The sequence below is a fragment of the Acomys russatus genome, chromosome 1 (assembly GCF_903995435.1).
Source record: "Acomys russatus chromosome 1, mAcoRus1.1, whole genome shotgun sequence".
NCBI lineage: Eukaryota > Metazoa > Chordata > Mammalia > Rodentia > Muridae > Acomys > Acomys russatus.
The window spans coordinates 65,616,999-65,689,087 of record NC_067137.1 but is presented as its reverse complement, the minus strand read 5'-3'; the positions used below and the strand labels follow the sequence as shown (position 1 = coordinate 65,689,087).

The following is a 72,089-nucleotide window of genomic DNA, read 5'->3' as shown; positions in this document are numbered from 1 at the left end:
TTTATTTACTGTTTTTAGGGAGGCTACCTTTTAAAAAATTGTGTGCACAAACATACTAACTTTACAATTTCCCCATTTGAGCTTAAGATCTTCCTTCAAATAGACCCCATTCTGGAGACTGGTAAGTGCCTTGCATAAACCTAGCACTTTGTTTGTTTGTTTGTTTATAGGAAGCTGGCTCTTAAAAGAAAACTCGGATTTGATCAACAACTTCCCATAACTCAGTATTTTGGCATGTGAGTAAGCATGGGCTGAGAGTCAGACCACATAAGCTTGCTACTTTTACTCCTCAAACTTGCTTTCGCTTGTGTTTGCTCTTTTACTTATCTCACAAACCCAATTACAGAGATGGGGTGACTGGGGTTCTAAGTGACCATCCTTTATGAGTATCTATCAGATGAACCAAAACCTCCCCCAAAATGTTGCATCCTCTGGGTCCAGAAAGAGCAGTATTCTTTTATTTTTTTTTTCCTTCAGAGTAAGATGTGTTCTCATTTGTTTTTGTTGGAGTGAGAGCATCAGCCACAGCCAACATAGTCAATGGTAGGCCCAAACCATTAGGCAAAGAAGTGAGTTCATCCACACATGCTTATATAACACTGGTTAAGCCAAAACCCATGGGACCTTACCAGAAAGCATCCCTGTCCTCATACGGCATCTAAACTTCCTGCAAAAGAAGACAGACTGCAATGGCCATTGCTATAGAGGTAGAATTCTGCTATCTTGTCTTACGGAGAAGACGGAAGACGGCTCAGATAAATCTCAGTTCAACTGAAGATCTAAAGAGTTGGAAGAGCTGGTGCTGGGTAGCTTTTTGTCAACTTGATGTAAGCCAAGGTCACCTGGGAAAAGGATATTGTTTCAGTGGGGGCGGGGAGCCTCCATCAGATTGCTTGTAGGCAAAACTGTGGGGCCATTTTCTTGATTAATGATTGAGTAATGGCACAGATCACCTGGGCAGGCGGTCCAGGGTTAAATAAGAAAGAGGGTTGAGGAAGCCATGGGGAGACAGCCAGTAAGCAGTATTCCTCCACAGCATCTTCTTTGGTTTCTGACTCGAGTTCCTTCCTGCCCTGACTTCACACAGTGATAGAATTTAAATCTTAAGGGTTGTTTTGTTTTGTTTTGTTTTGTTTTAAGTGTTCATTGGAAGTGTAAAATGAGCTAAACCCCTTCTTCTCCAAGTTGCTTTTTGTAATGATGTTTGTCACAGCATCAGAGAGCAACTTCAACGCTTGGCATCCAGGGAGCATTCAGAGCTGGTGTGTGACTGAGTCTTGCACCACCCCCAGTAGTGATGGCCCAGGGTCTTGCACATGCTAAGTAACGCCCTATGCTTGAAGTATAGCCTCAGTCCTTTGGCTGAGTTTTTTAGAGTCAGACAATGCAATGGGGTCAATTTCTGATGACATAAAAGAGCTGCCTATTGATCCTTTAGGTGGGACTCTGCTGATAAAGGTTGTCAGTGGGAGTGGGCTTTGAGGATTAAAGCCGGTTCTTGCTTCCTGCCATAGTCTTTGCTTTCTAGTCCAGCTGCCATGTGAAGAGTTCTGGCACATGGTCCTCCGTGTCTTCCCTCCCCGATGGCCTCACATACCCCTAAAAACATGGGCCAAAACAAACCCTTTATTCTTTTGTTTTTGTCAAGGATTTGGTCAGCATGACACAAAACACTAACACTCAGGAGAACACAAATTCACAAGTGCTCCTGACCCGATCTCCAGGGGACTGGGTTCTTATAAATTAAAACAAAATAAAGCAAAATTAGTTTATGGCACACCACTTGCCATGTTGGTGTGGTCAACACAAACAGCACAGGATGCTGACTGGTTATCGGTCACTTGCACTATATATGTCCCAGGTAGGAACTGGAGAAGCTAGAAAAGGCTTTAATGTTTATCTTTATAGTTCTATGGAGTCTGCAGAATATTGCTGCCCTACATTACAGACACCCAGATGCCTGAGGTCTCAGCCTTCAAGTTTCCCTTGGGCTGAAGAATTTTGTCACCTTATTCTTGTGACATTTTAAATCCTTTCCCAGTTTACTTGGGCGAGGACATGGCTCCTTGGACTTAAGTGAATTTCCTTCTGGTATCTTTGCTTTCCACAAACTTTCTCCCTTGCCCTGCTCCCTAATTCAGCCCCCCTCCCGACCATGCCCCTTACTGTCTCTAGCACCTCTGGGATGCCCAGCCATCGCTGCAGGCCCCACTCTGAAATCTCCTTCCCATCCAAATTTAGTCCTTAGTGTTGTACTTGCGGTTAACTGGCATTTTTCCCTTGGTGCTATAGAGGAAAGCACTTTACCAACTCCAACTGTAATCTGATAAACATCTTTGGAAAAACAAACAAACAATATAATTGCTGTGATATCTCTCAGTTCTCTTTCAAATACAGATATTGACTAGAGGGATTTCAAGCTTGGAAGGGAGACATCTTAGCCCAAAGATAACTTGTTTTCTCAAATAAAATTCCGAGAGGCCCCACTTCCTAGCTAACCAAGCAGCAAAGGAGCAGTCAGGTCTTAGGGATGAAAATAAATGTTCCACTTGATGGCCATGCCTTTAATCCCAGCACTGTGACACGAAGTGGCTCTTTTGAATTCTAGGCTTGTCTGGTCTCCATAGGGAGGTCTGGGCCAGGTGAGGGCCTGGCTGCCTCAAACAGCAAGTGAGGTGAAGATGGAGGAGAGGTAAAGGAGAAAGAGATGGGGAAGAGAGGGGGTGGGGTAGGAAAGAGCTTTTAACAGAGGTTTGGGTGTGGGGTGAAACAAGCTAACCAACAAAAAAATGATGCTCTCCAGTGATGACGAGATGGAGACAGAGTTTAGACAGCAGAAATGGAGAGCAATGGGAGTAGGTGTCATGCTGGGTCATCAGGGTCTCCCCTGACATGTGCCCAGAGCAGCATGGGTGCCACTGGCAGGGGTCTCACAGCAGCTAGTTTTACTGGAGAACATCTCCCTGTGGGCACAGTGAGAGGGACTGAGAGGGACATTGTAGGGGAATGTTCCAGGTTGGGAGTGTGAACCAAAGAAAGGGAGAAAATGAGGTTTTCCTGAGGGGTGCATTCCATCCCACTGCAAAGGCAAATAAGGGCCTCCCAGAGTCCGCAGGAGGTGGTAGGAAAGGACCTGGGTGTGACTGGGAATCCCAAAGCCAGGACTTGTCTTAAACTGAGTGGGTGTGGATTCCTGGGAAGACTCTCATCATTACAAACTATGAGCTTTTAAACTATTTTAAAAAGCAAACAAAACAAAAAAAAAGTATTTCTGGGAAACCCTTTTTGTTTTTGTACATGACAAAAAGCAGGCATCCTGGCCTAGCTACAATCTGTGTTGATCAAGTGTCGTCTTGTGCTCGGGGAGGCACAGTTCTTTTGAACAGTGTCATAGCACAACATTACCTGTCCGCCATGTTTCTTTCTCAAGACCTGTTTCTTTGAATCGTCTTACTTAATTTGTTTATTGTCTTGATTCTGAAACTTGAACAGAAACTCCAGGAAGATGTGGAGTTTGGCTTGCTTGCTGCTGTTCTCTCACTTCGCAGAACTAAGCTTGGCACCCTGAAGGTGCTATTGCAAGTTAATTGAATGAGTGAGTGATGTAAGCCTCTCCAGGCAGTTGAATGGCCAAACTCTGCTCCTGAGCATCTCTAACTACCAGGCTCTGCCCAAAGAACACTGTAATGGTGAGACCATAATGGCAGGACCAGCTCCTCCAGAGGCAGGCAACCAAACTCTGCCCTACAGAAGAAATCCTGTATAAAGCCTAACTCCTGCTCAGTTTTGTTTGTTTTGTTCTTTCTTTCTTTCTTTCTTTCTTTTTTCCTGCTTCTCCCCCAAGCAGAGGCAGCCACCCACCTGTGTTCCTCCCAATAACTCTCTTGTATGAGGTTTGTTGTGTGGTGTGACTTTGTGGTATTCTTTGGCTCCCCACTACCAGGATACTTTTCCCCTCAGAGCAGCAACACACACCCACACTTAAGTTCTAAGCACTGTGCTCAGCTCGGGGTATATAACAATGAGAAAAATTCAGAAGTGCCCCCCACATTCATGGAGACTGGAGTTCTGAGACATGCAGTGATGATGCCCTATTTGCACAAGTAAAGCTGCTACTGGGATGGACAGAGGCCAGGGGGAGGTGCTACTGGGATGGACAGAGGCCAGGGGGAGGTGCTACTGGGATGGACAGAGGCCAGGGGGAGGTGCTACTGGGATGGACAGAGGCCAGGGGGAGGTGCTACTGGGATGGACAGAGGCCAGGGGGAGGTGCTACTGGGATGGACAGAGGCCAGGGGGAGGTGCTACTGGGATGGACAGAGGCCAGAGGGGAGGTGCTAACGCCATGAAAACGTGCAGTGCTGGGTGGAATGTGAGACCCAGAGCTAGAGAGCCGATTATGTTGGTGGAAGATGGAAGGAAATTCTTCTCAGAAGACAGAACCACACGAACCGAAGCCTGTGGCAGAAGGGGGCAGCCTTACTTGGAAAATACAAACAGGCCACAGAGTGCAGAAAGCAAGATGGCCCTTGGGATACCTTGAGACCAGGGTGGAGAGGCAGACACAGCCAGGACACTTGTGACATTGAACATTGGAGATTTGGTAGAGAATTTGACTACTTTTCTTAATAATGATGAGAATTCACAGAAAGGCTTAAAGTGTGTGTGTGTGTGTGTGTGTGTGTGTGTGTGTGTCTTGTGACTTTGAAAGAGAAGGTTACTAGGAATTGAACCCAGGGCCTTTGCATGCAACGTTTTCTACTGCTGAGCTACGTTTCACCCTTCATTTGTGTTTCAAAGTGAACATTATCAGGGTTCCTCCATCCTAGTGCCTAAATGGTTAAAATTAATAGGGAAAGGACAATTGGAATATGAAGAATTATAAAAGGTAGTTTCATAGCTTTAGTCTTCTCTCTACTGATGGATTAACCATGACATTAAAGACAGAAGAGTAGAGAGTGAAATTTACGGCCAAATGGTTTCTGAGGAACCTTTCTAGATATGGCCAGCAACAAGGGATAGGAACTATGAAACCACTGTATCCAAAGCACTCTTGCAGGATTTGTGGGGAGATACCAAGGCAACCACTTGAATGTTCTTCCCCTTCAAATAACTTTGATATTTAATGAGAGGATATGCAAATGAAAAGGACACAGGGCAAACCCTCGACATTTCTGACAAGTGTTACTGCCTACCCGTCCTAATGACAAGTTAGTATCCAACCTCCCCGGAACAAGGCACATGTCTACATCACTTAGTTCCTTCCATGGAAGTTAGCCAAGATGTGCCAGTGAGTTGATGAATGAGGCTGAGCCTGATGGCTGTGGGAGATAAAAAGGAAGGAAGCCAGGCCTTCATCATAAAAGCTACTTATAAAAGGGTGTGAAGTTCATGGCTACAGAGCTTAATCCATTTATTTTATTTTATAATTTTATTTTGGTTGCTCACAGCTACATCTTGAAAGCCTACTTCATTGTTGTTCAAGAATATCTATAGAAGCTGGGCGGTGGTGGCGCACGCCTTTAATCCCAGCACTCAGGAAGCAGAGGCAGGTGAATCGCTATGAGTTCGAGGCCAGCTTGGTCTACAAAGCGAGTCCAGGACAGCCAAGGCTATACAGAGAAACCTTGCCTCAACCACCCCCCCCAAAGAATATCTATAGAATAAATGAGTTCATTAACTCAGTTAACCTCTGGAATGATCAAGGGACTTAGAAAAGGAGTTGAGTAAGTAAATGAATGGTGCCTCCAGATGATGGGGGTTCCAGCTCGCACACAGAACACATAGAGCGAGACTTTCTGCTGAGACAGTTTGGTGGCAGCACTGGCTTTGCAGGCCGAGTGAGTGCCTGTGGTAGAACCCAGCTCTGCCATGCATTGGCTGTGTGACTTTGGGGAAGTTACATTCTCTGCAATGCAGTTTCTATAAAATGAATATAATATTAACATATACTCCAAAGTTATAAGAATTAGTGTGCTAATACATAACAAGATAATAAATATGTGTGAGCCAGTGCTTGATAAAGAATCTACCCATCCGTGAGTATTTATGCTGAGTGCTTTACACATAGTGACCCTCATATTCCTCACAACACTCTTATGAAGCAGATATTCTAATGATCCCCATTTATAGTAACTGATAATGAATAGCATTTCCTCATATTGGGATGGATAGAGACGGGAGGGTTTTGAGAAAAGAAATAACATGTACTAACTCATATTTTGACAAGGTCACTACCTCTGCTGTGTTGAAATCAAACTGAGGGCAGCTGGAGGCATACCACTTAGGAAACATAGCAGGAAACCAGTTGAGGTTGATTGGTTGATTGCTACCCACCCCAGCCTTGTTTGGTGGATGGTGTTGCAAAGCAGTGGGACTCAGGATGTCTTTGGAAGACAGAACTTGAAGTATTGAAGAGTGGCTAGACAGGAGGTGTGAAAGAGATGACCATGAATGACCCAGTCTTTGGATCCAGACCACTGGGGAAATGGAGTGGCCATTAGCTAAATGACACAGCAAAACTTGTTTTGAGTATACAGATTAAGGGAACTATCTGTCCCCAAACTGAGATAATGTGTAGGCAGGTGAAAGTTCAGAGTTCAGAGAGGACTTCTGAGCTGGGCATATGAATGTGAGAATCATTGAGGTGCACAAATGGCATTAATGTTTTGATAAATAGAGACAGAGCAGACGTCTACACTTGAGTGCATTGTTCAGAGAGTGTGGAGCAAAGAAGCTGAAGAGCCTAGAACGGACCAGACAGCTAAGCAGGAGAAAAATGAGTTATGTATCTGATACCCAGGGGCCTCTGAAGACAAGACTTTGTTTCACGTGTCTTTAAACTTAACCCATAGACACGGCCTCGCCATTTGTTCCTATGCCATGTCATTGGTGTCACAGATGAAAGAACTGATGTTTAGTTTGTAGCAGAAATCTGAGCAGGCATCCCTGCCAGCTCACCGACATTTCCTTGCATGACAACTGCTTCTGGGTGGAGCACAGACATTAGTTCTGTTTTGTTAAATTATGTGCCTCACTCCCCAAGTTATATATATATATATATATATATATATATATATATATATATATATATATATATATATATATATATATATACCTGTGAGATAGAAAGAGCAAAGCCATACTTGGTATAGTGGCGTGTCCCCTTGGAAGCCTGGACCCTGGTGTGCCCTTTAGAACTTAGGATCCTGAGAGGAGAGGAGGATGACCACCCCACGGTGGAGAAAGAGTAGACAGTAACAGTACAATCTCTGCTTGGTCTCTTGACACCCTGGCCCGGCACCCCTAAAGGAGAGCTGCTCTAAGGAAGGCTTTTTCCGCTACTCTTACTTCTCCTCTTTTGTTTTGTTGTTGTTTGTTTGTTTTAAGTCCATCAAGTGATGAGCATGAACCTGGAAATGTGCAAACAAAAACAGGTTAGACGCAGCAGGGAAGAATTCCGGGGCAGCAGCTAAAGCAGCATCAGAGAGAACTGCCATGCTAATTAGATGAATGGAAAAAAAAAAAACCAAACCGAGAACCACCCCCCCCACAACCCCCCCCCCCCCCCCCCCCCCCCCCCCGCTTCAGAGCGGCAGTAACAATTCGTCTATGAGAACTGACCAAGTGGTAAAGTGTGGGGGAGGGGCGGGGGGTAATAAATAAATTAGGCAAGGAGTTTGATGAAGCTATGGAAGGTGACTGTCACCAGTCACCTCAGAAACATGCCTCAGTGTGGCCGAGGGAGGGGGAAAGCTAATAGGTAAGTGGGGATGCTCAGACAGCGGACAGAGGTAAGCGCCACTATTAGGAGAGACCCTCTAATTGAGCTCACAATCTCCAAGGAAGGTAACGACTATTCCCTCAGAGGAATGCAGCTTATCACCAGGGAAGATTTCAAAATAAACATAGAAATATTTGACACAGCCAAACCCATATTTTTGTTAATTTGTATACATTTAGTATTTCAAGTATTTGTAATATTTAAGGAAAATTGGCCCATTAGAGTATGTGATCATCCTTTTGACACCGATTTCAAATATGTAATTAAGACATTGATTTAGTTTTCTAATTTTAAATTAAAAGACATTCTAAAATTATAATCAGTACTGGAACACTTGAGAGAATTTAAAATTTCCATATTTTAAAGTTTAATTTGCTGGAGCCTTAAGAAGGTTTTAGACAATTGACATAAGAGAAATAAAATGTGTTAAATATGTAAACATGATTTAATAAGGTACCTGAATGAGTTTTATAAAGTCATTTGTAAATGACATAATACATTAATTTAATTTGTAATGTAAAGTTTTTTTAATTCAAAGTAGGTCTGAATAGTTATCTGTTCCAAAAGCAATCTTTGAGACCACCACCACCATCACCACCACCATCACCACCACCTCCACCACCACCACCACCACCATCATCACCACCACCACCTCCACCACCACCATCATCACCACCACCACCAACAACAACAACAATGAAGACTATTCTTTTGACAAGAACTTGATGACATCTTGGTGCAATGCCCTGCGCCCCTGCATGTTGGACAGATAAGGTAAGCACCCCTGTGGGAAGAGGTGCAGCGAAACTCAATTCCCTGCCTCAAGGATGAGCTTATACTGCGCCCTAGAAATTGAGCAAAAGGCTCCCAAGTACTGGAAACAAAAAGCAAGAAAAGATAACAAGAGTCGGGGGAAACCCTAGGAACCATCAGAAGAGCAAATGCATGAGCTGGGCGGTGCTTAGGAGAGAGCTCTTACTTAGGCTGAAACCTGTGCTAAGGAAACTGTGACGCAAGGCACATTGCCAGCCAGGCACTGGGGCCTCCAGCGACTTCAGGGGTCAGGAACTTCTTTTCAGTGCATGATGTTTCAAATGGGGGGGGGGGCAATGGGTTTGAGCCTGAGGATGGAGTTCCAGTTGGTTATGATTTGGATTGAAGGGTACTGTCTGCTGTCCAGAATTCAGTAAGTTTTAAACACTTAACTTGCCCTTTCTTCCTTGCAGTTTAATGTCTCTCCTGTATTCCAGGACCTTCCAAAGCAACCTAGCTGTAAGGGTTACCCTCAGGCATGGGGTCTCTTAACCTTGTGACTAAGGAGGTCCACTCTCCCCGGAAGCCTTTATGAGGTTCCAATGTGGCAGCATGCCTCTGAGAAGGCAAGAAAAAGATCCATGGAGTTCAAAGACTCTATCCTTTTGCATGCTTCTTCATGACATAACACTTCTAAAGTATTGAAGAGCCATGTTTTAAACATGGCATTTACACATTAGTGCTATAATCTCTCAAACAAGAGAGAAGAGAGGCTGGAGAGTTGGCTTGGCTGTTAAGGGCACTCGTTTCTTCTGTAGAGGACCCAGGTTTGGTTCCCAGTGTCACCTGGTGTTTTAGAACCATCTGTAAAACTGGTTCCAGGACACCCAATGCCCTCTTTTCACTTCCATGGCATCAGGTAGGCTTGAGGGAGACGAGAGAAAGAGCAGAAGGCTGTGGCCCAATTCTAGACTCAAGTCTTCTGTTGATTATCTTCTTCATTTTTATCATTTCTCTTACTTTTTCTTTTTATTGAAAATATTTAAGTTGCTGGGCATGGTGGTGCACATCTTTAATCCTAGCCCTCTGCAGGCAGAGGCAGGTGGATCTCCGAAATTGAGACCTGCCTGATCTACAGCGTGAGTTCCAAGATAGCCAGGACCAGAGACCTTGTTTTGAAAAACCAACACAGAACAAAGGTTTCTGTTAACTTTACTTTTGTTTTTCATAGGCATATATATTATACTCTTGTTAAACATTTGCTAAAAATAAAATAAACTGTATTAGTTCATTTTTAGTTATTGTGGTTAAATTTCCAGGGTGGGCGGGTTAGGCTTAGTAAGGCAAGAGGCTGCCAGTTTGGAAGAGCCGGGATCTCTTTGTGCTTAGCTCTGCTGAGGACCTCACCCTGGGTGGTATTGCAACGATGCGAATGTGTGAGGGAGTAAAAGAACACATCTCCATACAGGAAGCCCGGGAGTGAGACAGGAGTCCTGCTTGCACTTATAGCAACTTGCTTCCTAAAGTACTTCCTCCTAAGGACAGGGTCTCCATTAGCCCGAGGACTTCCACTAGTTTCAGCCTCAAGAGCATGAGGACTCTGGGCGCACACCGCTGTGGAGACTCACCTCCCACCCCCACCCCCACCCCTGATTCCATAGCTTTTTATCAATAAACTGTAATTTGAAAATCCAAGGTGTGGCTGTCAAGAGCAACTATGGCATGAAATTCATTCCCCTGAAAGAAAAGGAGAATTTAAAGTGAGAGTCTTCAGCCTCCCCAAGCGGGAGGCCTGAGGATTCTGCAGTTGCGTAGTGAACTGTGGTGTCTCTTTGCTTCCTCTGGCTCTTTGCTCAGGCCTCTGTCTGACACATGGCGGCAGGTTGTCAGCCGTGACTTCAACCTCCCTTGCTAGGTTTCTTTCAGGACAGAGACTGAGCCCATGACAGGTGCTGGGACTTTGTGGTGGCTTTTGAAATGGTTACAGTGACTCATTTCAGGACTTGCTTTGCTGCCTTTCTGTTCTTCCCCCAGCTTTCTGCCCACCCATATGTGTGAGAGCTTTCTCATTTCCTAGCAAGATGTTGACATCTATCTAGCTTTATGAACAAACAGTGGTACCCGGGATGGCGTGGGGTAAGAATGGGAACTCCCCTCTCAACAGTGAGCCCATGTGCATCCCTCCTTTCTCAACACCAAGACAGCTCCTCTCTGAGGTGCGGGCCCATTTCCTTTCCATTGCACCCCTGCAGAAACCCTTTCTCGACATTGTTAGCTAGCTTGGTGCATTGTGGGAGGCAAGCTGGCTGCCTTGGGTCTCGCTCGTATGCTGGGACCACTTCTGCACACTTCCTTTCTGGAAAGCATAAATCACTCCACGTTTAGTAACAGCTATTCAATTGTTTTGATTGATGGGAGCTACAGCGGAGAGGATGCTTAGAACTGCTGACCCACAGTGCTTCAGACACAGCCAAGGTCCTCCAAGGATGCATGTTGAAATGAATTATACATTCAGATCCACCAGGGCTCAAGTGAAAAGGCACCTTAGAGATCGCCTCCTGTGGGCCCTCCTTTTGACAGACAAGGATCCCAAGGCCCAAACAAACTGCTTTCTCATGGCTGTCCAAGCAGGTCAGGCTTGCCTAAGCACTCCTCATACCTGCCTTTGGTGGTGGCCTGCTGGACCCTGGTCCCTTGTTTCATCTTCACCTGATCTTCATTCTCTTTCTGTATCTCACAGGGTAGCTCTCAGGTTGGCAAAAATTCTTTTGAAAGGATTCAGCCTCCCATCACTTCTAGTTCTGTCTGTGGCAGTGTGACTCTCGGCCTGTGGGTGTCATTCCCTTGGGGGGGGGTCACATATCATATATCCTGCGTATCTGACACTTACATTACAATTTATAAGCTGGGCAGTGGTGGCACACACCTTTAATCCCAGCACTTGGGAGACAAAGGCAGGCTGATCTCTGTGAGTTCGAGGCTAGCCTGGTCTACAAAGTGAGTCCAGGACAACCAAAGCTACACAGAGATCCCACCCTGTCTCAAAAAAAACAAAAACAAAAACAAAAACAAAAAACCCACAAACAAACAAAAACAAAACATAACAGCAGCAAAATTACAGGTATGAAGTACAAGGGAATAACTTTATGGTTGGCGTCATCACAACATGAGGGACCGCATTAAAGGGCCACAGCATTAGGAAGACTGTGAACCACTATTGTGCGGTTCCAGCTCCCTTCCATACTGCAGGCGGGCTCCAGCTGCTACCTTCTGCTGAGAGTCCGTGACCTCCCAGAAAGGCCACATTTGAAGTCATTCTTCACAGTAAAACACACACTCATGGAAACCTGAGGATGATGTAACATTGGTTTGAGCTCTCCAATCATGTTTTCTTTGGAAATTGACCCACCAGATCCCTTTCTTTCTAAGGAAGTGTTTTGTTTTTTAATCATAATGCGTATCTTAGTCATTCCGTTTTGTAACCTACAATTTTCTACTTGTGCCCTGTTCTGACAGACAAACTGGTTTGCCTTTTTAACGTCTTTTGCCGGACCACTCTCATCTATATAGACTAATCCTTTTGGGACTTAGCCAACCACAGTGTGAACATCCAGGGTACTTGATGTTAGTTTACAGGCCGATCCACAAGCCTGCCTCTAGGTTGCTTAGCAGCCTCTGACATCATCACCTGCTGCCAGAGTATGTCAGGTGCTCTTCAGCTGTGTACCAGATATAAAAGGACAAACCTGCCATCTTGACACTTTCTTTTGTGCCCTCTCTCTCTCTCCCTCCCTCTCTCCTCCCTCCCTTCCTCCCTCCCTCTCTCTCTCTCTCTCTCTCTCTCTCTCTCTGCCTGTCCCTCTGATTCTCTGACTGCCTCCCTCCACTTTGTACGCGTGTCTATCCCATGGCTCACTCAGACTATATTTCTTCTCCCTCTCTCCCTTGTCCTTCTCACAATAACAAGCTTCCTCGAACTACACCTGTTGTGTGGCATGTAATTTATATATGATAACACATGGTCCATATGCCCTTTACATCTTTCATTCTTCCTCACTGCTCCATGCAGGGTCGCTGAAATTTTATCCTGTTGCTGCCGACGAGGCATTGTGCTTTGCAATGGTCTGTGTGACAGAACCCTTCCTCTGGCACCGGGACGAATCATCTCTTTTTCCTGGATTCCACCACAGTAACAGCCCAGCCCAGCTCACCATCTTGATCTGTTTGCTGTCTCTTTGATGTCTCATTTATTCTGAAGAAATCTGCCACGAAACTACCCAGGCACTTGTCCATCCCATAGGACTTGAAGGTGAAATAGGCGCTCCTGTACTCTCAGGTCAGCTTTGCACACCCAGTGTGCTGCCTGGTGCAAGCACGGTAAGGGAGTGCACAATGGCTGTGTGAATGGCTAACTGTAACTGTACTTGCAGGAAACATTTCTTTTTTCATGATTTCCAAAAGCCAAAATAAAAAACAACAATGGAGGCTGGAACCTTTAGTGCATTTTGCATCACAAGAAAAGAAACGAAGTCCAGATGGTTTGAAAAGTGTCTTGGTGGGACAATGGTCTCTGTCCCCTTGTTCCTCATAGTCCTAAGTCACTGGATATTCCAAAATCCATGTTAGCATTACAGAATCTTGAATGACTGTTCTTCTTTTGTCACTATATTAGTCTTAATTTTTAGACAAAATTTATTTCTTAGCATAGGAACAGCAAGTGTGGCTCTAAGGGAGAGCCCAAACCTTCAAACATCCCTTAACTCCTTAGATCTTAGAGCTGTGGTGCCCCTGTTTAATACACAAAGTTGTTTCAAAGCAGAAGACCACTTAGGAGTAAGTGAGGATGGAAGATGAAGTCATATGCTCTTACAGCATCGGTGAATCTCAGTAACTATGCTGAGTTAAAGATGTCAGCATGACCTAGTATCTGCATATAACCCGTGGTACCCAAGTGTGCTCCAGGATACTTTAAACGACCTTTAGATGCTTACAACACCTCAGACACTGTGGGTGGGGAAATAGTTGATATGCCACTTGTTAGGGAATGATGACAAGACAAAGTCTGAACATGTTTAATACAGATGCTGTTGTTTCCAAATCTTTTCAACCTGTGATTGCATGAACCCTTGGACACAAAGGGCTGACACTACACTGTAAATGTGCAGCTTGATGTGCCCTAGATACAAAGCCACCTCCAAAGACCTCTTCCAATAAACGGAGTTCGCCTGAGTCAGCTTAGACTTCTATAGCAAGCTACTGGGGACTGAGTGACTTAAACAGCAGACTCTAGAAATTCCTGACAAGGTGCCAGCAGACACACTGGCTACGGAGGATGCTGTCGCTGGTGAAGAAACAACCCTTTCTGGCTGCATCCTCACGTAGCAGGAAGGACAGAGATCATTCCTCTTCTTGCTTTGACACGTTGTAGCATTGTAGCCCAGTCAATCTTGGAGCTCACTTATGTACCCTAGACTTGCCTTAAATTTATGACAAGCTTGCTACTTCAACCTTCCCAGTGTTGGAATTCGATGGTGATAATCACTTCTCCTCCTCTTCTTCCTTCTCTTCCTTACCATATCCCTACACAGGCAGGGGCCGTAGCTGCTGCTGGTTTAAGAAGCACAGAGGAAGGACGTACTGGATAAATGAATGCTAACTACATGGGGTCAGGAAGGAGCTGAACATAGCATGGCAAGATGGTCTTGGTCTCTAGCTTAGAAAAAAAAAAAAAAAAAAAAAAAAAAGAGATCCAAGCAACAGAAAGCTTTCGCCACCTATCTCCAACTGGGAGTAAATCATGGGTTGAAGTGATGTGTGGACTCCAAGGGGACAACGAAGAGCATATTGCTCCATTTGCCTTTGGAGTAGCCAGCTGACAAGCCCTGACTGTCTAGCAAGCATTCTGGAGAGGTAGCACAAGAGATGCTATTTTCCCTTGTTGACTTTCACACATGACTCATCTTGCACAGATGCTCATGTTGGTGTCCGTGTGCTGGGTACACTTGGCAATAGAGAGGAGAGAAGCAGGTTGGGTGGCTTCAGACTCTCATGCCAACAACCTTTGTGTCCTTGCTTTGGGGATAACAGGGAACACCCTGCTTCTTGCTTTCTGGTCAAATGAGAAGGTGCTTTCCTCACTACAAACTCAACTGAAATAGATCTTGACTTTGACTTGGGTGGGGAATATTGTGGTGGATGGCACAGCGTGTGTGGCCTTTTTTCTACTCTGAGGAATTTAGGTTTCAGTTGGGGTTGAGATTAGATCTCTGGCCCCACATTGGTGGTTGGCACATTACAGGAGGAAAGTCCTGTGGGTGCTGAACTGACAGAAATGGAAGCAGACTGTTGTATTGTGTTCATCCTGAGGCAGTGACAGTGTAGTCAGAATGCCTTGCTTTGGGACCAGTGAGATGACTTAGGGGTGAAGGTGCTTGCTGTCAAGCTATGAGTTTAAGTTCAATGCCTGGGTTTCACACAGTGCAGGGAGAGAGGTAGTTCCTGCAGGTCATCCTCTCCATCCTCTCACTTCCACTCAAATGCTTTAACACACACACACACAAACACACACACACACACACACACACACACACACACACACACACACTACAGATGTTTTAAAAAATTAGCCTTAGTTTGGGGGCACCCAATTGCAAGCAATTATAAGAGACTGACAACAGAGGATAAGAGTCACACAAGAATCATTCCCAGAACGATGCTGGCACTTTCTAGACATGAAGTAGCTGACACATTCTGACTAGGGAGTTCAGGCAGTTGCTAAGGATCCTTAAGTCTCTCAGTTTACCTGACCACACAAACACAGAAAATAAAATTCAACTCATTGTAACTGCTCTCCCAAATTAATAACCGGATAAGTGAACAAGTGTGTTTCTGTGAAACAACAGCCATCGCTGTCATCACCTACAAGACGAGAGGAACAACTATGTGCCGGGCTTTTGTGAGCATTGGATGCTAAAATGCCCAGCTGGAACAAGCAGTCAGTAATGTTGGGTCCCTTCACGGCCTGTTTCCATGGCTGCAAGGAATTGCCCCCTTCTGAGAATGGCTTTCCAAAGTGGACACAGCTCTTAGACGGGCAAGTCTGCTATTCTCCCTGCAGCAAGGCACGCTGTGAATAAAGAACAAATCAGTAACCGCCTTTCCTGTCAGGAACCCTGAACCCATCAACTAGGAGCTTCTCCACCTTCCCCCAAGGGTGGCCTTGAACTTATGGTCCTCTTGACCTCCAGTGCTGGGATCACAGGCCTATGCAAGGATACTGGTCTCTGTTCAACCAGAAACCTCATTGTGCCAGTAACTTGGTGCACAGCTTAGATAACTTTCACCAGGTAGGGACTTTCGCCCAAGTACTGCTAAAAAGACCAGCTCCTCATTTGTAAGCAAGGACATTTTTTTTTTTTTTTTTTTGAATCAGTTCCACCTCCCTTGATACCATCTCCTGATTTAAAAACATTTCTCACTTTGACTACATACAAAACAGAAAGCTATAAAATCCTCCTGCTGCCTTTGGGTGCTGGTCGGTCTACGGAAGCAGGCCTGGGAAGCCAAGGGTTTTTCAAATGGTGATTCATAGGGACGTGGTCATGAGTGGGAAGAAGTGGGAGTATGGATCGTGGAGGTAGGCAGCCTGGACTTGCTTCCTTGCGCCACCACTTTGCTGTCTACGTGACTTCGACAGGATGATTTATTCTTGCCATGCCTTGTCTTACTCATGTACTAAACAGGAAGATAATTGTATACATCCTATAGGATTTCTGTGATTGGTAAAGCAGGTTGGAGCTGTAAGTGGCCTAGTATGCATAGCAAATACCAAGCCAGTCATAATTATTATCAGCGTGTCCTAGGGAAACTGGGGGAGGGGAGGTTTGGGCCCTAGGGAAGCTGTGACCCAAAGGAAGAGGGCACAGCTAGCAACAGCCAGGCCTGTGACAGTGGGAGGCAAAGGAAAGAGCGCTTGAAGGGAGGTATACGACCAGCTGCCAACCCCTAATGGGACAGGAGAGGTTGGCTCATTGACAGGAATCTGCCACCCCAAAGCCCCTTTAGAATTTGACAGCCTTCATGATACTATGTGGAATTCCTAGATGCAGTGTCCCTGCCAGCTGGCCCAAGATTTGTTCCAATGGGGATGGCACGCTAGTACAGGGCTGAATCAGTGACAGACCCTTTGTTCTGTCTCCCGGACTCCTGGGTGCCAGTGTACAGACATGTCCAGCTTGATAGGCCGCTGACATCTGAAGGACTCAGGTTGTTATCAGATGGACACTGGCTAAACAGTGTCCCTCCCGGTCTCTGCGGTGCATGCAGCTGTGCACGTAGGCCTGCATACCTCCTATCTCTGCCCAGGCAATTACATGGCAGCCGCCCTGCCCCATTCCGAGGCAGCTGGAGCCAGCTGGGGCATAGTGCTTGGGGCAGAAGCCAAGCAGTTTTTCTCTCTCCATCCCTTTCTGATTCCACAATCCTTTACTTCTAAGCAGAGGCCGGAACAGCAGTGATCAACTCGGGGGGGGGGGGGGGGGACACACAAACTTGCAAGAACTTCTCTCGAAGGAAGCCGAAGGGCACGCCTTTGCCCTTCAGGGTAGAAGAGCGGAAGGCAGCTCGATTCCTCTCTGGGCCACAGACTGCCCTGAGAGCCGTGATCAGACCTGGATTTAAACACCACTTCTGGGACTCAGAGTCTGAATGGTAAAGGTGTGTGTATTGGCATGGGTCCGTGGCCAGGATCTAGGTTTGCAGCACACCTATATTGCATAGTTTTATGTCAACTTGACACAAACTGAAGTCATCTGAGAGAGCCTCAATTAAGAGAGTGTCTCCATAAGATCAGGCTGTACACAAGCCTGTAGGCCATTTTCTTAATTATCGATTGATAGGGAAGGACCCAGCCCTTTGTAGGTGGTGCCATCCCTGGGCTGGTGGTCCTGGGTTCTATAAGACAGCAGTCCTAGCAAGCCATGGAGAGCAAGCCAGTATAGCACCCTTACCCCCACCCTCCCACCCCAAGACCCATAAGCAGCTGCCTCCAGATTCCTGGCCTGACTTGAGTTCCTGATCTGACTTCCTTTGATGATGAACTGTGACGTAGAAGGGTAAGCTGAACAAACCCTTTCCTTCTGAAGTCACTTTGGTGGTGGTGTTTCCTCAAAGAAAAAGCAAGCCTACCTAGGATACCACCCACCTGGTCCTCAAAGCTGGTCTTTAGCATCAGAAACAATACTAGGCCATTCTGACAGCATGTGACAACTCTCCATAGTTTGTGGGAGCTCCTTGTGTGTGTTTGCTTAACATACCATGGCGAGACGCTAATGCCGAGACCGCTTACTGACGGCTTGCTTGGCACCAGCCAGTGGCAAGGGTTCTTGGAGTAGTCATTTCTTGCAGCCTCTCCACCTGCGCTCAATGACCCTATTGCTGTGTTGCTGGACAGGTGAGGACCCTGAGTACTGTAATGTGATATGAGGGAACTTGATCAAGCCCCTCCCCTCCCCCTTCCCCAGGCAGAAATGTGTAAGGCTAGGGCCCGAATGAGGTGGTGTGACTCAGAGCAGGCTCCAAACCACTCAGGCACCCACTTCTCTGTCATCTCTGTTGACATCTTGCCAAGGATCAGAAACAACACCTGAGACTGTTATTCCCAGGCTCTCTCTTCATCCAGCAGTGGCTGGATTGGCACTTGGGGCTACTTTGTTACATCCTTGATGTTAGTAAAAAATTTACAGAATGGCCTCATTTCTGCATCGCTTTCTAGCTTATTGGTTTTGTGAGGTGCTGAGGAGAAAGGGCTTCACTAAGCAAGTGCTATGTGTTATCCCAGAGCTAGCACTGGAAGCCACAGCAACATGAAATGGCTCCAGCAAGCCTGCACTCAAAAGAGCCGTGTGTTTTGTTTGTTTGATTTTTAAGTACAGGGTCTCACCATGTGGCTTGGTGGGCCTAGAGCTCCTTAGATAGACCAGGCTAGACTGGAACTCACAGATCCACCAGCCTCTGTCTCTTGAATGTTGGTGCTAAAGGCATGTACTACCCTGCTCCCAGATTCCACCAGCTCCCTGAGGGCAGCAGCAGAGATTTCATTACTCTCCACTCTAGTCCTGGCACATAAAGAGGTGTTCACTGTATGGAGTTGTGCAAAGAGAGTTATACATTATATATGAAACAAAACACCAGAGGTGCGTTGATCCTGCTGAGAAGCAGAGGCAAGGCCAGAACGGTACAAGCCAGGGTTTTGTTACAGAGATTGAATAACAAAGAACGGAAAGGGGTCTAGGGGAGGCGTGAGATTCCTGCAGAGCAAGCTGAGCCTTGTGTGAGGAAGGGAAGAAAAGAAGGTTGTGTGGAGAGTTCAAAGGCAAGTTAAGAAAGACAGCAAGCAAGCTTCCAGTGCCAGTCATTGGCTGGGAGCAGCCCCCAGGGGGCTGTGGCTTGGTTCTGAGCTGCTGTGGAGATCCCTCGGTGCTCCTTGGCTCCTGGTGGTTGGTAGTCTGTTCTGCTTGTGTGTGTGTGTGTGTTCTGAAGTGGTGACTTCTGGGCTTTCCCAAGGAGAAAAGTTACCAAAGCTCTGTCTTGCATAAAAGGGCAGCAACCGGTCAGTTGGGTGGCACCCAGGGGTTTGTTGAGCAGCAAACAAAATTGAGTTTTAAAAAGTGATCTAAGGACCCTGCAACTTTCCTCCCTTTTCAGCTTTTGCTGTCTCTTCAGCAGGGTGGATTGCATCGCTAAGTATTCAAAGAAGAAACTTTTGGCTTTGGAAGCACTAGCCTTGTAATTATGCTCATCAACAGTCCCCAGGGGCTTTTTCATTAGGTTTATTTCAAGTGAAAAGAGCCACACTTTCAAAGTGTGGTTAGCACCCAGAGAAGATTTAGGATCCAGTTACCTCACTTCTGAGTTACAGGGACTTTTGGCGTGTGAGCTCCAGGAGCCCTGAAGACTGGTGCTTCAGGGGTCACCCCAGGCACTGTTCAGTCACTTAATGTGCTTACTCATGTTGGATGCCAGCGGGAGCTAGAGGTGTGGTGTGTGATAGACCTTTTCTTTTCTTTCTTTCTTTCTTTCTTTCTTTCTTTCTTTCTTTCTTTCTTTCTTTCTTTCTTTGTTTTTGTTTCTTTTTCAAGACAGAGTTTCTCTGTGTAGCCTTGGCTGTCCTGTACTTGTTGTAGACCAGGCTGGCCTCGAACTCACAGAGATCCACCTGCCCTGGCTTCCCGAATGCTGGGATTACAGGGGTGTGCCACCACACCAGTCATGGTGGACCTTTTCTTTTCCTGAAGGTCAGCAGCTGGTGAATCTCTTCCCTCCCCTTCCCACCTCCCCACTTTGCCCTGTTGTGTACTATGGCTTGCTTCCCACCTGCTTATTCACTTGAGTGCTGATGTTGAACTTAACCTCTTAGTGGCACCTATTTACTTGGACTTGTGTTTCACTCAGCTGTTTTCTGAGCAACCCAGTAGAGGTAGATCCTGGGCCTGAGTTTTCAGTTTTCAGTACACAGAATGAAGGGTGGGACTGATTAAGACGTCAAACGTATGCACGAAATGCACACTGCTCTAAAGAATGAAGTCTGTTGAAAGGCATGGATGGCTTGAGACTGGAGTGATGTCTAGATAGGTGAGATTGCTTGCTCTGCAAGCATGAGGATCTGAGTTCAAATCCCGTAGCACCCATATTAAAGGGTGGGAGTGGCTGGGCATGGCTACATATGTCTATAAACCCAGCATTGGAGTGGAGATGAAACAGTGAGCTTGTGGTTGGTCCAGTAGAGACCCTGTCTCAAGACAGCAAGGCAGAGAGTAATAGAGAAAGGCGAAAGGCACTCAACCTCCTGTTCTGATCTTGGCCTTATGTGTATGGAAAACACACACACACACACACACACACACACACACACACACACACACACACACGTATAGCGGGGGAAGACGCGGCTTCTCTAGGGTGAAGAGGCAGCCTTTGACACAAGGCTTCTGTGAGGAAGGTCTATGAATGGCCTGGGTGAGACGTTTCCACCTTCACTCCTTACACTAATAATCTGTGAAAGCTGGAAGACAAACTCAAGGACAAACTAGAATATAAAATGAAATTCTGCTGGTGTGGTCTAATGCCAGCACTCGGGAGCCAGAGGCAGGTGGATCTCTGTGAGTTTGAAACCAGCCTGGTCTACAAAGTGAGTCCAGGACAGCCAAGGCTACACAGAAAAAACTTGTGTCAACAAAACAAAACAAAACAACAGCAACAACAAAGGACAGCAGCAAAAGGCTCTGGGGTGTGACTCGCGTTACCGTCTCGCCAGCAAGAACGACGCTGCACACACAGGATCCTTCTGCAGTAAAGCTTTAATGCGTCTTAAGAGGGAGAGCATAAGCTTACGACAAGTAAAATGGAGACCCCAAACAGCAGAAACCCATCCCTTATATAGGAAACTGTTCTCCGCTTAGGATGTGTCAGTCCCTGATTGGCTGTACTCATCAGGCGATATGACGCCACGGGAGAGGCAGAGCACAAGTGGAAAGTTCCTTCGCACATGCGCAGATTACTTGTTTACCAGTTTGGGACACAGGATGTCAGCGCCATCTTGTAATGGTGAATGTGAGTGCGGCCTCTCACACTGGGGGAAGGTGGCCCGAGGTTTCAAGCTTCCTTGGGAGAGGATACCACTGACAGGGGAAGTTCAAGAGACAGGTTGCTGGGCTATCAAAGGTTCTTCGGGCAGGTGACTTTGCATGGGGGCTGACAGGATGTGCTTCTTCACATGGCCAACAGGCACCAGGGGTTTAAGAATTTGGTTAGGGCAGGACTGAGAAGATGGCTCATTTGGTCAAGTGCTTACTGTGCAAGCCTGAGTTCAGATCCCAGTACCTACAGCTGTGCTGGCACATGTCAATACACCCAGTATTGATTTCTTCCTTCCACACAGGTGTGCGCATATGTGCACATGCACACAGACACACACACACAGACATACACACACACACACACCATGTACAAGAATATGGTGAGGGCTAAAGATGAAGATTTAGGGTGGCCAGCATATGGGTACGAGCCGAATGGAAGGTTATACAGCTTCCTTGGTCATCTGAAGCTAGGCTTTTCTGGCTGTGCGGGTGTTTTCTGGTGTCTGGGTGGACCTGATTCCCCCAGTACAATTAGTTCTTGGATCCTTAAGATTCCAAGACAGAGATGATTCTCTCTGTCCTCCTCCTCAGTTGTCCAACTTCTAAATCTGCAAACCACAGCTGCAGAGATTCAGTGAGGGTTAACTCGGCAACCATGAGGTGGGAATGAGGAAGGCCGAGGGCAGGCGGGGTGTCACAAGCTCACGGAATAGGTAAAACCTGCGTGCCAGCTTTGTAAAAGTGCGGCAAATTTAAATATTCTTTCACAATGATTTGAATTGTACTCCAAAGATGATTTCATTTTACAGTTCGTCCCCAAGCCTGGTGATTTGAAAATCAGAGCTCCACATTGCAAGGGTCTGACTGCTGGGATCACATGAACACCAGGCCTGGGCCACACTCACAGTGGAGTGTACACAAAGTGAAAAGATGAAAAGTGAAGAAGAGGCTGCTGTCCACAGTCCCCACTGAGGACTGGCCTCTCCCTAGAAAGTGACATGTGTGTGGTGTGTGTGGTTTTATTCCCGGGCAAGCAAAAGTCTCAAGCCAGGCTGTCTGTTTCTAAGCATAAGTTGCATCCTTCTCTCATTAAACAAATGTTTGTCTGTGGGGGCCACTGCCTAGGTCTGAGAGAGTCAGGAAAACATCCCAGAAAGAGCTGAGAAACCCCTGAAGGCTATGGCTGCTGGCTCCTTGGGCTGGGAACTGGCAAGACCCAACTCTTCTGCACAAAATCCATTTTCTTCTGTTGGAGGCTATTGCTCCAGGGTTCTGGCCTTCTGTCCCTGTTGGTCTTTAAATAAGTGACTCGCCATCATTGCTGCTGAGCTCTGGGCATCTGGCCATGTCTGGAGACTTGGTTGCTACCATTGGGTGGAGGGAGAGTGCAAACTACATGAAGCAGATAGAAGTCAGGGATGCCAATCATCCTTCGGTGCATGTAACAGCCAGCTTTAAACCTGAACCCTCACCAATGTCTGTTCCAAAGTGAAAGAAACAAACGTTCCAGTAGGTAGATGCTGACCCAGCAGCTGTGTGTGTGTGAGTGTATAACTGAGTGAATAAGTGACTGTAACTGTGTGTGTGAGTGAAGAAGTGTATATATGAGTGTGTATGAATATGAACATATAAGTGAGTGAATAAATGTATGTGTGAGTGTATATGAGTGTGTGTGAGTGTGTGTGAGTGCAAATGTATCAATGAGTAAGTCAGTGTGAGTGTGATTGTAGTCTTTACCAGTTCTGCTGATACACTTGCCATACTTGCTATCAAGCTCCCGAGGTGATGTCATTAACATGCAGGGGACTTGCTCTAGACATAAACCAGGACCTGTGTTCACATGGGCACATCAACTTTCCAGTCTTAGGAAAAAGCAAAGCCAGAACATGTGTCTCTCAGTGTTATGTGAGCCCCATTTGAACCCAAGACGCAAGGAAGAGTTGGTAATAAGGGTCCTGTCTTCACTTGCACTTTTCTTTAAAACATTATTTTTAATCCTTTGGGAGTTTCATACAACATTACACTTACAATGTTCAGAATTTGTTCATTATGGACAGTTTGCTTCAATTTAAAATTTTAAGAATTGTTTCTTTTATTATTTTGCCCTCTGCCCTTTCTTCCTTGTTTTCTTTTCCTTTCCCTCTCCTTCCCTTGCCCTCCCATCCATCCTTCCTTCTTCCTTCCTTCCTTCCTTCCTTCCTTCCTTCCTTCCTTCCTTCCTTCCTTCCTTGTTATCCCTAGTGCAAGGATTAGGTTAGCACACCTAAGGCTTTCTTTCAGCTGATGTTTCCCTTCACAGGAAGGCAAGAGCACATGAAATGCAGTGTGTGCGGGTCAGAGAGATGGCTAAGCTGTTTAGAGTGCTCGCTGCTCCATTGTGAGGATCAGGGTTCAGTTCCTGGACCCTGTCAGAACACTTAAGCACCCCTGTACAGCTCTAAGGAGTCTCATGTGCCTTCTGGCCTTTGTGAGTGCATATGCATGTGTGTACGCAGGCACCAATAAAACATCAACATTAAAAATTCCACTGGGGTCATTTTAATGCTTTCTGAGGACAGTTATTATCTCTTTAAAAAAAATTAAGACTTGTTATTAACTAGCTGTGTGTTCAATCTGGAAGCCCTTACCATGAAGGATCCCGAAGCTGTCTGACAGGTGACCCCACCTCTTGAAATCTCTTCAGACTTTTTTCCAGCTCAAACGGAAGTGCCCATCTAAATTTTTCTCTCTGTAGCAAAGACCAGATGACAGCTGCGTCTCTTCTCAGGACTCCTTGAGGCCTGGAAGGCACTTCTGAGATGCACGGTTGGCTCTGGCCCATGCCCATGGGGCCTCCGGCTCAGGACAGATGGTGTGACAAATGTTCTTGCACAAGTGTCCTCCATTAGATCTGCCTGCTTTCCTGCCCTGGTGTGTTACCTGATTGTTCATTACCATGTCTCCAACACAAGGGCTGGCATGTATCCGATACTCAATAGTTGTTGATAAATATAAACAAGACAGTGCCACAGAGTGTGTGGAGTCCAAAGACAAGGCCGAGTGAAGTCTCAAATTCCCGGGCCCCTTTCCTGGAAGAGTTGACAGCAGGCATTCTAGTACTGTGCCTGAGGCTGAGTGGGAGAGACATTAAATTATACCTTTCCTGGAAAGACAACCGACACACAAGAGATGGAATCTTGTATTCCACAGCTGATGGAGTCAGCTTCTGCTTTCCAGAATGTTCTGTTCGCTTTGCAGATCAACAAGCTAGATGTAATGGCTTCTTGGGATGCCAAGCTGCTAGATGCAGAGTGAGATGCAGTCCTGGACTTCAAGGGGCTCGGGGATTCTCGCAATCTTCCTTGACATGAAAGCCAGTTTCTTCCCTCAGGGAATGCCTTAAAAGTCTCAGGGAGGCCCCTGTGGCCAGGAGTAGCCTCCGGAGCTGATTATCTCCGTGGGCTCTGAAGAGGCCATTGCAGCATCATTGAGGATACAGTGGCTCCCGGGCTCCTATGTCTTTGTTTGTTTGTTTGTTTGTTTGTTTGTTTGTTTGAGACATGGTTTCTCTGTGTAGCCTTGGCTGTCCTAGACTCACTTTGTAGACCAGGCTGGTCTCGAACTCACAGATCTCCACCTGCCTCTGCCTCCCGACTGCTTGGATTAAAGGCAGACACCACCATGCCTGGCTCCTGGGCTTGTCTTAACTCAATATTCCAAGTGGGAGAGAAAGGGAATAGAGGCAGTACAAACTGAGCCAAAGAGTTTTGTTTATTTTGAAAATCAACTTTTAAGAACCAGTTTTTCCAATTCTGAAATGCACAGTTCTTATAGGGGAAATGTGACATTTGAAAGCTCTATAATGAACTAGGACATAAAGAAAGGGTGGCTTGGTTGAAAGGCCATAACAGTCAGGGTGTTGGCTTAAGCAAGAGACACAAAGAGTTGGTCATCTACCTCCAGGGAAGTGTATGATGAAGTGGTCACAGCCCTACTTTCCAGCTGTGAATACAGGGAAGAACAGGAAGACATCCTCTGCTTGACACGTATGGCAATTTAAATAGGGATTCCCCCCACTCCACCCATAGGCTCATATATTTGAATTCTTGGTCATTACTGAGTGGCACTACTTGAGAGGGATCAGGAGGTGTGGCCTTGTTGGAGGAAGTGTGTTACTGGGGGTGGGCTTAGAGGTTTCAAGGGCCCAAACCAGGTCCAGTAGCTCTCTCTCTCTCTTCCTGCTGCCTGTTTACCTGGATATAGAACTCTTAGCTACCATGTCTGCCTATATGCATGCAGCCATGTTTCCCGCCATGAAGCATGTAAGCCATTGAAACCATAAGCAAGTCCCGATTAAATGTTTTCCTTTATCAGAGTTGTCATGGTCATGGTCATGGGCTCTCTTCACAGCAATAGAATACTGACTAAGATACCACTATGTGGGACTCTATAGGATAAGGTTGAAGTCTGACTTCTCCGGATAGCCATTTTGCACTCAATCTATGAAGGTGGGCACCCCTTTGTCCTACTCCACCTGATCTGGTAACCCCAGATCCTGTAAGGAGCATCACATAGCCCTCAAGGAAAATTATAAGCTCTGCCCTTTTCTGATAAGGAACTTGTTCAACAAGCACAGGGAATTCCTGGAAGTACCATGCCCTATGCTGAGGAGATCCTAGCCTCTAACAAATGACCTCTAATAATATCTAGAAGGTATCCTCTCATCCATAGGATAATTAAGTACTGTTTTCTCCTTCTTGTGATAGGGCTCCATGTTACTGACTATAAATGAGGCATTTTACCAGTATATGTAGATTAACTATCCTGGCATCCTTAGCCCTAGTGAATCAGACACATTTAACCTCCAAACCCCTCCCCACTGCCCAGGTTTATAAATAAAGGCTGTCTGGCAATGCTCTCTGGTTTGCCATTCCTCCGCCATGACCATCTGAGGTAGCGGGGAGAGGGGCGCTGCTGGATGCCCAGTGGTCAGGAAGCAATGTCAGAACTGCCTTTGCAGCCTCTGGTGCCTGCTCCATCACTGCGCTGGCTCAACGCTGACCTTTGGTGAAGCACTGTAAGGCATGTGTCTCACTGGGTCGGCCTGCCAGTGGGTTTTAAACATCCACCTGCTTCCTCTGCTATGCTTAGCACCACACATCAAAGAAGGAGCTGTGATGCTTTGGGTATCAGTATGGGCTTGTGGCGCTCCCGAGTCTCCACTGCCTTCTGATACCAGCACTCTCACTGTGAAAGAGCCAAACAGCAACACTTTGTGGAAAACTCATTTTCACCTCCCCCGAGAGAGATCAGGAACCTGGCCTGGTGCCCAGCCTTGGACTTCACCCTCAGTGCTCTATGCTTCCCCTGAGCAAGAAAGAGACCTTGGGACATTTGACCTCTAGGTCTATCAGCTCTCGTCTGGAGGCAAGCAGCTCCTGGACCAACCCGTAGGACATCTGGAATCTGGACCAATCAGCAGGCAGTGGGACCCAGGCTGCCCCACTGGACACTGAGTGACACTACCACTTATCTATAAGTTTACACACATGTGTTGAAAGGAGGATTTAGCTTGGACGTTTAGTGGAAATGTCGATTTTCCTTTAGGGGAAGTAAAACCCCCTATTATATGATCATTGTGTTTTTATTTCCTATTCTTAGGAGAATTTTTCCTAAGAAGATTTAACTAGTTAAGAAGTAATCTAATTGAGATTTTTGGACAAAATTCCTGGCTGTGATTACAGTGTGGCCCTAGACTCTTTACATATACCCATCTCTAATATCTCAAGCAAGAAGTGTGTGCTTGGCAGAGAAAGGAGGGAGAAGGAATGGAAAGCAAGAAATGTGGGAGAAATGAGTACAGTACAGTTGGCCCTCCATAGCCTTGCTTGGGGCTCAACCAGCTACTAATCAAAAATTAAATCTAAAAATTTCATCTTGGGGCTGGATAAATGACTCACCAGGTAAGAGAACCAAATGCTTTTCTAGAGGAACCAGGTCTGATTCCCAGTATCCACATGGTACCTAAAAACTGGATGTAATTCCAATTTCAGGCAATCTGACACCTTCTTCTGGCCTCTGCTGGCAAGGCATGCCTCTGGTACACATACATACATGTAGACAAAACACCCATACACATAAAGAATAAGACTAAAAAAAAAAAAAATACCTCTCTACTGACCATGTATAGACATTTTTCTTGTCACTATTTCTTAGTGTATAGTTTTTATACCTCTCAGGTCTTATAAGAAAGCTAGAGATGACTGAAAGAGTATGGGAGGATTATGTAAGCTAGATAAAGGCTTTTGTTGTTTTGAGACAGGGTGTCCCTATATTGTCAAGGCTTGCTTGGAACTGGAATTCTCCTGTCTCAGCTTCTTGAGTGATCTGGATCATTGTGTCCACCACCCTAAAGTTTAACGTAAGGGAGCTGATTACCCATAGGTTTTAAATTTCTTGGGTGCTCCAAAATGAAATCCCTTATTGATACTGAAGGGTCGACTGTATTTTATATTAACCTAGAGGAAAAACAGCACTAAGATCCGAGAGATTGCACAGGTTGACAGTAGAGCAAAACCTTCCTCTGTTGCTGTATGTGCTTTGCTCCACTGTGATAATTGCCCACTTCTGTCAATTTGGGGATGTTCTGTTTGTTTACGCTTTGACAAGGTTGTCATCGTACTGTGTGACTTACTTTTCTATTGCTGTGATCCGACACCGTGGCTAAGACAACTTACAGAAGAAAGAGTTTGTTTGAGCTTATGATTCCAGAAGGCTAGGACCTATGATGGTGGAGTGAAGGTATGGTGGCCGGAACACCAAGCCGAAGGCTCACACCCTGGACTACAAACAGGAGGCAGAGAACAAACTGGGCCTGGCACCTAACTTTAAAGCCTCAAAGTGACATATGCTCTAAACCTCCTAAACCTCCCCAAAAGAGCACCACCAGCTGAGAACCAACCATTCATGCATCTGAGCCCCCACATGTATTTATTATTCTCTGTGTTTATGTGGCAGCTCTTCTGAGAAAGGCCCGCATCTCTCTTTCAACAGAGTCCTATCTTAGGAGGTGCTCAGTCTCATATCTGCAGGAAGTCGCCTTGTGTCTCCTGTCCCAGATGCTGACGCAGCGGAGCTTGCTGTGAACCCAACTCCACCTCAGGTGGAGTTCTGGATCTGCTCCTCAGTCACAAGGTGCAGGGTGAGTTATTCATATTGCTCAGACTCAGAACTTCCTCATCTCTGAAACAGGATAGGCCTAGCACCTGATGGCCTGGGTGACGGGGAAGATTAAAGGGCTGATTGTATGTAACATTGGTACAGGCTGTGGAATGTGGGAAGCAGCAGGTAAGTGCTCCCTGCTGTGCTTGGTGGTTTTGTTGACACCTCCCAAAAATCTACAGGCTGACTTAAGGTAAATAGCTACGATTATCATCTCCACATTTTTCATCAAGTTGAAAAAAAAAAAAAAAGGCATCAATTTAAAACAAAATGTTCAGGTAAAGAAAATGATGTTCTCTACTTCTGTTTTCAGTTTTTCTCCATTATTTAGACTTTCCAAAATTCTGATGTTTTTACCAGGACCAAGGGCTTTAGGGGATACTGAACATCACCCTTATGGATGTGAGCTAAGGCCCAGATGCCTGCAGGGCTCCATTCACACTTCTCAAGGGGACCAGAAGCCTCACACTTCCCTAGAAACAAAGGCATCGTCTGTGTTTGTTTGTTTCTTTGTCATCTTGACACAAGAACTCTAGCAAGAGTATGCCTCCATCAAGTTGGCCTGTAGCCGAGACTATGGGAACATTTCCTTGATTAATGATAGATATAGGAAGACCCAGGCCACTGTGAGTGGAGCCCCTCCTGAGCAGGTGGCCCTTGATTGTATAGGAAAGCCATCTGAGAAAGCTAGGATGAGCAATCCGGTGAGCAATGTTCCTCTGTGGCCTCTACTTCAGTTCCTGCCTCCAGGTTCCTGCTTTGAATTCCTATCTTGGCTTCCCTCAATGGACCATGATTCAGGATATGTGAGCTAAATAAATCCTTTCTTGATTTTGGTCATGGTTTTATCATAGCAAAGGAAACCCTAAGACAGCATTCCATACAGCTGTAGAGCTTTTAGGCTACACTTTAGGGGTCACTCAGTTCAACTTCAGAAAGGATTTATCCTCCGAGGCAGACAGAGCTGGTAGAGGGCATGAGAATTTTGGGTTAAGTTAGAGAATTAAGAGCTAAGACCATCAGTTCTACATGCTGGAAATAATAGTTACTTCCAGAACGATTGGTTTGTCTGCTTTTAAATTTTATTTATATATTTCAAAATTATTGACATTATTATATATATATATATATATATAATTTGTTCTCATTGTAGAAACATCATAAACTTTTTAATCAAAATATTTATTTTCTTTACATTGACTATGAGAAAACACAAGGACAAATTTACATTTTTATGTCTCTGTCTAAAAGCCAATAGCTACCATAAGTTGCAAATTCAAATTAGAGTTGAAATTATAGCCAGTTTGTCTAAACTTTCTTCTAGTAGAAAAAAAAATAGAAGGGGATCTTTTTCAGACCACCCTTTACCTCTCTCTTGGATAGTCACAATGTGCGTGTTAACATCTCGAAGTTTCTGAAAGGTTGATAGATTAAAGTCAAATCAACAACCACAAACCTCTTAAAATTGTTTTTAACTATATTTAGTGTGTGTGTGTGTGTGTGTGTGTGTGTGTGTGTGTGTGTGTGTGTGTGTGTTTAGGGAGAAGTGCATGCACACCCAGGTGTGCACTAGAGAGGTCCAAAGATAACTTCCTGGAGTCAGCTCTCCCTAACTCTGTTTATATAGATCTCGGCACAAACTCAGGTTTGAAGGCAAGTGCCTTTACCACACCAAGAAATCTTTTGAACTTTATTTCTGTGCATGACACGATTACAGGGCCTTTAAAATTATTTTAAGTTACATTTTAGTTACTTATGTGGAGAGGCACAAGTGTCACTGAGTACAGTGGATGGAGGTAAGAGGACGACCTGTGAGAATTGATTCTTTCCTGCTCTCACGTGAGCAGAGATCAAATTCAGGTCATCAGACTTGGTAGCAGCTGCTTGTATCTGCCACCATCTTGCTTGCACCAAGAATTTTGAAAATGATACTAAAAAACTCAGGGGCACAAGAGAGAGAAATGGGAGGGAATATGAATATAAGCAAATATATATGCATGTATGAAAATACCATAGTAGAATCCATTATTTTGTACAATTGATATATACTGATAAAGTATTTGAAAGCAAAACAAAAATATCTTACAGAAATACTTCCTTCAATAATTCATTATTTGTTTTAAAAATGATGTTTACAGCTGGGCCTGGTAGTGCACATCTATAATCCTAGCACTCTGGGAAGCAGAGGCAAGAGGATCTCTGTGATTTCTAGGCCAGTTTGGTCTACATAGTAAGTTCCAGGACAGCAACACACACACACACACACACACACACTCACACACACACACACTCACACAGAGAGAGAGACAGAGAGACAGAGAGAGAGAGAGAGAGACAGAGACAGAGAGAGAGAGAGAGAGAGAGAGAGAGAGAGAGAGAGAGAGAGAGAGAGAGAGAGAGAGAGAGAGAGAGAGAGCATGTCTCAAAACCAACCAACCAAACAAACAAATAGCCAGGCAGTGGTGGCCCACGCCTTTAATCCCAATGCTCAGGAGGCAGAGGCAGGCAGATTGCTGTGAGTTTGAGGCCAGCCTGGTCTACAAAGTGAGTCCAGGATAGTCAAAGCTACACAGAGAAACCCTGTCTCGAAAAACCAAAATAAATAAGTAAATAAACAAAAAACCAAAACAAACAAAAAACCCAAAACAAAACAAACATATGTCCAGAAGTAGCCCCCAGGAGAATTCACAGATTTCTTTTGAAAAGTATCAAAGTAAAAAAGATGGAAGACTTTCTTGAAATTCCAGACTCTTCAGCCTTTCTTCTTCCCTCAATAAAGGCTTGTATAAAAAAGTTGATGCAACTTCATGTTGCCTTGTCAAGGATGCACAGCCACTAGACTTGTTGGGGAGATGACCTATTATGAGCATACATTGTTCATTTGAGGCATCTCAGTGTATATGACCCATTCTCTTTCTTTCTCCATTAAAACTAAACAAAACAGAGAGCTCAGCATGTTGTCTGCTGTGCATGGGATAATCCATACCCGGGGGGGGGGGGGCATGGATGTGTTGCCTGTGTTGATGTGTTGACCTGAGACTGTTACAGACTGGACAACACACTTAGCCTCTGGAATTGTTGGTCTGCTTGACTAAGGAGCCAGACCCCAGAGGAAGTAGCAAGACAAGCTCATCTTCAAGGAAAAGTGACACAGGCTTGGGGGAAAGTACTGGCTGTGTGCCAGGTCCTGGGGTGGTACCCAGTTTCTCCATCACCTTCTTGGATGTTGCTACAACTGGTGATTTTTATTGCCTTTCTCTGTGTACACCCATGTGAGGGATGGAATCAGTTGTTTCTGTGTGTCACCACCTGTGTGTTTCGGACTATATCTCTGAGTCTTCTCTCTCTCCTCTCCTCTCCTCTCCTCTCCTCTCCTCTCCTCTCCTTTCCCTTCCTCTCCTCTCCAGTTTAGAATTGCACCACTTAACCTTGGATAGCCTTGAACTCAGAGTCCTTTTACCCTAGTGCTAGGATCATAGGCATGTACCAACACAGCTCACACTTCTGAATTATCATCATTATCATTATTATTGCTTTGAGACAGGGTCTCATTTGTGTCTTTGGGTGGCCTAGAATTCTCTATGTAAACCAGGCTAGCCTCTGACTCTGTCTCCTGAATGCTGGGATTAAACGTACCCACCACCACACATGGGTTGTTGTTGTCATCATTGTTGTTGTCTTGTTCATCATCATCATCGATTATTATTTAATTAGTTAAGTTGGGGGAAAGACTGGATGTCTACCACATGTCGGGCATTCCAGGCATGTGCCCCATCCTTGCCCTTATTTCGTTCATGAGATACAAGAACATATGAGAGCTGAGAATGACCCAATCCCTGTGAAAAGGACTCCAAGGTACCATGTGTGAAATGCAGGCAGTCAGTAATGGAGGCGACTGGGAATATATTTGACACTTGTTTTTCCAATAAGAGAATTACCTTTCAGCCTCATAGCAGGGAAAGAACCAGCCAGTAACTCACTTGGGATTAACCCAGGAGACAACTGACAGGTGCTCTCAGGTCAAGGCTGGACCCCTTCAAGCACTTGAGTAGACTCCAGGCCTGAATCATTTCCAGCACAGAAGCATCCAGCCATCTGGAAGCTGGACCCCTGAAGCACCCTCAAGGATCCCTGAAAGTAAATGTTCTTGGGATGGCCTTCAGCTTTGGAAACTTCTAGAATCAGCTTTGGCTTTACATCCAATACAGCCAGTTTAGCAAACTCACAACAACCACTTAGAAAATAAGAACACATATAAATAGCTGTAAAGAACAAAACATGAGCCAGGCACGGTGGCGCACATCTTTAATCCCAGCACTTGGGAGGCAGCGGTAGGCAGATTGCTGTGAGTTCGAGACCAGCCTGGTCTACAAAGTGAGTCCAGGACAGCCAAGGCTACACAGAGAAACCCTGTCTCGAAAAACCAAAACAAACTAACAAACAAACAAAAGGCAGAATAAAACACGATCATTCCTGAAAACTGCTTTTCATTTCAGTTTCAGAGGAAATTTTGTAAAGAGTAGGCAGGACAAGCTGGCTTGCTGAGCATGCGATTTCCCAGAGAGCTGGCTCTGAAGCTGTCTTGCAGTCCTTGAGCCAGGCAGAAACTTGTAGGTTGTAAAAATTGCTTTGATGAGAAGGAACTATGGAATGTCAACCATGTGACACAATCTCTCTCTCTCTCCTGGGTAAACAAATAGTTCTCTAATTTGGGGTTAACAACAGCACGTCTTTCTCATCAGCAAATGCTTTTCTACCTTAGATTTCTCTCCCTCCCTGAGTCCTAAACTGAACTTGTTTTACTCATGAGCTATGGCAGGATTTATTTATGTTTAGACCTTGGTGGTGCCTTTGTCTTCAGTGGGCCTGAGACCATATCCATGCAGATGGCTTTCCAGCTCCTCTACTGCTGACACAGGACCCTTCCCCACCAAAGGGTGATGCTGACCTGGTGTGCTGGCACACACCTGCAATCCCAGAATTTCAGAAGACTGAGGAAGGAGGACCAGGAGTCAGAAGCTAGCCTGTGCTACATAGCGAAGAAAATGAGGAAACAAAGACTGTACAGCTCCATAGACCTGGTATCAAAGTACTGAGCACAGCGACTAATGTATCCATCTTCAATATAGAGCTTAAAAACCATCAGCTCAAATTTCCATCAAACTTGAGTCTTCCTACCTGGCATCCACTTGCCAATGATATTTTTTTATGGGTGTGTGTATGTTTGTGTGTGGGAAAGTGGAACAGTGCATATGTGGGTACACATGCATATGTGCATACATATATGTAGAGGCCAGAGGCCAATCTCAGGTGTCATTTCTCAGGCACAGACTACTATGGTATTTGGCACAGATCTTAAGTGCTGGTTGCTAACTAGGGCCCTAGGCTTGCTGAGTAGGCTTAGCTGGCTGGCTAACAAACCTCAGGGTCTTCCTGTCTCTGTATTCCCAGTTCTACAATTACAGACACACATTAACGAGCCTGGCTTTTTCTATGAGTGCTGGGACTTGAATTCAGGTCCTCAAACTTGCATGGCAATCAGCTTACCAACTGGGCTATCTCTCTAGCCCTCCCCCTTCACAGTATTTTAACACTTGCCTGGCAGCTGAATATGGCAGCTTCCATCTGTAATTCCAGCACACAGGAGACTGAGATAGGAAGACCACTGTGAATTCAAGGCCAACCTGGGATAAATAGTGAGTGAGTTCTACACCTCACCTCTCTGGAGTACAAAGTGATATCCTATCTTAAAAATCAATCAATCAATTAAAAAAAAGCATATGTGTCTGTCACTCCTATTAGACATTAAATTCCTTATGAATAAGGAATGTATCTCACTTATCTTTATAGCCCATAGCTACCATAAAGGAAGTGCTTAAGAAACGTCTTTTATTGATTCTGAAAGTACATTTGGTAGGCCATCGATTCCTGTCTTCTATGTCAAGAAGTGAAGAGCAGCAAGTACCATACATACAACTCTTGGATGTATAGATTTCCATCACCAAGAGTGGCAGCACCAAGCTCCTCTTCATGGGACAGTGTGGCCCATCTGTGTGGTCAGAGGATCCTAATCCACTCTGTGCTCACATGGGCACTCTAGTTTAGGACTATGTGTTTGTGACCTGATGCTGTAGGTGACATGTGAGAGCATGACCCCAGTATAATGGAGGACCATAGGGACACCTGCAACCCTTGTGAAGACTCACAGGGTGTCATAAAAGGGACATGGCATATACCTGAGATTATAGAGTAGGGTCCTTTCCATTGCCTTAGTCATGGTGTAATTCCCAATACTAGGGAGCCAAGATCCCAGCAAGGTTTAATTACGAGTGCTGTGCTTCAAGTTATAGGTCATTAGTTGTTCGTCTGGAATGAGGTGCACTTGGTTTGAAGCACCTTGTATAAAGTAAACATGCACTGGGAAATGCAAAGAGCTTCAGGAAGGCTGAGTGTGAACACAATGTTAAACCTATTGAGACAGAATACTGTTTGTTCAAGAGAGGCTGGCTCCCGTTAGAAAGAACCATGCTATTGCTTTTTTCTCAATTATGAAAGTAATAACATAACTGTAAAAAAAAAAAAAAAACCTGTTTGTGTCTTTAAAAGTGACTACATGAACACTGTAGGAAAGAAGCAAATAGAATAAAACAGAGACTCCCCGATAGTCCCATTTCTAGGTTAACTGCTGGCAGCATGGTTTGATTTCTTTTTTGATATGTGAATATTAAACTGAAAGAATTCAATAAGTGACAGCAGAACTTGCCCTCTGCCTGGTGTGTTGTGGGTGTTGTAAGTTCTGCTTCTGCACAGTGCGCTGTATGGATGTCTTCTGAAGTAGTCAAATGGCCCTCTGTGGCTGGAGGGTCAGAATCATTCCAAGTTTCTGATAATACAGTGGGTTCTCTAATGAATAGCTCTGATTACAGACTCTGAGTCTGTTTATAATGATCTCCCAGGGACATTCCGGGACATATAGTTAAGTAAGCGCATGGGTGTGTCCACATGTAGGTTCATGCATTTGGAGGTCAGAAGTCAACCTCAGATTTCATTCCTCAGGCAATGACCATCTTGTTTTTGAGACAGGGTCTTTCACTGGCTGGGAACTTTCCAAGGAGGCTGGTAAGCCAGCTGGTTAGCGACTGCTCCAGGGAGCCATTACTCTGCCTCTCCAACAATGGGAATACAAGAGTATGCTACCACACAAGTCTTCATGTTTGTATGGCAAGCCCTTTATTGACAGAATTAATGTCCCCAGCCTGAATATCTATTACTGAAGGCTTGAAACACATAGATGTATGCATTCTGTTCCCTATGACAATCTATATATATGTACCTTTTAAAACGTGTGTGTGTGTGTGTGTGTGTGTGTGTGTGTGTGTGTGTGTGTCAGTCCAGGTGCCCTCCGAGGCCAGAAGAGGGCATCAGATCCTTCGAAGCTGGAGTTCTAGACAGTTATGAGCTGCCCAATGTTGGTGCTGAAAACTGCACTCTAGTCCTCTGAAAGGACACGGGGCACACTTTACTGCTGAGCCATCTCCTTTGCTCCTCAATACTTCTCTGTATTCATAGTCTTATCTACTTACCTGAATTTTTATTAGTGTGGTGTGCCACCAAACTTTATATGCCAATACTAGTTGTTATCACTTAGTTTTTCTTCTAATTTGGAAGGTTAAAATACCATCCCATGGGGAAAAAAAAATACCATCCCACGTTCATAATTGGTACACTTTCAGTTCTTAATTAAAAGAAAACCTTGTTCCAAGTGATTATTGGCCATTCACCAATGACCTTATCCTTTGACCACTTTTCTTATGAGTAGTCTATCTTTCTATTAATTTGTAAGCTGTCTTTGATCTAACTATTGATTCTTTTGCTATTACTTTTGAGTTTAAAAACTACTAAAATGATAGCTGTGCAGAACACTTTGTAAAAAGAAGAGCAGTTCACAACCAGGCATGGTGGCGCACACCTAGGATCCCAGGGCTTGGGGCAGAGAGTTGGAGGCTAGTTTAAGTAACATCTAGATTTCAAAGCCAACCTGGACTACTTGAGATCTTGCCTCAAAAAACAAAACAAAACAACAACAACAAAGCAGAGGATGAGAATGGGAGAGGAAGAGGAAGAGAAGGAAGAGGGGAACAGTTTTCTGAAGTCACTTATAGACATGAAGGCTGCTGAGCACACAAACCCAGTGTCCCTTTGAATGCCACTGGCTAGGCTGTGTTATTTTTACTTCTTTTGTTTCCTGGCAAGTGCTTCCAAACAAAAGCAAGCTAACACTATCTTGGCAGCTTCATCTTGAGATAAGCCAATTGTCATTTTAAATTTTTAAAAAATTACGGGTTTTGAGTACTGGCCAACCTTATATTTATAGTCTTCGTTTCCAAGGAATTCACAATATTTCTGAAGGTCTGTTTGTGCTTTCTTCTAGTGTAACTGCTTTCACAGGGGTCATTCCTTCTCCCCTTCCAGCCCCCAGCAATGATTAAAAAAAAAAAAAACAAAACTGGGACAAATATAGATCAAAATTACAAACTCAGCCAGCCTCCATGGCGCATGTCTATAATCCCAGCACTTGGAGGAGGCAGACACAGAAGAATCTCTGTGAATTCGAGGACAGCCAGTGCTACACAGAGAAACCCTGTCTCAAAAAAACCCAAACCCCAAACAAACCAAAACCAAAAGTCCAAAATCAAACAAACCAAACCAAACAAAATAATAATAATAATAATAATAATAATAATAATAATAATAATAAAATTACGAACAGTATTAGTGAAAAGTAACTCTGAAGATGGGATGGTACTCAGGGTTGGGGAATCTGATAGGATTTGTCACTTGGAAATGGAATAACCCCCCACCCCAGCCTATTCATAGAGACTGGTGACCTGGTTGTAAATATGGCTTTGCTTCCATTGGAAGGAGTAGTCATAGAGACTGTAGCTGCCTGAAACAGGGGTGGGAACATTCTTGGACCTCCATTGAGACTTCATAAGAAGTGAAGTTGTCCAAACAAGGATGATTAACAATTCAAAGCTTATCTCCCCTCCTTAAAAATAGAACTGTGTGTGTGTGTTCATTTGCACACACATTTTTGTTATTTTTAAATCACTCAAGTATGTTTTTCAATTTGCCTTTTAGAACGGCAAAATGATGTTTAAAAACCCCAGGAAGACCTCTATTTTGCATAGTCTGGCAGGCCCTCTAATCAACAAATGCGGATGGTGACGGCTGCATCTGAACTTGGAGAGTAGCAGTGAGCTGTCAGTGTTGTCTCCTCTAGAGAAGGCTGTGAGCCCTAAGTGGTGGCACGCGGGCTGCGGGCTACTTGTTCCCAGATCATCGTAGGGTGGGAGTGAATCTAAGGCTTTAAGGGATGGAGTTGGCATGTCCCATCTGCTGGAGCTTAGACAAAGCCTCCCTGCTCTCTACCAATCACGAGGATAAAGTCTCTGCTGCTAGCGCGACCATCTGGATCTCCCATCGTCTCCTGTGTTCACACCTGGAGAGTCAGAGCAAGTCCGTGATGGATGCCTCTCAAGATTGCCTCATAAAATCAAAGGGCAGATGAACAATATTTTTCGAAGACTGTAAATGATGGAGCGGCATTCATAGCTTTCATTACTGCTTTGAGAATAATAATCCTAGCCTCTGGGGTTTGGTATGAGTGCTTTTGTTTTCTTACATGCGACACTATTGGAGCTAAGATTAAAGAGCTGGTGAGAAAAGTCCCCAGAATCTCAAGAGAAAGCAGGCTAGTCTTTGTATTCAGTCACTTACCTTTCAGAGAACCAATGGTACCTGCGTTTTAAGGCTGGCAAGCCCTTCTGTTTTGAATAGCCATGAAAAACAACGCGTTTGAATGGTCCCACTGTGCTCTGAGTGGCTAGCCAGGACCTCTTCCCTCAAGTCTCCCTAAGCAGCAGTCTGCCTGCTTCTGCTGTGTTTAAGAGGAAGGACAGCGCCTCAAGCTTGCGTTGCTTCCTCGGTCCTAACTCTAAAACACAGTAATCTCTGTTTGCCCCTGGTGTGCTGCTGGGGACTACAGGGTGGGGGTGGGGTGGGGTGGGGGTGGGGTGGGGGTGGGGGGCACTGCCCAGCTGTTGCCTCTCCACTTGGAGCTATTTGCTTTTTAGGGAACAGGGAGCTAATTTCTCCAAGTGCCACACACTTAGAGACCCTTCAAGAGGAACAATAACAGAGCAGAAACGGGAGCGCTTGCTACTTTCCTGGCATCAGACAAAAGGCTGGCCACTTAATATCATGTTTTCCTTCCTTTTTAGCTCAGATGAGGGAACAGGTGCAATTTCAGAGAGGAATGAGGCCGGTCCTCACTAGGACTGCATTGTCGGCTAGCTCTATCCCAGCGAGGTTAGGCCCCTTAGATTATAATGCCTTTGAAAGGTCCTGGGCCACCCGGGAAACAATGGACCACGAGATTTCGACGGTCCGCCCTGAGTCATGTAGCTTGCTGTCCTTGTGAGGAAGGACACTTTCATCTGGTTAGGAATGTGGTACTGGAACCAGGCTGCCACCTCGCCTGGTACGTGGCTGCTTCCTCCTCTCTTTGTTAAGGCAGCACAGCGAGTAGCCCCGTGTGAAACTGGAACTCGGTGTGGGCAAAGAGGCTGGGCGGAGGGACCGTCATGATACTGAGTTATTGCGAATCATCGGACTGGTAAATTCACACGTACGCATTCCACGTTACAGGAAGCCCGCACGTCTCAGCAGCGTGGGCCTCTCACCATTAAATTTTCCATTGCTTACTTCTGAAATCACAGCCACAGCGTCCAGGAGGCTGGCTCACTCTACCATGCCAGTTATTTTTCCACAGCAAAGCAGAAATATGGCCAGTTGAACTTCAAAAAGAATAATCTATAGAAATCAAGCAAATCTAAAGGACAAAAGACCCTAGTCACTTTCAGATGACTGTGTTTGTTCCTCCTTTGCCCTACAATGCTTCCTTTGAGCTGGTTTTGGAGTGTGTGTGTGTGTGTGTGTGTGTGTGTGTGTGTGTGTGTGTGTGAAAACCTAAATAGTCTTAACCAGTTAGGTCATGGAAATTATTACCGGCTCCATTTGGTTACAGTTTACCAGTTCTTTTCCTACTTAGCCTTCTATTACAAAAAGTTACCTATAAATAAAAGCTTATGAAATTTCAAACTGATTATGCCTTGCCGGCCATTTCCTTCCTCCTTCCCACTCCCAGACCCTCCGCCTTCTAACCTCTACCAACCTCTCAGCCACATTCACGTTCCACATGTTGGTATCACCAGAGCTGGTGAGAACTTCTATGAATCCTTGCTGACACAGAAAAGAAACACAGACAAACAGTGTGTTTCCCTCCAAAGTGGATGAAGGGGAGGAGGGGGAAAGCCAGACTAGTCCAGGGGAGGAGAAGACCCTGTCCTGGCTCCTCTCTTGGGAATCAGCTCCGTGAGAGGAGGGTTTCTGTCTAGGCCATCTTTGTAAACTTATCAAACCAGAAAGATACTCAGGTAACAAGAATAAATTAATAAAAAGAAAAAAATCAAAAGAAAGAAAGAAAGAAAGATACTCAGTAAGTCAGTGGTATGGATGAACGATGGATAAAGAGCATGAACTAGCTGGCTGGGGTTAAACAGCATTCAGAGAAACAATTTCCAGAATTTTCCATTAATGAATGCCTTTGCATGCCTGCATATTCTGTTTAACTTGGGTTTTTAATCCTCTGCAGACAGCAAGTACTACTGTGAGGTGTGATTGCTGCTAAATTAAACTAATATGAAAATGAAAAACCCTTCTGAAAGGATCCATACATAGAAGAGGTCTCTGAACCATTTCTCCCAGTAGCTCCCTGGGGGTTGGGGGTGGGGGGTGATACTAGAAAAGTCACTAAAACTCAAAGTAGTTTCTAGGCATGCCTGCTCCCTTTGGGCAAATGGCGCCACAGGGAATTCTCTTGGCTTAGTTGCTCAGTCTCTGAGTGCACACACAACACGTTCCCCTTAGTCACATCTGGCTAGACTAAGAATCAACAGCTGGCCAAAAGGCAGGCTTCTCTCACGCACATCATCTCCTACAGGTAGCCTGGAGTGGCATTGGAAAGTGACAGGACCAATCACAGCCTTCTCCTTGAGGAACTTGGACTTGAGGTAGAGATAGATAGAGACCCAGAAATAGAGAAAGGCAAACTGATATGACATCATACAGAAGCTAAGAGCCATGGACAGAGACAGCACAGAAACTACAGGGCAGGTGGTGACTTCTGTAAATTAGAGGCTGGAAAGGGAGGTACAATGCCATCTGCTAACAAGAGATGAACATGAAGCGAGAAAGGAAAAGGGTACCAGAGAAACTTCTGGAATGGGAAGCTTCTGGAGATATTACTGTTGCGTTCTCAACGAGGTTCTTGAGGAGGCCTGGTATGTAGCCCTGGAAAAGGTCTGCTTCGCCAGCCCTCCTGAGTACCTTTACCCGTGGTAAAAGACCAGGCCAGCATACTGTACAGCTTGAAGCATCCCCATTGTCAAAACAACAGGTGGCCTTGTGATGGTCGTGAATATCTCTTCCTTTGTAGTTTGAGCACAAAGCAAAAGGCACACAGATGCCTGGGGTAGTTTTGCCATTGGTCCATATTTTACGGGGTCACCGTAGCCCATGTGGTCAGTGCTTTGTGGGGGTCACCACAGCCTATGTGGTCAGTACTTTGTGGAAGTAACTACAGTTCAAGAACTTGCTTTTTTGCCCTGAAGTTTTTTGATGGGCTATTTGGATTCTTGGTCTCTAAAACTATGGACTAAATAAACCTTTTTTTCCTTATAACATTGTCTTGTCTCGGGCATTTCATTATAGCAACAACAAAAGCAGGCTAATACAAAATTTCCTTTATGGTCTTTACCCTTTTCTCTGAGTTATTCTTTCTCATTGTTTTCTTCTGGGGGCCTATGATGTATACGAATGATATTTGTTTGCTTTTTACCTTTATTTGGTATTTTTCCTCTGTGGTAATGCTCTCTCCTGAAAGGATTCTTCTCACGGTTCCAATACTTCTCCACATCTCTGTGTCTCTCTGGGACACTGTACCTGAAATGCTACTAGCACTTTGAATTCTTTGAGTTCAAAATGGAAGACATTTTTTTTTTCTTTAAATTTCTCCCTCCTATATATCTTTTCCTTATATGAGTGGACTTGAGGTGAGTCAGACCCAAACCTCAGCAGCCGGCATTATGAAGTCCTAGAAATTCTGGCTGTGGACTTTCTCTGTCCCCTCTGTGTTGGTTGCCATGTTGCAAATTATGTAAACGCCTAGCGGCTCTGAGAAACGTACTTACCATTTCATACAGTTTCTAAAGATTAGGAATCTGGATGTAGCGTGGCTTGGCTGGGCTCTCATGAGGGTGAGGAAAACAGCTGTCTGGGGTTGCAGTTACCTGAGAACTTGGTCAGGCCCAGTCTAAGATCACCACCACTTCTGAGATCATCCACATCTGTTTTCGCAGTTCCTTGCCAGAAGCCTCCATTTCCTGCCACGTGGTCCTCCTCACAGAACTGTTCACATCATAGTTTACTGGAGAGAGAGGAGAGATGGGCCAGGGTCAGGGATGCTCAAGATGGAAGCCTCAGTAGTCACCTAACCTGGGGAGTCAAGCAGCATCACTTTGCTTTCTTCTGTGTGTTAGAAGCATACTGTTAAGTCCAGCTCATGCTTAAGAGAAGTGTTGCTGGCCCATGTCTGCAACCCCTCAGGGGTACCCAGGCTTGTTGCGCACAGCGCTGGACTAGAGGGAAGCCTAGTCTAGCATGGGTGAGTGCATTGCAGGATCTTGGTTGGCAGTGAGTGTGTGAGAAACAGACTTCTCCGGAGACAGCTTCCATGAGGTAGTTCATTTAACTGGGGGAAGCAAAGGTTATTTAAACCTTTGGGGAGGGGGTACAGGCTTTTGGGGTGAATGTACATCATTGGCCAAGGCCAGGGTGCTAGGAATGCCTTATTTGCATGAAGAAGAATTCTAGGTCCTTGTTGGACATGACCATATAAGGAAAGAGAGTGTTTAATCTTGCCGCCAGGCTATGTGACCTCCTCTGGAGGGCAAGGGTAGGTAGGGCACAGAGTTAAGTGAGTTGGGGCATGCTGGTCCCAGGGCACATAGGGAGAGTTTGGGGTTTTGGACACATTAGTGCTCCTGGTTTCAAGGTTCCCAGGCCTCACAGGATGGTTACTTTGGACCTGTTTGTGAGACCAGTACCCTCTTGTTCCTTTCTGCTTCTGTGGTTTCCACTCAGCAACACAGCCATTTCTCATCAGTGTTTGTTTGTAATAAAAGACTCAGATCTTTAGTCTGCTCTGTGTGATCTGGTGCTTCTTGTATTATCACCCAACTCTCCCTCCCTCCCTTCCTTCCCTCCTTCTCTCCCCGCTTCCTCTTCCCCTCCTGCCTGCTCTCAATAGAGAGTCTTTGATTTCCTTAGGCAGCATATCTCACTCTGCATACTTTAGTGGGGATACAAAAGCCCAGTAAAGGCCATTCTTTGGCCAGTGGGGCCAGGTGCTGGGTGATTTAACCTCCCTATTATTCCTTTGCCTCAGCCACAGGCTCCTACCATCCTCCTACCCTATGCCCTGAACTCCTATTAGCCTTTTCACAGAAGGTCCACTTCTGACACAGAGCTTGTGCTTTGTTCATGCTTTGCTTTGGTCAACTCTTACTTGCCTTGACGTTCCTGCTAATCTCCACACCTCAGCCAGCTGTCACCTCTTCAGGACCCACTTCCAGGTTCCCTGTGAGTTCTCAAAACATCAAGAATTTTTTTTCCCTCCATAACGTATATGGTTATTTGACATCTTTCTTCTCTAGCTAGTATTTAGGCTCATGATGTCTAGCACTGGCTATGAGCACTGGCTATGTGGTTATTTATCATATAACTCTGTTGTCACAGACACGGGTGGAGGGGGACTTTCCAGTGTTTAAACACTGTGGTCCTCTGGGGCCTACAGGACACATTCAGTTTAGTGTTTAAGGCCCTGTGATCTGGGTTGTCTCTTCTTCCTTGTTCTGCTGCATAAACACCAGGCCTCTAACCACAATGACACTTGCTGCTAACACTGTGTTCTGTAGGCTTTACTCAACTCTGCTTTCTCACATTGTTTTCTGCACCATCACTGGGGTTAGATACTCTAGTAAGTACCTGTATTGTGTGTCTTATATAGTATTCATTTTGTGTGTGCTTAGTAAGTGCAAGACACTCATCTAAGAACTTTTTGTTCATTAGTTCATTGAAAAATTATGACAGTGATATCAGACTGATATCCTCACTATTTTGATAGAGTCACAGAAAGCTTAAGTAATTGGTTAAAAAAGAAAGAAAGAAAGAAAACAAAGGAAGAAAGAAAACAAAAGAAAATCTAGTGTTGGACCTGAATTCAGAAGCCTTGTATTCTGTCTCTGGGGTTAGCACAGCTCTGGAGTCTAGACAGTCTCTACCACAATACTGCCTGTTGGAGGCAATGTGGGTTTCTTGTCCCTCTTTTGGTCACTCAGGAGCTGCTGCTTACTGCTTAATAAATTAGTCAGGAGCTGCTAGTGGCTCAGGCAAAAAGTGGTAGGGGAGGACTCCTTGAAGGACCGGATATAAAGAACAACCACACACTCTCTCTTTGGTCATTGTTGTGATGGTTAGATTTGCTTGTTTGTTTTGTCAACTTTTCACAATCTGAGGTCACCTGGGTATCTAAACTGAGAGAATCCCTCCATCAGATTGGCTTGTAGGCAAGTCTATAGGATGCTTTCTCCATTAGTGATTGATGTAGGAGGGCCTAGCCCACTGTGGGTGGTCCACCCTGTAGGCAGGTGGTCCTGGGGTGCTGTAGGAAAGCAAACCTAGTAAACCATGAGCATCAATACAGCAAGCAATACTCCTGCATTGTCTCAGCTTCAGTTCCTGCTTCTAGGCTCTGGCCTTGAGTTCCCGCCCTGACTTCTGTTCATATTAGACTGTAAGATTTAAGATGAAATAAGCCCTTTCCTCCCCAAGGTGTTTTTTGGTCACAGTCTTTATCACAGCAACAGAACCAAACTAGAACAGTCATAAATGCTCAGTCATGCCTGCTTGTCCCAAAGAGACCCATGGGAATTCCTTAGGCCTGGGCCTTGCATGTACGACAACCTGTGAATAGGTTCTATGCTCTCCTCTCGGGCCATTGAGTTTTATCCCCTCTGTACTTTTGAATTTCACTTATGCCTGTGTTGGTCTGCCAGATTTAGAAAAGAAAAGAAAGAAAAAAAAAAGAAAGAAAGAAAGAAAGAAAAAGAAAAGAAAAAGAAAGAAACAAAGAGACAAGAAAAACAGAAAGAGAAATCAGAAAGCCCAGTTTAATGTGTATGTAACCATTTTTTTTTTTTTTTTTTAGTTTTTTAAGATAGGGTTTCCTCTGTGTAGCCTCGGTTGTCCTGGACTCGCTTTGTAGACCAGGCTGTCCTTGAACTCACATCAATCTGCCTGCCTCTGCCTCACGAGTGCTGGGATTAAAGGTGTACACTACCACACCCAGCTCTCGAAATAACCCATTTTTTAAGTGTAAGTATGCCCTCAAGGTTGCCTGGGACAGACATATCCTGAATATTGATTGACGGTCTGGATTCCCTGTTTAACTGGGCATCATCCTATGTTTTCTCTTGTAACTCCATTCCTGGGGCTCTCCGGCTGCCCCAGCTTTGGTCGCAGGACTGTGCCTTCATCTTTGACACTTCCCAGGGATTTCGTGCTGACCCATTGTCCTGTCTCATTCAAACCTCATCCCACTGGGAGTGCTTCTTTCTCTGTCTCTGGGATAATCATTGAGCAGTGTCGAGCAGTGGGGCCCCTCCAAGAGTAGAGACCAGCATACTTTCCTAAGCTGTACAATCTAAGGGAACGTGGGGCAAGGCAAAACTGATGAAAACACTGTTTTAGAAAACTGCTACCAGAACAGCCTTCACAGTTCGGAACACTAGACCAACCCCAAGCACACTCTGTCTGCAGAGTCATGGGAGTACAGTAGGTCTCTGCTGTCTATTGGTCTATGGCTGCAGGAAAAGGAACAACTTTTTCACTGACTTCAGCTTTCAGGGTTTAAGAATTGCACTTGTATAAATGGGATCTCCGCAGACAGATGTAAGAAACACAGGAAAGAGGAAAATGCATATTTTCCATTTATATCTTTTGCTTTTGGGGAAATGATTTGTTCTAGGCTGATTCCTGCCCCTGCCCCCCAGGGCAATATCAGAGCTATTTTAAAGACTGATGGTTTGTCTGCTTACTATTAATTCATGCTTTTAACTATTTAATCCCTAGAACTGGGCTTTAATCCAGGGCTTTGTACGTGCTAGCAAACAACTCTGCTATTGACTGCGTTCTCAGCCCTCTTGTTACTTTTTATATTGAATCAGGGTCCCACCAAGCTGTCAGGGCTTGCTTTAAATTTACTCTATAGCTTAGGCATGAATTGAACTTTTTCTTGCCTTAGCCTCCCTTGATGGTAATCTAGGCAAGTGCAATCAGATATGACATTAACTTTTTTTTTATGAGCACTTTCAAACATGAAAGTAAAGTGAACAGCATATCAACTCTCACATTCTGTTAGTTAGTTTAGACCAGAAGTTCTCAGCCTGTGGGTCATGACCCCTTTAAAGGTCAAATGACCCTTTCACAGGGGTCACCTAAGACCATAGGAAAACACAGATATTAGCATTATGATTCATAACAGTAGCAAAATTACAGTTATGAAGTAGCAATCAAAATAATTTTATGCCTGGGGGTCACCACATGAGAAACTGTATTGAAGGGGCGTGGCATCAGGAAGGTTGAAAACCACTGCTTTAGACTGTGGGACCAGAGACTGCCTGAAACAGCTCGAGCAAGGAAGCATTTGTTTTGGCACATGGGTCAGAGGATGGAGTTCACCAAGATGGGCAAGGCACAGTGGCTGAGGCAGCTTCGCCCACAGTGGCAGGAGCATGAGGTGGCAGCTGCCAACATCTGGCAGATAAGGAAGCAGAAAACACAGGCTGGAAGCAGGAGTGGGCACAATCCTCAAGGGTCTGTCCACAGAGACTTGCCTATGTCAGCTATACCCTTAAAGCTCCACCCACTCCTCCAAACACCTCCACCATGTGGAATGGGGACCAAATGTTTAAATACAGGGGCCTATTGGGGGCACATTTCACATTCAAACCATCGCTTGCACACACACACACACACACACACACACACACACACACACACACACACAGAGTCCTGGTAAAACAATTACTAATATTTTACCCTGTGTGTCTTCTCATACATTTTGCCGAATTAATTTAACTGGAGGCCTAGATACCATACCATGCACCCTTAAATATTCTGGGGGTGGAAAATGACATTTTCTTAGTCAGCCACAATACCATTGCTCACCTACAAATTAGCAATAATGTCTTCATGCTGTCTACGTGTAATCAGACGTACATTTCCCAGCGTCCTGAGGGCCATATCCAACTTGTTTCTATCTCAGCATCTAGCAGAGGGCCTGACAAGCGCAGATCAATGGAACGGTAAAGAGAGTGGATGAACAAATGGATGGACGGATGTGGCATGAGGCCACCCAGCTTTCGGCAGGAGATTTGGGGATGAACTGGCTGGGCTGGTTGGTGCTCTAGGGCTCCCTAGGGTGGGCAGGTGTGGAGAATGGTCAGAGAGTCTGCTTTGAATGAGACAACATGAAGGGAAGGTTGTAAAGCAAGCAGAAGAGTTTACTGCCTGGCAATCAGCACGGCCAAGCGCTGCCTCGTCCGTCCCCACTCACTGCACAGACAAAGAAAGATTTCTTCTCTTCACGCAGCTTCACTGAGAAGTTATAAGGAAATATGAAAGTTCCTAGGATTTGTGGTTTTTAAAACTTCTTTTAAAGATTTCCGTGTATGTGTGTGTGTGTGTGTGTGTGTGTATGTGTGTGTGTGTGTGTGTGTGTGTGGTATGTGTAAATGCCTATGGAAGCCAGAAGAAGTTATTGTATCTCTTGGATCTGGATGTTACAGATGGTTATTAGCTGCCCAAACTCAGGTCCACTTGAAACGTAGCATGCAGGCTTAACCACTGAGCCACCCCTCCAGCCCTTCAAACTTAAGTGCAACTTAGACACGAAGCTAAAGACAGAGAGAGAGGGCTTTGGATTCCATGTGTGAATCTGAAACTTTGAGGTTCAACACAACAAAAAAGGTCTGTTGGGAAGCAAAGCTAACCTTCTGTAGAGTTTCACTAATAATGTCCTACTGAGAGCTCAGCAGTCCTTCCCCATAATGTTCTGAACAAACGCGTTAGAGCCAGTTGGGCACAGCATTTTTCTCGAGCTTGTAGAACCCATGGATACTGTTTTCATGCACCGATGCCGCTGAAACCTTACTTATAAATTATCACATGGAGGTTAATAGAAGCTTTAGGGAAGGTTCCATGAACAAAACCACAGCATATAATTGTAGCTGATAACAGAAATAAACATTGATGAGAAGAAGAAGTGTGGCAGTGATGAAGGAACCAGTGTTCTTTGTCACCAGAAGTCCCTAGCAATAGAGCAGCGTTTCCAAGGATGCCAGCTTCTGGAGCTTCTTTCACTCCAGCAAAAGAAAATTCATGTCATAGCCATTTGTTTCCTTCCTCTTACCCTTTTGGCCTTCAAATCATCCACTTAAATGTCTACTGAATTAGCCCCAAGATTTGCCTTTGCTTTTAAAAAAAAAAGGTCTACTCCCATCCCTTGAGGGAGTGACAACTGTTTATGTTGGTCAAGAAAAGCCCTCCCCTCCCCCAAACCTAAGAAAAGTCCAAGACACAAGACATACTACATGAGAAGAGGCAGACTTGCCTTATTTGATAGGCGTGGTCAAAGTGGGCGTGCCAGTAGTATTCCATATTTGCTTTGGAGAACTCCTGGAAACCTAAGATGTTCTCTATCTTTCCCTAAAAGGAAGCACGGCAGATACACACCTCTGTTTGGGATGAGTGACAGCTAATTTCTTAGTTACTCGGATGCCTTTTTCTTAGTACAGCAACTGGGTGGAGTTGGTATGTAATGGATGTAAACACATTTTTGTTTTGATCCCAAATGTGGGATGGGGAACAGACTTGTGAGAGATCAGGTGGTGTTTATCCACTAGAAGCCCACTGTGAGGGGCTTGGTTTTGCCAGCTGAAACATATCTTGGTGCAGACTCTGAAAGCATGTGTGTGTGTGTGTGTGTGTGTGTGTGTGTGTGTGTGTGTATGTATGTATGTATGTATGTATACACACACACACATGTCTAAAACAGGAGTTTGGGGCTTTTTGGGCCTTGGCATTATTTGACTGTTCATTGCTCCACTTCGAGACAGTCCTAGAGAAAAGCACTTCAGAGAACACTCCAGGGCTCCTGGTTCTGACTGCTGTTCCAGGTTCCAGCAGCAACTTTGGTTGAATTGCTGGTCTGTTGAAATCCTGCCGATGACACCAGTAGAATCACTCCCAGGAACTGAGTCCAAAAGGTCTACTTCTCCTGTTCCCATTAACCTCTTTTCTCTCCTATCTAGGGTAGGTGGGTTGGAAGGGAAATATAAGCATTAAAGAAGCTCAAATAATGTAGGTTTGGAAAAGATTGAAGACTACATTGGCATCTTAAGTTTTCTTCTTCTAAGTTTTGTCCAAGTCCAGACCAGGAGGTATTAACCCCACTGCTAAGAATCCTCTTGTTGGGCTCACAGGCTTTTAGCAGATAATCACATCAGCCCAGGAGACTCAGCATCTGTTCCCAGGCCTCAGTTGCCATGATGTGCTTAACCGGCTGGTTTCTGGGGTAAACTTCACTCCCCAGGTGTCCATGCTGGTCCTATGTGATCCACATGGGGGATTTCTGGAGGAGGCTGCAGCTACCAAGGTTTGGCAAGTTGTACCAACATCATTTCTGCAAGTGTGAGAGGGTTTGGAAGCTGGTTCACGGCTCAGAGGAGGTACTTCAGTAGGAAGAGAGAAAAGGGAGACTCCAATCAGATTTGAGGAGCCCTGTGGAAGATTTGTCACAAACCTGTGTTGCCAGAGAACAACCATGTGGCTCACACTCCTGCTCTGGCCTGCTCAAGCCTGTGGGACAGGTGAGGTCCTTTCTCCTTTGCAATTTTCAGACCAGAAACATAGTTACATTATGGGGTAGAGGCAGAGGAATGCTTAAGCCAACTTCATCATTTTCTGAGTAATCGTTCAGAGTTCAGAACAGAAGTGACCATACTGTGTCAACTCTCAAAGACCAAGGGCAAGGTTTAGGAGTTCAGGCCCGGAGGGCTGGTTATCTGATGAATACTTGACTTTCACTGCAAACATTGAAGCTTTCATGACTTCACTTTGGATCTGACCTCTGCATTTATCTGAAAAACTATAAAGATTTTAATATTTTCACTTTTGTTTCCTGTAAGGGCAAGGGTCCCATGTTGCATAAAGCAATTCCCTCACTTCTCCTCTTCCTCCCCTTCTCTTTTCCTTTCTCTTTCACTCTCTTCTCTTTCTCCCTTTCTCCTACTATCTTCTTTTTCCTTCTTTCTGTCTTCCCATTCCTCCATGCCTTCCTTCTAACTTTCTTGTTATCCTTTTCTATTCTTCCCTTCTACCTGTCTAATATAGTCATCCACACACCCATGCACCCAACCACCCATCCACTCACCCATCCATCCACCCATCCATCCAGCCATCCACCCATCCATCCACCCATCCATCCATCCATCCACCCATCCATCCATCCATCCACCCATCTATCCACTCATTCACTTATCCATTCATCTACCCATTCACCCATCCACCCACCCATCCATCCATCCATCCGTCCATCCATCCATCCATTCTAAATTGCAGCTCTCAAATAACTAGGAGTCACTTGCTAGTTCTGGCAACTGGGCATTTAATGAACAGGTTGATGCTTCCCTGCACTTTTACAGATTTGCCACATGCTGCAAGTGTTTTTCTTTATCTATGTTGTCCTATAGCCTGCGAAAATAATGGTCTCAAATGTTACCAACTCTAAGTAACTCTCCCATATAGCATTAGTATACATTACTTTCTTTCTGTGTGTTTGTCTGTTTGTTTCTGATAAGACTCAATTTACAATTGTATTATATAATATTTTCTTTTGCTGTTAAAAAAATTTACCACCAGCTTAAAAGACCACAAATGCATGATCTTAAAGTTCTATAAGAAGTTGAAGCCTAAGAGACTGAACCAGGATGCGGGCAGGCCTTTGGTTCTGTTTCCCTTTTCCCGCTCTTCCCAGCTCCTGAGGCTGCCTGCATCCTGTGGATTCCTGTTCCTCTTCCATCTTCAAAGCCAACACTGTCACTCTGGCTGATCCTGCTTCCGTTGTCATAGATCTTGTCTGGAACTCTCTTCTTTTGCTTCCTTCTTCTACATTTAAGGACCCCTGTGCTCGCACTAGAACCACAGAACAATCTAGAATATGAACAGTGGACTGGTAATCTTATTTGTCCTTGATCCTTTAATTCCTCTCTACTACATCCTTCACATGCTCATAGGTCTTAGAATTAGGATCTGGTTAGGATTCCAGTGTGAATGACTTCCAGTTTCCTGACTTCATCCTCAACACCTTCATTATTGGAGCCTAGGGAAGCTACTGGTGTTTATGCCTTGTTATCCTCATGCACTTATCAGCTGGACCAGTTTTCTGGTGGAATCTTCAGACTCTCTCATGAACAGGCTTATCTGATCTGCAGACAGGGCTAACTTGGCTTCTTCCTTTCCTATTTGTGGTCCTATCTATTACTTCTTTCTCTTGGTTTATTTGTTTTGTTTTGTTTTGTTTTGTTTTTTTTTTTTTTTTGCATTAGTAAGGTCTTGAAGGACTATGAGAAAGTGGACACTCTCCTGTCAGTCTCAATATTGGTGGAAATGCTTTGGGTTTCCCCCATCTAGTATAATGCTGGCTAGAAGTTTGCCAGGTAGAGCCTTTACCATGCTAAGGTTCATACCTTATGTTCATAGGTTCTTTAGGACTTTTGTCATTAAGGAATTTTGAACTTTGTCAAATACCTTTTCTGTATTGACTGAGATAATCATGTGTTTTCTGTCCTTGAGTCTATTTTATGGAGGTTCTTCAAAATATGGAAGTGTCATATGATCCAGCTACAGCACCCCTGTGGCTATGCGGAAGGCATTTAAGTTAACATTCCACAGAGAAACTTGTGCAACTGTGTTGACTGCAACACTATTCACAACAGCCAAGGTATGGAATCAGCCGAGGTGTCTGTCAACAGATGAATGAAGAAGTGTGGTACATAGACACAACGAAATCTTATTTAGCTATAAAGAAAAATGAAGTTGTGTTATTTGCAGGCAAATTGATGCAACTTCAGATAATATTAAGCAGAATAATCCAGATTTAGAAAGGCAAATACCATGTTTTCTTTCATTTGTAGATCCTGGATTGCATATAGAGACACAAAACTATTCTCACTTGTGACATGATCATGGAAGGGAGATTGGGGGAAGGAAGGAGAATGGCAGAAGGAGGAAAGGAGAGGAGAAGAGGGGGTGATTTGGGATAAATATGATATAAAAATACATGATATACTTGAAATTACCTCTGAAACCCATTACTATGTAGAATTAATATAGCCCATAAAAAGCTATAAAGAAATTTTATAATTATTATAATTATTCTGCTTATGTGTACACACACACATATTTGTTTTCTTTCCCATTTTGATGTATGAAAACTTTGATTCTTAAATGGCAAGTCCATGACAGAATATTTTGCTTTCCTGTAGTCTTGGTCTTCCCCACGGCATCTTTTAAAAAGTGTCAGAACTTAGAATTTTGGCAAATGCCTGCTCACATCTTCTGGTTACTTTAATTTCCTTGGTCATTTTCCTTTCATTGGTTTCATTTCTCTTAGAAGTTTGTACATATCAAATCCACAGAGGCCAGTACATTTTCTCCTGTGTGTTGGCTAAGGTCTACACAGCTGTCTTTGTTTTACTGTGGATAAATACTAAATTAGAAACCATGCGTGTGTGTAATGAGAAGGCGGCAGGAGAAGGAAAGTGCAACCTCAAGGCTGTCTCCATCCCACTAGCTCCCAGGGAACTGGAAGAGGAAGCCAGGCTGTAGACTAAGGCAGACACTGGCAGCCCTGCCTTCCTGGAAAGTCCCAGATCTGCCTTTTATAGAAACCCACATGATTTCCTGCAGATCCCAGAGAATTCTGCCATTGGCTTGGAATTGACCAAGAATTTCATGTTCTATCAAAGAATTTCTTTTACCCAAAAGTTCAAAGATGAAGGGGAGCATAATTGATCTGTACTCTTTTCATGTTTTGGCCCAATTAAAAAGCAAAGGTTTAACCAGGCAGAGTGGTTCATACATATAATCTCAGCAAGGGCAGAGGTCAAGGTCTGACTGAGGTATGTAGTCCTAACACAGACAAACAGACAGACAACCAACCAACCAAACAACCAACCAAATAACCAACCAATAGACCAACAAACATCCTAACAGCTCTCAGGGCTCTAATCCTAATGTTTCACATTTGGTACTTTTGACAGTGTTAGAGTTTTGTTTGCTGCGTTGTTTTGTCTTCTGGCTTTGTTGGAAAATGGACTCACAGCTGATCTTAGAACCAGAGGACCACATCCTATATCTGTAGTGCTGTTTTGGCTGAGAAGCTACATCCAGGAAACAGTACAACAGCCTCCATAGCAGCTGCAGAAATTTGGAAAGATGAAAGCATTTGTGAAAGTCTGATTTCATTCCTTGTTTTAACAACAGCCTTTCTAAAATAACAATGACGCAATATATGATTTGGCATTTTAAAGGGTTCAATGCGACAGAGACTCAGAATGGATGTTCTGAGTTGTGCAATCATTATCCCCATAATTTTAGAGCATTTTGTCACCTGAAAGAGACACCCTGTACTCACTGGCAGTCAAGCCTCTCAGTCTTATCATCCCTCTGAGTCTTAGGCAACATTAGCCTACTTTCTGTTTCTATGGCTGTGCTTATTCCAAAAAGATTTGATGGGCGCAATCACACAGTGTGTTCCTTTCTGATTGGCCTCTTTCACTAGAAGTGTTCTTAAAGTTCATCTATGTTGTACATAGGTCATTATTTCAATTTTTATTGTTCCATATTTCATCATTGCCGGGCAGTGGTGGTGCACGCCTTTAAGCCCAGCACTTGGGAGGCAGAGGCAGGTGGATCTTTGTGATTTCGAGGCCAGCCTGGCCTACAAAGCAAGTCCAGGACAGCCAAGGCTACACAGAGAAACCCTGTCTTGAAAAATGAAAAAAAAATCCATATATATCTGTATCTCTATAGATCTATCTATCTATCTATCTATCTATCTATCTATCTATCTATATCTTCTATGTGTATTTACAAGTAACTAGGCATTTGGGTCACCCCTCAGACTTGAGTTTATGAACACTGTGCACAAGCCTTTGTATGGATGGAAGTCTTCATTGCTCTGGAGTATATAGCTAGGGTAGGTTGCTAGGCCGTGATGATGTCCATTTTTAACATTTTGAGGAAATGTCAAACTATTTTCTAGAGTGGTGACACCATTCTACATTCTCACGAATGGTGAGGCATTTCCTCAACATGTTAAACACATTCATTGTCATACGGCCTAGCAAGCATAAAAAAGGTATTTAACCAAGAATGGTGGCGCATATCTGTAGTCCAGAAACTCAGCAGGCTCAAAGTAGAAAAGGTTCAAGGACTTCTGGTCTATGCAGTGAGATCCCGTCTCAAAGCTTCCTTATCGCAGGAGACACAGGTGAATGCAGACACTCATGGTTGTTGCCAGTGCTGAGAAGAAATGACTGCTGACTGCTAATCCCTAAAGAGTACATCCAATATCACCTCTGCAGCAGAAGGGACCCTGCAGTGGTGTGTGTAGCATCCAGTACCATTAACTCCTTAGCTTGTTGAGTATGCCTAGGAGGCGGGAGCTCTGCACGGTGGGAGTCAGCCCCATGTGTTGGCAGCCCTGACACCATCCTTTCTATATCTCCTCTGTATCCTTTTCCTCTGACCATTAAGAGTAAAAAGGACAGTACATGTTTGATGAGCAATAATACTCTAGAAAAAAGCTGAAATTATAAACTTATTTATAATAAAATGTCATGGTTCAGTGGCTCAGAGCATTTGTTCTTCTTGATGACGACTTGGGTTTGATTCCCAGCACCCACTTGGTGGCAGCCATTCATAACTCCAGCTCCAAGGCGCTTGATGACCTCCACAAGCACCAAGCATGCACATTGTGCACACACACACACACACACACACACACACACACACACACACACACACACACACAGGCAAAGCACTCACACATAAATAAGGTAAATCAGTCTAATTGAAAAAGAGAAAATTCATGTATGCCTTTTGTATCTTGAAGTAAAAACAATACGAATCTCTCCTTCTCTCTCCCTCTCCCCCGTTCTTCCTCTATCTTTCCCAGACAAGTCAACATTTTGATTGTCTCCTTCTCTCCTTATAAAACATTCATCAGTATTTAGGGTAGAAATTTTTATTTGAAGAAAAAATATTTAAACTTTCCCTTTGCTGTTCCTATCTTGGTCTGTAAATGGGAATGAGACTTGATTGCTGTAAAGTCTTCTAAATCATGTACTTTTATGTAAACATTTCCATTTCCATAGACAGTTAGATGCCCTTTAATTTACAAATGGAAAAGATAATCTTCTGTTTCAGTCTTCTTCTTTTCCAAATGAGTAGAACTCTTGATCTTATACTTTCCTATGTGACCTTCAGTCTTGGCTTGCTGGACTGTTGGGTCTGTCCTAATTTGCCAACCTCTTTTTCTATGAAGTTTCTAAAGCTCAGCAACATAACCAGCAGAGGATGATGACCATGGCCTTCAGAGACCCTTATTTTCTATTTGAACATTGCAGTCATGAGGCCAGTGTGACAACAGGGTTTCTTATTCTGGGTTTTCCAGAGTTTTGCTATCATCACAAATCTGCATAAGAAACTTAGCTTCGGTCTTCCCTTTCCAGGGGACCTTACCAGTGCTCTGTGTCCTCCATATGTCCCCTCCGTAGAGAATGCTGTGATGCCCAGGAGGTGACCAGACATTTCATTTCATCCGTCAGGTCCTCCTATACCAGCAGCTTGCATCCCTGAGCAACACTTGACATTCGAGTGAGAATGATCAAGTACAAACTGCTTTTCTTACTTAAAAAGACTTCACTTCCCAGTGGATAAAAGTCTGGAAGCTAAGTGATATATGCTGTTCCATAACTCATTCATCTTCCTCCCATGCTGCAGCTCGGGAGTTCATAACGGAGATTAAAGGACGGGCTTGGTTGACATCAGTGCCTTTGCAGTTGAATGTGTAAATTCATCCTTTCTCAGGTAGGCAGGACTAGCCGAGCTGCTTCTGTAGGAGAGGTGGTGACATGAATAATTCTGCCTTGAACATAAGGTTGATCTCACGAGACCCACACTGCAAGCAGGAGCAAGCACCATATGGACCTCATACTCAGCATAACCAAGGGGAGTCTTCTTACTTTTGTGTGTGTCTCGAACACCCAGAAAATGCCACACATTGGAAAACGATTTGTGCTTGTGGAAAGATGATCACAAAATACTATTGTAAAAGCTGGTTCTCTAAAGAGGTGACTCAGTGGTCCAGAGCTCTAGCTGCTCTTCCGTAGGATCCAGGTTTGATTCCCATCTCTTACGTGGTAGCTCACAGCTGGTTGCAGTTCAAGATCCAGGGGATGCAATGCCTCCATTTTCACTGCATACACATGGTGCACATATGTGCATAGAGGCGAAACATACACATAAAATAAAAAGTTGGTTCCCATGTTCAATTATTCTGACAGAACCTAAAGGTATACAAAAGGTTCTATACAAACAATTGCATTAATATTTTTTACTTATATTGATTGGATATGTGTGTTAAAATTCCCCCTTCTTCATCTATATTTTTAAAATTTCCCACAATAAATAAATACTAAATTGCAATACAAAAATATCTTATTATGTTGTATCACTGAGTGGAAAAACAGATTTCCCCCCACTTACGATAAATTATTAGGATGAAAAGTAAATTGGGGTGGGAACTCAAACAAAATTACTTCCAAGTTTGTTCCAGCCTGCAAGGCTTTATGAAGTTACCATCAAAATCAGCCAGTAAAATAGATGGCAAACTGTGGCATAAGCCAGAGTCCTTAGGACTTGTCTTCGGTTTGTGTAGGAACTGTTCAAACTAGCATTAGGGAAACAACACTTCGTGGAAAGTTCATTCAGCGCTGACACTTGCTCCTATGTGGTGCCCCTGGCTATTTGCACTTGGAACACTTGGTTCCTCTTGCCGTGAAACTCCCTAGTGCATGTTCACTGCCTCAACAAGCCCTGCTCACCCCCAGAGACTTCCCAGAATGCCATGCTTCATCATCAGAAGGTTATGTTCAAAATAACAGTGGAATTTCAGTGCTAAATACAGGCTATTTTGTCCTGCCTCCTTGCCGCTTTGGCCTTGTACCGTATTAATTGTTTGGAATGCTATTCTTAGGATGCATGGTATCTCATTGGATCCAAAGGCATAGCTCTAGCATTCGCTTGGTAGGCATGGCTGCTCGGAGAGAGACTGACTCCCTCCCTCCTATCCCCTTTCTCTATCCCTTCCCCCTCTTCTTCTAATTTCAAATATTCAGAGAAAGGATCCTAAGTCATGGGCCAGTTCCTACAGAATTTATGGTAGTTTCGAAAGGAAGGAATCGTGTTGCCTTACCATTGATTCTTCTACTACAACCACATGGGTGAGGAGATAGGTGGTCATATACAGACACACACACACACACACACACACACACATGCACATGCATGCACGCACACACATGCAAACTTGTATGCACATAGGTATGTGCAAAAATATATAATTAAGAACAGTGGTTCAGAAATGTAAATGACAAAACCATATCTAGGCCCATTTTACATAAAAACAAATCAACATTTAAATCGTCTGATACGTCATCACTGTCCAACATCAGTCTATAAGAAGGCGGTCACCTGATAAGTTGAGCTCCGTATTTCAAGTGGCTTCATGCATATGTCTTAAGGAAGATGGGAAGTTTTATAAAAGATAATGACCCTGAATGTAGGAGTAGGGGACTAGCTGTCCAGGATACAGGCCTCATGGAGCTAAAACCCAATAGTCAACAGTGCCAGATCTTGGTTAGGTCTTTGCCAGTTCTTTCCAAGGGAATGATAATTTCATCCAGTTTCTAGAGTAGAATAAAACTCATGATATGTGAAAACCCTTTGGTTGAAGGAATCAAGGTGCTATTAAAAAGTTGCATGACACTCCACTTTGTGTTTTGTGAGAACCAGGACAGGAAATTTACTTCTGGTGAAAAAAAAAAAAAAAAAAATCGAGGGCAAGCTTGCTGTTATACTTCCGGGATCTCCATCATAAGCACCACTTACTTAGATCAGAGCCCTTGATCAATCATTTAGCTATAATTCACTATTTCTATTTCATATCTAGTAGTTTGTGATTCTCTATATCTTTCATTAATTATGTCAATGGCTTGCTTTTCTTCCTTAACAACAGTGTTCAAGTTATGTGTTTTTCCTATTATGGTTATAAAACCACATTACCATGCCTCACAAAATACAAACTAAATGAAACAGTCATTCAAAGCCCCACTCCCTACACAGCTATTATAATCTTGTATATAAAGGTATATTTTATAAGGTTTACTGTGGAAATTCTTTTCAATATTGATCTTACCTTTCATTCTTGTTAATCATAAGTGATAGCTCAACAATGTATAAAATTTGTACTAACGAATGTACAAAAATAATGGATATTGGTTATTTGAGAGTACTTAAATCCCGGCCCCCCTCACTGTTTTATAAAAGAAAATATGCCCTTTCCCAGATTGTGTAGTTCTAGAGTGTCCATGAAATTCTAAGTGCCCTTTGTACCCATGGCCTGTGACGGAAAGTAGCCAGACAACTCTTTGCTTACAAGGGTTTGTACTCCATCAGACAAGCCCATGAGTGCATCTGCTAAAAACTGCCCAATAATAAGACATTGCATTGGATGATATCAAAGTGACCAAGCTTTCCCCTCTTTGTAAGGAGAAATAGGACATTACACGGAGAAGTTGTGATGTCCTTTGTACTCTTTGGAGAAGGAAAGAGATGTTTGGAACTTCAAAGCTGGTGGCTCACTAGAGCCACTGCTATATTTTGAGTGGGGACGGAAGTTTGGCATGGAGCCTGCTGTGCTGGCCAGTGTCAGAGGGCTGGGCCTTGCGGTCAGAATCCAGCTCCTGAGATATTCTCTCTGCCAGCCTCACTCCACTACAGAAGCAACCTTCACTAAGTAATAGATTTTTCTTTGTTGACAACTTCTTTGGGACAAATTGCCCCAAATGAGATAAAGGAGTCTAAATGTATTTGAATGACTCTAGGCAGACATTGTCACATTGCTCAACAATTCTATTTCTTAAGATTTCTCCCTCTGGATTGACTGTTCATTTTAGGATCGATTCTCTTTCTGTATAACCTCACCCCTCCCCACGTCTACAAAGACCATCAAGCTTATGACATCATTCAATTGTAAATTCATTATTGTTTTACGTGGTGGAAATAAGAACAGTTTTTCACCTAAACCCTTTATTTCATTATTATCAAAACACTAATTTTAGACTTGTAGCACTTATAAGAGAGAAATACAATCAGAATACATTTATTGTATTTGCTATGGCTTGGCTCTGGGTTGAGTGTCTTCTCAGAGTCCATTGGAATGGAAGGCATAGTCCACAGGGCAGTGGGGGAGCCTTGGGAAATGAGGCCTAGAGGAGGTGTTGAGGTTTTTGGAGCACCCCTTTGGTAGGTACTCCTTGTGAGATTCAGTAGAACTCTTCTGAAGAGAGCTGTAAAGGGCCTGAGTTTGGCTGCGCCCCACCCTCTGTGCTTCTGGTTCAAGTTCTGATCACTCACTTGCTCCACACACACCCTATCATTAATCTAAGCAAATCTCCCCCTCTTTATAAACTGGCAGACTCAGACATTTCTTTGCAGTGATGCAAAGCTCACTAACACAGTATCACTGATTTTCAGAATCCAAATCCTTACTGATATTTATTACTTTAAAATAATGTTTATGTGTCTGGGTGGAGGTATGTGGATGGGAGTTCAAGTACCTACGGAGGCCAGAGGTGATGGGTGCCCTTGATCTAGAGTCACAGGCAGTTGTAAGGTGCCCAACATGGGTGCTGGGACCCAAAAAGGGTTCCTCTGATGCTCTAAAGTGCTGAGTCATCTTCTCAGCCCCTAAAACCTTGCTTTTCTTCTTTTTTTTTTCTCTCAAAATCATCTCTGCTCTTATTTACATCATCTCTTTCTTTCAAAATTATTAATTTAATCACACCCATAAAGTACTTTTTTCATGGAAGGTGGATTTATTTTATTTTATTTTTTTTTGGTTTTTCGAGACAGGGTTTCTCTGTGTAGCCTTGGCCATCCTGGACTCACTTTGTAGACCAGGCTGGCCTCGAACTCACACCGATCCACCTGCCTCTGCCTCCTGAGTGCTGGGATTAAAGGCGTGCGCCACCACGCCTGGCTCGGAAGGTGGATTTATAGGTTCAGGGCATTGGGATGTTGAACAGCTTGGAGGAGGGTCATTATCCTGACTACTACCATGTCTAAAACTAAATTTATGGTGCTTTTCTTTATTCAAATTCATTTTTACTCCAGGCTTTCCTATTCTCAATGCTTTAAGCTTCAAGGAACCGTTTTCTATTATAGATAGCATCCTAGAATCTTCCCTTTTATACATTTCCCATACTAGTCAATCGTTTGATCTCTTGTTTGAATGAAAATGGCCTCATAGGCTCACAGGGTCTGGCACTGTTGGGAGGTGTGGCCTTGTTCGAGTAAGTGTGACGTTATGGACAAAATATGTCACTGTGGGGGCGGGCTTTGAGGACTCAGATGCTCAAGCCAGGTCTAGTGGGACTTTTGTTTTCCTGCTGCCTATGGATCCAGATGTAGAACTCTCAGCTCCTTTCCCAGCCAGCACCATGTCTGCCTGCGTGCCATCTTGTTTCCTGCCATGACAATAATAGACTAAACCTCTGGATGTAAACCAGTCCCAATGAAATGTTTTCCTTTATAAGAGCTGCCATGGTCTCTTTACAGCAATAAAGTCCCAACTAAGACCCACATTAATCAGTCCCTTTTGTCATTCTTCCTGCTAAAGCATGTCCAGTCTATCTAGGTGTGGTGACACACACTTTTTCAAGGCCAGCCTAGGCTTTGTAGTGAGTTCCAGAGTTACATAGTGAGATGAGAGAGAGAGAGAGAGAGAGAGAGAGAGAGAGAGAGAGAGAGAGAGAGAGAGAGAGAGAGAGAAGGTGAGTCTCTCTTACTGTTTCACTGCTTTGACCTCCCAGCCAACTTCCTCTCACAGAAGTAGTATATCTCAAAACATGCCAGGCAGGAAATTTCTGGTTTTCTTTGTATTGTTTTGGCCTTGGTACAGGGGTTGAACCCAGGGCCTCTTACATGCTAGACAAGAACTCTAACACTGAGCTTTCCCCAGTCGTCTTTTTACTTTATACTTTGAGACAGTTATACTAACTGGGCTTCCATGCCCTACAAGGGTTTCAGCTTTGATGCTTGCTGACATCACATGCTGTTGGAGAGTTGATGCAGGCACAGCGAAACACCAACATCTGGGTAGACTTAACTCCTCTATGTCTTACCATAGCTCACCAGCTCCACAGGCATGTGAACCCAACCCTGCTGTCCTGATTACTGAGACTAAATGTACCCTTGGCTTTGAAAAGCACTTATTACTATCATTAATCATCATCATCGTCATTTATTCAGATTACATCCCAATTGTTATCCTCTCACTTGTATCTTCCCATTCCCACCCTCCCTCCCTCTTTTGACCTGTCCTCCTGCCCTAGTCTCCTCTGACAGAAGGGGACCTCCCCTCCCCACCCCCATATGACCACAGCCTATCAGGTCTCATCTGGATAGCCTGTTTCCCCTTCTTCTGTGTTCCACTGGGCCTCCCCACCAATGGGAAGTGATCAAATTGGAGGCACCAGAGTTCATGTCAGAGGCAGTCCCCGCTCTCTCCACAACCGCGGAGAATGAGCTGTCCGTTGGCTAGATCTGAACAAGGGGTCTAGGTTTACTGCACGCATTGTCCTTGGTTCCATTGCTGGTGGGAGTCGAAGCTTGTACCATTACTTTGGAAATCAATCTGGTGCTTTCTCAGAAATTTTGAAATAATGCTACCTCAAGACCCAGCTATATCACTGATGGGCACATACCTGAAAGATGCTCCACCATACAAGGACATTTGCTCAACTACATTCATAGGAGCCTTATTCATAATAGATAGAATCTGGAAACAACCTAGATGTCTCTCAACTGAAGAATGGATAAGGAAACTGTGGTACATTTACACAATAGAATACTACTCAGCTATTAAAAACAAGAACATCTTGAAATTTGTAGGCAAATGGATGGGACTAGAAATTATTGTCCTGAGTGAGGTAACCCAGACCCAGAAAGACAATCATGTTATATACTCTTTTATAGGTGGATATTACCCCAACATAGATCTCCCCTGAGAGTCTCCACGCAGTGGAGGATGGGCACAGATACTGGGACTTGAAGCTGGACCCCAGGTGCAAGTGGTATGGAAGAACGGAGGGACAGAAGGACCTACAGGGTTCAGGAGCCCTACAAGGAGGCCATCAAGGCTGGCAGATCTGGACCCAGTGGCGGCCTGCACAAACTATCATACCAACCAAGGAAAATGAAAAGAAGTTTTCACTGTTTCCCAAAACTGGCCTTCTACAGTGTCCCCCTCGCACTGCGCACTGTTGTTTCAAACTCACCATCTACAAAGACAGATCTTTCCTCAGCTCCACTCTTCTGTAGCTGATCTTCCATTTATACTCTGTCCCTGTTGTCCCCATGAGCCAACCCATCTAGTTAGTCACCAAGACTAACTGGACTTCCTTTGGGGAATCTCTTAACCCCTCCCCCACAACTTCCACTGTGGTCAGAAAACTCTATTTCATCTTACCAATCCTTAACCGCCTGGTTCCCAGGTGTTCTTTATCCTATACCTCACTGCCAAACGGAGTCTGGAAATATCACTGCAATAAAGTCACTCCCTCTGTCAAAATCCCTCAGCAGCTCCTGATCCTGTGACATGTTAACCCCAAGTTTCCCCAGTAACTTGACTTGCACCTATCAAGTTTACAGAGTCCATTGTCCCTCCACCTGCCCTCAACAGGACTGCTGCCTCCCTGACCTCACTGGTGACTCTCCGCATGGCTTTGCCTGGTCGGGCCTCACTGGGAATGCCTGCAGGGTCCCTTCTGCCATCCCAAACCTTCTCCTTTAATCTAGTTCAATCACCTTGTCTCTCAAGTCTTGGCTCCCTAACTCATCCGTGGGCTCACGTTTGCCTCTGAACTTACAGAGCACTGTTAGGACAAAGGTCATTGCTCCTGTTTGCTCAAGAGTCTTCTCCAGCTAGGAGAATGCTTCTCAGCCGGGTGTCTGCTTTCTATTTCCTTGCTTCCATATTTAAGTAATAATTTTTTTTTTCTTCACTGATTCTCTGAATTATCATCAAATCAGAGACTCGTTCCTATCTTGGGACTAGTTTACTGACTGAATTTCTTTTAGTATTTCAAGCAATTACTATATTGAGATGTTTGACAGCTCTTGGGTTTATGTTGAGAGCAGAGAACCCCAGTGAAATCAGCCATCCCCAGTTGCTGAGAAGAGACAGGAAGAATCACTAATATAAGTTAAATAGGCTCATTATAAAAGTTGATTCTCAGACTTTGTTGTGTATCAGGTGCTATTACCCAAAACGAAGCAGTTAGGAAGAAGGGGAGAAAACAGAAGACGATGTCCATCCCCAGTCTCAGGAAATGTAGTACATTTGGCGGAAGGGAGAGTGATAGAAGGTCTAATGGTCTAATTAAGATAACAGGCACAAAACGGAGGCATATGAGAGCAGGGTGGAAGAGAAACAACTCAGATTCATAGGAGACTAACTCATAGCTCTGGAGGCAAAGCCCCGCACTGTTTCTTCCCCAAACCAGCACGAAGGAGGGCATCTCTGCAGCTGGGGCACACATGTACAGAGCTCCCACCTGAGAAATGCTTTGCAGGCGGATTCTTCTCCATAGACATGTGTGCCAGCAGTATGACCAGCTTCACAGACATATGTGTCAACGTGTGGTCACGTTACTGGGTTTGACACCTTTACAAGCCGGTCAGTTAAAAGCTGTTCAGATCTTTACAGTGAGAAGATGCTGTATTTATGTATACAGCGATTCTCAGGCCACTGTCACCAAGCTGGGCGCGTGCATGGGCACCTACTTACACACACAACATGCCCGAGCCATTAGCTGTTTGTGCCCTAAATGTAAAACAAGGAATTCCCCTGATGTGTTTTAAATTCCAGAGCAATTACTATATCCAATTTGAAGAGCCAGAAGGAAGGACCACTCTGCCAAGTAGCTATTAGTGATGGGATTGCTCCTGCTTCAACGTCTGTGCTGGATTAACTCCCAAAATACTCAATTACTTTTCACATCATGCCTAAAGAGAAGCCCCCATCTTCAAAACCAAAGGAGGCAGAAGAAAGGAAGGTCGCAGTTTCTCTTACCTTGTAGGCTATGACTAATAAGCTGGATGAAAAGTAGAAGCATCAAACACATTTTTTTTTCTGCTTTTAGTCAAAACAATATTAAATATCAAGTTTCTTTAAATGGAGTGGATACTTAGACCAATCCACTAATGGCTGTTTGACCTCATGAAGGCATTACCTATACTGATGCTGCTCCTTGCATGCTCATTAGATACGTTTTTTGTTGCTGAGTTCTTCCCAGAGCCAGTGCTGCCTTGACAATGTATTTTCACAGCAGAAAGTGGCAGAATGCAAAGTCTCTCACACTCTTGCCCTTTAGAAGTACCTAGTAAGAGATGAAGTGAGCGCTGGTATGACTGTGACCTTGGGGGTTGGATGGAGCATGGGCCTACCTGTTCATACCTCTTCCCAGGCCCAAGATCATGGACCAGTCAGGTGTTTTGAACCCTGTGAAAGTTGGAGCTGGTCTCAGAAACCTTCTCAACATGGCTCCAGGAGGTCACTAATTGTCACATACATGACACCTGAGATCAAACTCACTTATAGAAGGGATAGAATCTCAAAAACCCAAACCAAACTAAAACCAAAACCAAACCCAAAATAATCTTACTTTCAGAATTTGTCAGCATCCACTATGAGGTTTCAGTTTGTTGCTGCCCTTATGGTTTCAGTTTTTACAGCACTTCTTAAAAAGACTAAAGCCACCTTGGCCTTTGCCCTTGTTTTTGAAGATAAGGAAACTGAGTCAGACTTGCCCCATGTCCCCTGTGTGCCACACTGTCCTTCTGCTTGGCTGACCATGGGCTGCACCCAGCAGATCCCTATGGTTCTGTTTTATCATCTGTGTACTTTGGGGCTGATATGCAAATTGTTGTGTGAAAAATTTCATGCAAAAATGATTCTATAGTAAAATAGTAATTTTGTCAATTGGTAAAATTCTAGACACAATTTTTTTTCAAAGGATTAACAATGCTACAAAAATACAAAATGGTCACTCAGGTGTTCTTCCCATGGCATGGCTTATCCACTGCACTTGGGACGTGCTATGTGTTCCCAAAATGTGGGAAATGCAGCTGCACATGCTGTGGTAGATTTGCACTCTCTCTTCTGATTAAAAGAGGTGGAAATCTAACGTGGATGGAAAAACCTGGACTAGGCGTCACAATGAGTAATACTAGCCTGCCTCAAAATGCAGCAGTAATCAAGCTATCTACAACAGCTTCCTAGGAATTTAGCATGTCCCACACATTAAAATTCCCAACTAGAGGAAGAATCACACACATCTGAACTTACAGCACTTGGTGGTGGAGGCAGGATCTAGAGCTGAAGCCCAGCCTGGGCTATAGGAGAAAGATGGGGGAGGGGGAGAGAAGGAGGTGGGGGAGGGGGAGGAAGAGAAGGAGGAGGGGGAGAAAGAGAAGGAGGAGGGGGAAGAGAGGGGAGTAAGAGAAGGAGGAGGGAGAGGAGGGGGAAGGAGAGGGGAGGAGGAGAAGGAAGAGGGGAAGGGGGAGGAAGAATCACTGGTGCATATCTAGAGCTTAAAACACATTTATGCTTCTTTTCTGAACCTATGCAGAAGGCAGAGTGCACTTTCCCTCGGTTTAAGCTTTTCAGCAGTGGAGTGGACCCAGCCTGCCTGGCTGCTAACCTCTTCCCTTTGAGACTGGCCACAAAGGTTCACTTTTCTTCGTTGTGCCAAAAGTAAAACTGCCATCAGCACCCACTGATTACATAAGTGGGAGGTATTTTTTACTCGGTTGCTGTCTTAGTCCATGTTCTATTGCTGTGAAGAGACACCATGACCATAACAACTTTTATAAAGGAAAGCATTTAATTGTTTACAGTTTCAGGGTGTTCATCATTATTGTCATGGCAATGGAGGATGGTGGCTCACAGGCAGACATGGTGCTGGAGAAGGAGCTGAGAGTTTTACATCTGGATCTGCAGGCAGCAGGCAGAGAGATACTGGGTCTGGCTTGAGCATTTGAAACCCAAAGCCCACTCCCCAGTGTCACACTTTTTCCAACAAAGCTACACCTACCTTAACAAGACCACACCTCCTAATCCCTATTAAGTAGTGCCACTTCTTAAAGGCCAAGTATTTAAATATCTGAGCCTATGGGGGGGCGGGGACACATTCTTAGTCAAAACACCACAGTTGCCCATTAAACAATCATCTGCTTTCACATATTCCCAAAATCTGATATTAAATGATAATCTCTGGGGGGCTCAAACCCAGGTGTTGATAGTTCTTAAAAATCCCCCAGGTGTCTGAAAGGTGCAAGTGAGTTTCCCATGGTCTTAAAGCAAGAAGTTGTACTGCTATGGGAGGAATGCCAGGTTTGCTGAAGGTAAGGCCACTGCTGCAGTTCAAAGGTCAGTGGAACCTATTGCCTTTAATGTTCTTAAGTACTTTGCTGTAAATTTAACATGTCCCTGGAGTCCCCAGCAGATCTACACATTGTTCTCAGGTTGGGAGGCACTGGCTTGCAAGAGATTTGTGTATACCTTTTCAGTGCTAATTCAGCCATGGGAGAGTTATTTACACCATAGAAATAGCCAAACACTACAAATCAGAACTCTATAAATGTATCAGTCGAGTTTCCCACATTTGGGGAAATCACAGGGGTCAGCACATCCGGAGTGCAATGGATAAGCCTCACCCTGGGAAAACCACCTTCATGATCATGGTATCTCCCCTGCCAAGTAAGGTCAAATTTATCTTCTCTTAGCAACAGATAAGTGAATTTACTTTATTCAGAAGTCAATGGATAGTGTTATAGCACCGGATAGAGCTGAAGTCCTCAGCCTTGGTCAAACCTAAGAGATAGAGTCACTCTTGGCTTATTAGCAAGCCAGAGCTTGGTTCTTTCACTCTGGGGACAAATAAGGAGAATGCATAAAGCCAGATAGTAAAATATCCAGAGTCTGATGTTGCTATCATAGTTCTGGTGGCATTGCACATAAGCAGGAAAGCGTACATAAGAATCTAATGCAGAATGTAGAGCGCTCTCTCCTTCCGGATGCCTTTGCTTGGGCACCTGTCTGCATTTCTTTGGTTAAAGGACCAAGATAAAAGAAGGCTGGACACTTATGGATGTAGTTAGTTACAGAGCTGGCTGTAACACTGAGATCCCCCTCAGTATAGTGACTTACTGGGTATGGTGATACATACCTATAATCCTAGCACTTGGGAGGAGGAGGAGGAAGAGGACGAGGAAGAGGCAGCAGGAGAATCTTTTTCAAGGCCAACCTTGGAACTGTGTCACAAACAATGAACACAGCAGCAGTAGTGCCAGCAGCAGTTGTCAGCATTATGTGAAGGAGTTTGGAAGCCCAGTCTCCATTGGTCCAGCCTTAAAATGGCTGGGGCCCTAGCTGATACATTGGTGACGGCCTTCTGAGAGACCCTGAGGTAGCAGATTCACAACAAAGCTGCACACTGATCCATGAGCCCCAGACACTGTGGAGGAGGAAAATCAATGCAGATTTCTAAGTCACTGAATTTTGAGATAATTTGTTATGCAGAAGTAGATAATGCAGTAATGCTAAAGATCAGATATCACTGAAGAAGGAAGAAGCTTAGGAAAATCATACTTAGAAGTCTAAGATACTAACAATGGGAAGGTGGCACCAAACTAAATCTAGTTTTGAAAATTAAAGGTGTATTAAAAGTAAATTTAAAATTAAGTAAATAAAAAATATCAACATGTCTTGGTCCAAGAACTAAGATTAAGAATCAACCTCTGGGGCTGGAGAGATGGCTCAGTCGTTAAGAGCACTGCCTGTTCTTCCAAAGGTCCTGAGTTCAATTCCCAGCAACCACAAGGTGGCTCACAGCCATCTATAATGTAACCTGATGCCCTCTTCTGGTCTGCAGATGTTCAAACAGACAACACTGTATACATAATAATAAATAAATCTTAAAAAAAAATCAACCTCTGTCTGCAAAGGAAAGCACTTGAGTTCACAGAAACTGAGAGTATTGGCACACTATACAAACCTGGCTCCTCAAAACTGGGAAAGATGCCATTGAGGAAAATAGTGGATGTAAACTAAAATAATTGAATAAGAATGGCCCCCATAGGCTCTTATATTTGAATGCTGAGTCACCAGGGAGTGGAAGTGTTTGATAGGATATGAAGATTAGGAGGTGTGGTCTTGTAGGAGGTTTAGTGTATCACTAGAGGTGGGTCTTGAGATTTCAAAAATCCATGCCAGTATCTGTCTGTCTGTCCATCCCTCTGTCTTTGTCTCTCTCTGCCTCTGTCTCTCTGTGTGTGTCTGTCTCTCTCTCTGTCTCTGTCTTTATCTCTTATCTCTGTGTGTGTCTCTCTCTCTGTCTCTCTCTCTTTCTCTCCCCCCTCCCCCACCTCCCCATCTCTCTCTCTGCCTGTGGGTCAGCTACTGCTCCAGCCTCTGCATGCTGTGCTCCCCACCATGATGATAATGGACTAAACTGTAAGCAAGCACTCAGCAAGTTTTCTTTTTAAGAGTTGCCTTAGTCATGGTGTCTCTTCATAGCAATAGAACAGTGATGAAGACAGAAGTTGGTGCCAGGAACTGGGGTATTGCTGTGACAGGCTTGACCACGTTGTTTATTGGGGGAATATGGAAAACTTTGGGTCTTTGTACTGGGAACCGGTTGGATGCCCATACTAGTATAGGCATGGAAGACGGTGGTGGTGAGGGTGATGTTGAATGTGGGGGTCCCTTTCTGAGGGGAAGAATATTAGTAAGTGGCCTAGAGACCATTCTTGTGATATTTTGGTGAAGAATGTGGCTGCTTTCTGCCCTTGTCAGAAAAATCTTCCTGAGCCTAAATTGAATTAATGGCATTGGCAGAGGAGATTTTAGGACTCTGTTATGTGGCTGTTGGTGGCCATTGTTATGCAGGTCTATAATGAAGAGAAGCAAGTTGAGCAAGGAAAAATACAAGATGTACAGTTTGAAAAGAAAAGCAACACCAGGAAGAGTAATGGAGAAGCTAAGTCCTGTGCTCAAGAAAATAAAGTCAAAGGGAAAGCCTGATGCTGAATGGAATAAAGGGAGTGGTCACCTCAGGGCAAGACCCCACTGAGCTAAGCTTCCAACTCGTGGAAAAGAAATTTAAAAGCTTAGGCAGAGGAGGAAACCATCAGAACCAGAAAGTTGATTGAAATGTATTTGAATGAGGAGGCCAAGTTCCAGCCCCAGCAAGCAGCAGAACTTGGCAGCTTCAGCCATGTAGCTCTGGCTTTAGAGTCAAGGATACAAAAAAGGGGCTGTGGAGTCTCCCTCCATGCTAGGGAAAGCCACTGGTGTCAGTCATGTGTCAGGGATGTCCCTGCATGAAGGCCCAGAGAGGCCATTAAGTAAAGCTCTGATGTTGAAGTCTGGGTTGCCTTGGAGACCCCAGGATGTTGTAGATGCCAGAGTAGCCATGGAATACCTGCCAAGGAGAGCTGCCAACAGGATGAGGAACCAGCCCCATGGGAGAGAGAGAGAGAGAGAGAGAGAGAGAGAGAGAGAGAGAGAGAGAGAGAGAGAGAGAGAGAGGTGTGTTGCCGTCAACAAAGCTGGAAGGAGCGGTGATCTGAAGAGTGTTTTGACGTTGAACATGGAGATGCAGATTTGGAGTTTGTCTGGCTGTTCTTTTGGTCTTATTTTGGTCCAGTGTCTCCTTATTAGGCTCCTCTTTCCTGTTTGGGAACAGTGATGTATATCCTGACCCACAGCGTGATAGAAGCATGTGATCACTTTTTGATTTTGAATTTACAGGGATTACAGTTAAGAGATTGCCTTTGAACTTTGGACTTTTATTTTATTTTTATTTTTTATTTTTTATATTTAATTAATTTATTCAGATTACATCTCAATTGTTTTCCCCTCACTTGTATCCTCCCATTCCTCCCTCCTTCCTGCTTTCACCCTATTCCCCTCCCCTAGGTCTGTGACCTCCTCCCCCACCATACAGGCTATCAAGTCTCATCTTGGTAGCCTGCTTATCCTTTCTCTGAGTGCCACCAGGCCTCCCCACCAAGGGAAGTGGTCAAATATGGGGCACCAGAGTTCATGTCAGAGTATGTCCCTGCTCTCCACACAACTGTGGAGAATGCCCTGTCCCTTGACTAGATCTGAGCAGGGGTTCAATGTTTATTGCCTCTTTTGTCCTTCGTTGGTGCAGTAGGTTGAGTAGGGCCCCCTGGGTCCAGATCTGCCCATCATGATGTTCTTCTTATAGGTTTCTAAGACCCTCTGGATCCTTCTATTTCCCCATTATCCCATACTTCTCTCACCTAGAGTCCCAGTAGGAAGTCCTCACATCTATCCCAATCTCCTGGTAAGTGAAGACTTTCATGGGACATCTCTTTTGGGCTAGTGTCCAATTATAAGTGAGTATATACCATGTGAGTCTTTCTGCTTCTGGGTTAACTCACTCAGTATCATCATTTCTAGTTCCATCCTCGGCTATTAAAAACAAGAAAATCCCCGATATTTGTGGACAAATGGATGGAACTAGAACTTTGGACTTTTAAACAGTGGGGAGTCTGTGATAGACTCTGGGGACCTTTGAAGTTGGACTGAACTCATTTTTGCATTATAATATGGCTCCAAGCCTCTGGAGGGCCAGGGAGTGGGGTATGGTGATTTGAATAGGAATGGCCCTCACAGGCTCATATATTTGAATGCTTAGTCACGAGGGAGTAGCACTACTTGAGAAAGATTAGGATGTGTGGCTTTGTTAGAGGAAGTGTGACACTGGGGGTAGGCTTTGCGGTCTCAAAAGCCCATGCCAGACCCAGTGTCTTCTCTTCCTGCTGCCTGCAGCTCTGGATGTAGAACTCTCAGCTTCTTCTCCAGCACAATGTCTGCCTGTGAGCTACCATGCTTCCCTCTGAAACTGTAAGCCAGCATCAATTAAATGCTTTCCTTTAAAAGAGTCACCATGGTCATGGTGTCTCTTCACAGTAATGGAACATTAAGACACTCACTAATGTAGATAAATATCTCTCTCTCTCTCTCTCTCTCTCTCTCTCTCTCTCTCTCTCTCTCTCTCTCTCTCTGTCTCTCTCTCTCTCTGTCTATCCTCCTCCTTTTCCTCCTCCTCCTCATCACATTACTTGTTCTCCTCTGTCATGCCCTTCCTGAAATTATGGGCAGAAACTTTTTAGCCAAAATAATTTTTTTTCCCTTTAAGTTACTCCTGCCACATGAAATTTCATGTTTGGTCCAAAACAACCAAAACTTGCCATTTTACCATAAGGAGTATTTTCTGATTTAAAAATATCCTTTATGGAAACTTTCAGGCCTGGTGCTTCTTTCCTCCGGGGTCAATGGATAAGAAGCCCTGAGAATCTGGCTGTCACTCCCTCTGAACAGCCACCATTGCTAATTCTCAGTTTCCTTCTGTGTCCCTCAGTACATTTTCTGGGGCCCTGGAAAGTTCTGCCATGTCCCACGTCAGCAGTGGACAGGCAGGCCAGGGAGCCCTTTGGAGTCAGGCCCTGGTGGTCTCTCAGCACTTTTTCTGCCTGACTTCTGGCTTCAGTCTCCTCTTTCCCCATGGTGATTACATGATATAGGAGGGCTATGAAGCTGGACATTTTCCTGGAAGTCAAGAAACAATTTTCTTGTGTTCTGGATTCTTCCAAATGGACTTGGTCAGTGATACTGGCTCTTCTTACTGCGGATTGGCTTTTTGACTATTTTAGTTTCCCCATGGTGAGGGCGGTAGGAGCTCCCACCTTTATACCCAAACTGTCCCTTCACATCTCTTCTACCCTTTGCACTTCAGCCTCATGTGTTCCAGTTTGCTGCCACTGTGATAAATAGCATGACAAAAGCAAGTTGAGAAGGCTGGGTTTATTTGGCTTGCATACCCTGATCACAGCCCATCACAAGAGAAGTCAGAACAGGAACATTAGCAGAAGAGGCAGGGACCATGGAGGAGACCCTGCTCACTGCCTTGCTCCCCATGGTGTGCTCAGCAGGCATTCTTACACCACCCAGGGCCACCTGATGGGGT

General features: G+C 44.5%; 1 non-coding gene across 1 annotated transcript; it reads right to left on the bottom strand.

The window, feature by feature from the left end:
• Positions 1-66,639: 66,639 nt before the first annotated feature.
• Positions 66,640-66,795, bottom strand: LOC127197508 (U1 spliceosomal RNA). The gene has a single exon (XR_007831689.1). It is a non-coding gene; the product is annotated as a U1 spliceosomal RNA (small nuclear RNA).
• Between the last annotated feature and the right edge of the window lie 5,294 nt (positions 66,796-72,089).